Source organism: Wyeomyia smithii, chromosome 1 (genome assembly GCF_029784165.1).
Source record: "Wyeomyia smithii strain HCP4-BCI-WySm-NY-G18 chromosome 1, ASM2978416v1, whole genome shotgun sequence".
In the NCBI taxonomy this organism is placed as follows: Eukaryota; Metazoa; Arthropoda; class Insecta; order Diptera; family Culicidae; genus Wyeomyia; species Wyeomyia smithii.
Window position 1 is genome coordinate 119,602,095 of NC_073694.1, and position 72,089 is coordinate 119,674,183.

Here is a 72,089-nt window from a genome sequence, read left to right on the forward strand (position 1 = left end):
AAGGTTAACATATCCGCAAAAAGTTCGGCAAGTTTTCGCAGGAGAGAATGGCGGTTTCAGATGCGGAAGGCGGAGTTCAAAATATTAAGAAATTATTTAATGAAATTGATCGCTAGTCTTTCGAAATAACCTGTATAATGATATACACTATAACTAGCATCGAAAACAGTATGTTTCATTAGGGTGGTTCATTTATTTGACATAGAGTGGTTTATAATATTGTGTAAAAATGAGTATAAAAAGAAAAAAATCACTTTTCACTCAATACCAATAGAAAAATTCCTGAAAATATAATATTTGCTACATCATTGTCGTTAGGGTGGCAATGTTGAATTGGAAAAAAATACCATGTAAAATGGCAAGATATTTCAAAACAAATTTATAAAATGTTTCAAAAAACTACTCTGTGCAAAAAAGTATAACTCAGCCAAAATTAAGATTGTGTCTCGCGGAAAATGTTGAATGCTTCTATGTCATTTACAAAATCACACACGGGAGGTGCATGGAATTTGAATAATGTTTTCTATTCCAAGTGTCTTGAAAGTACATGAAACGGTGGATACTGATGGAATATGTTTTTTTGATTTTGATTGAAAAATATACTCTCTAGGACACTTGTACTTGTTTATGCGAATGCTGTACCAGACAATTTATTCGTTTTATTTAGGGGCCGTCCACATACCACGTGGACAGATTTTTAACGATTTTGACCCCCTCCTCCCCCCGTGGACAAATGCCCATATGAATTATAAAATTTTTGTAAGGACCGTGGACATCACACAACCCCCCCCCCCCCCCAAGCTGTCCACGTAGTATGTGGACAGCCCCTTACCACAATAATGTCCTTCGCCAGGGATAGGGATCTCAATCAATAAGCAACACAATTGACTCTTTGTTTCTGAGTTTGCGTCGTTTTGACAGTTCAACCATACATTTTCTGACAAGTTTACATCATCAGAACGTGAACGTGCCCATTGGCTGAAACTTTGCATAGTCGTTTTCATAGGCAAAAAATGCCCTTTTGTGCTATAGGTTCATTTTTTGAAACACAACTCATATTGAAAAGCTATTGAAAAATGCTATTATGATGGTATTGATGATCACAAATACTTTTAGAGCCAACACGGTTCGTTTGAGCGGTGTGACGTCTTCGGCAAAGTTGTAACTTATAGTTTTGTCTTCCAAAAATATATAGACTGTAAAAACATATTATTGATTTTTTAAAAACAAATTAAAAGAAAATTAAAAATTAATTATCCAAAACAGCCCATTTGAAAAAAATCGATTTTTTTTATAAAAACTTCGAAAGATTACCTGAACAACGAAACCGGTCATGGAGGAATCAGAAAAAAAGCTATTTTTTTCACGGGGTACATCTTTTTTGGAAGTACAAAGTTATTATTTACAACTTTGACAGGTACACTATGACAATCAAATAAACCTTTTTGACCGTAAAAATATTCTTAATTCCTCATACAGTGCTCTATTGGAAATTAAAAATATGTCTACAGTCGAAACGGCTTGTTTGATTGACATAGTGTCTTCGGCAAAGTTGTAGATAATATTTTGTCCTTTCAAAAGAAAAATATTCCTTTTGAAAAAACGATTCAAACAATTTGTTTTATCAAAAAAAAATTTTTTTTTTAAAAAAACGATAACTTTTTTTTCTTAACTTCTAAATGGTCGGACTGGTTTCATTGTTTTGGCAATCTTTTGTAGGTTTTATTAAAAAATCAGATTTTTAAAAAATGAGCTCATTTGAATATATAATTGTTTTTTAATTTTTCGTCTTATTTTATTTTTCAATAAATGATTTTTTTAAATGTATTTTTTTGGAAAGACAGAATTATTATCTACAACTTTGTCGAAGACGTCACACCAATCAAACGAACCGAAGTGCTTTTTTATTTTATACTCATTTTTCACAATATTATGAATTATGATGTATTCGATGCTACTTATAGTATATATCATTATACAGGCTATTTCGAGAGACTAGCAATCAATTTCATTAAATAAATTTAAATGTTTTAAACTCCGCCTTCCACAATTGAAAAAACGATTAAGTCCCAGAGAGTCGATTTTTGCAATTTTTTTTTTTCAGATGACACCAATTCTCGACGTTTCATGTGTTTCTAAGTCATTTGGCATAAAAAACCATCGAAAACCCATTTTTTTTTTGGCTATGAAAATACAGTAATCACCCGATTATATCAGTACCCGATTTTATCTGCCCCCGATTTTATCACCTTTTTCGCCCAATTTTATCATCATATAACATTGTATGTCCACCATCTCCGAATCTCGCAATTATTTACAAGTGCCAGTTCCACTGTCATTTAAGATACAAACTTTCGTCTTTTAATGTCTGTAGACAGTATCCTCGATTGATTTTTATTTTTAAAATCATTGGTGTTGTTTCAACTACTTCATCGATTTTTTTCCCTCTCAAATTTTGCTCAGGCCTATCGGTCCAAAAAGCCAGGGATTGTGACTGTTAGATACGTTACGTACGTCATCGATTTGTTTCTGCTTCTGGGTGAATGAAGAAAAAGTACAAAAAGTCTCAATTTTCATGTGTTTTGAAATGTATTGAAGAGATATTTTGTGAAAGGGCTATCAGTAAACCACATAAACACATATTGGGTCATTTCTGATCCCTCTTCCGTAACCTTAGAAAATAGCTGAAAATAATTTTTTGAGCTGCTTGAGATATGTATGACACTAAGAGAACAACTACACAGCTTTATGCAAACACTAGTACCTAACCTACGAACTAGTAGTGAAATTTATGTTTTACTTATATGAGAGCCCTCCCTCTTCCAGAGGAGGGAGGGGTGTCAAGTGACCATTGACATATTTCTTACTCCTAATAACCTCACCATGTCAAATTTGGTTCCATTTGCTTGGTTAGTTTTTAAGTTACGTAGAAGTTTGTTTTATATTTGTATGGAAGCCCTCCCTTTAAGAGGAGGAAGGGGTCTCGAGCTACTCTAATAACCTTTTCCGGCTTCAAAAACCCCTACATAAAAATTTTCACGCCGATTAGTACAGTAGTTCCCACGTCTATAAGGATCAGAGAAGCAGACAGACGGATAGAACTGCTTTTTCATATGATTTGATTTCTTGTAGTAATCAAAATCGCTGATTTTACGTGTTAAATTATTGGTTTACCATCTTTTATAACAAAATAATAATAAAAAAAAAATCCCGATTTTATCACTTTCCCTATTTTATCACTCCAAACATCATCAAGGGGGTGATATAATCGGGTGATCACTGTATTTGCAATGGTCGACTAAATTGATTGCCCGGTTTTGTGATGGAATTGCTCTGATATGAAACATGATGGTGCAACTTCGACGTGTTATATTACAAATTACGTAACGCTGAAAATCTAGATTTCAGACCCCCCCCCTCCTATGTAACGATAGGTAGCGTTCGACATGACTCCCCCCTCCTAAAATTACTTTCCACTAATCAGTCTGACTCCTCTCCGAAATTTTCAATTTCGAGCAAACATGATAGTTACGTAACTGTCTCTACTACCCCCCCCCCCTCCCTCCCTCCTACGTAACAATAAGTAACGCAGTGATTCTTTGTAAAAAGTCAATCCGAAAGGAAACGATAAAAAAATAAAATATTACACGTAGGTACCCTGAAACTTATTGTTGCTTGAAAAGAATTATTGTTATGTTTACTAAAAATCTTAGTTCAATACGACTAAAAAGAATTTAGTTTTAAGAGATAGGTTCAAGCATTTGAGTGTCTACTATCAATCACGCAAACTATGCCAAGCTTGCGTTTTTTAAATTTATTTATATCAGGTAGCCACCTTCTCTCTCTCTCCTCTTAGCACTACCACTGAAATTAATATGAGAAAAAGGTTCCATTCACCAAACCATAACCAAAACGAGAGGTAGATAAATTCTTCGGCATAACCGCAAGCTTAACGTAGGATAATTCGGTTAATTGAATAATAGCAAAGTTTGGTACCTATTAATTTCTGTATTACCTGCTTAAGCAGCCTTTTTTTTAAATGAATAAAACAAAAAAATATTATATAATATCATGTTTTACACTACTCCAGCAGTTTTTCATTAATTGGTGTAGCAAACCTGCTGAAAACAATCGTTGCCCAAGTAGTCCGATAGCCTAAAATAACTCTCCCTCCCGCCGTCACCGTACCACATCATTGCTACTGCGTCACTGTGATGCGAAGGGGACAAGTCAAGTTTATTATTCTCTTTTGCTATCGTTTTTCCTCGTGCGACGAGCCACGTACGGAGAAAAAAAACACAACGAGTTGCGCGGATCATTCTCTTCTAAGAGCTGTATATAGTCTAGTTATGTGTTTATTATTTCCGAGTGAGCAATGCATCAACATTTTGTTACGAACACATCGCAATCTGTACAGTTTGGGACAAAACGACAATCGGGTCATAATCGTTTCGTTTCCATCGCTGATGAGGAATCAGAATTTATATATATATATATATATATATATATATATATATATATATATATATATATATATATATATATATATATATATATATATATATATATATATATATATATATATATATATATATATATATATATATATATATATATATATATATATATATATATATATATATATATATATATATATATATATGTATATGTATATATAGAATGTGAGAATGAACGTATACAGGAATAAAAAAGAGAATGAAAGCACTTATCTTGTATATGTATATGTAATTCGCTTGCACCGGTCGCGTTGCCGCTGCACTGAACAGCTGCTGAACGGCAGCGCCGCCCGCCTTCACCCGTCAGGGCACCACTACCAGTTGAATCGACCTTCGCTGTCGCTGAACCAGCACGACACCTTTCAGCACTCGCGCCAAAACAAGCACGACTTCACCACCTTCACACACGACGCAGCAACCGCGCCGATTAGCACCACTGGCGCTGTTCGACAGTCGGGGCTCCCCCACCAATAACGACGCGTATTCGCACGCCACAACACCACTGCACCCGCGAACGCTAAAAAGAAGCGGGATATTAATTTCGGAAATCCACAGAGCACTCAAGAAAAACGACTTTCCTGCTCGGCTGCCGAAAAGACTATGAGCTGTATCTACTTTGATGTTGGACTTGTGAATTTTCAGATTATATTTTTCTGCAATTTCTGATGAATTCGTAACAGATATTTCTGCTCCCGAAGCTAATAAAGCATCTATTCCTGAGTCGATTATTGTGACTTTTATGTGAGGACATTTGTGTGGTTTGATGTTTAACTCAAACACTTTGAACAACTCGTAGTTCAAACCTTCTTGACTTAACTGCTCACTTGGGTTTAACTTAGTCGTGGGAAAAGAAGCACATCTTATTTCTTTTCCGGCCTCATGTTCTCGCCAGCGATGGCCGTATTTTCTGCAATTCCAGCATAGTGAGCTCGGCGCTTGTAAGGTAACGTCATCCACTTGTTCTCGTGGTTTTTGGTTCCATTGATCATATTTCCCTCTGGGCTGTACGTTTTTTCTTCGGTCAAACGCACATATTTCTGCCTCAAGTTTTTGAACTTGAATATATTTTCCCACTGTCTTTGTCTAATTGTTGGCACAGCATGTTGAGATGGGCTATGTTTTTAACTTTATAAAACGACAATTTCGTTTTATACCCCCTGCGCATGTTGTTACGCAGTATTTTTAGTCTTTTCTTTCCCGCATATTGTTTGGTCATACGTTCAAACATCCCTTTTATTTCGGCACAAAAGGCTAGGAACGGTTCACCTTTGCGTTGTTTTCGATCTTTAATGTCTTATTTGGATTTTTTTTTTTTTTAAAGGTGGCGGGGAAATCTGCAAACAGACACCTGAGAAGAGAACTCAGGGTGTGGGGATGAGACTAGGGGAGAGATGCTGGGGTAGTTACACTCGCCCAGACACCTACTGATCCCTGTCCCGACCCACTAAAACCCCTCCAGTCTCCAGCCCTGGTCTTCCCGGAACGACGGTTAAGTATTACGTCGGGGAGTGGCTTTTGTGCGTGATGCACCCTCTTTACTCTTATAACCTCCTAGCTAACTACCTGGAGACTGGTAATTAGCTACCACTGGCGTGTTGGTGGTTGACCCGCCACACACGTTGCAGCTCCAGAACAATCTGAGAGGCGGCCGCACAGACCGCGTTCCAGATGTCCGGGTCGTCGCACATCCTCCGGACTAGATTGTCCGGAGTAGTGCCAGGCCCGCTCACAGCCATCATGTTGCTCCTCGCTCTTGCGAAACGGGGGCATACGAAGAAGACATGCTCAGCAGTCTCCTCCTCCTCCACGCACTCGCGACACATGGGGGACACCGCGTGTCCGAACCTGTGCAGATATTGCCTGAAACAACCATGGCCTGACAGGATTTGTGTCAGGTGGAAGTTCACTTCACCATGTCGTCTCCCGACCCAGCCGGATATCTCCGGTATGAGTCGGTGCGTCCATCTGCCCTTTGTGGAGCTGGACCATTCCCGCTGCCAGCGGAGCATCGAGAATGACCTTCTGGTACCTCGTATGCCCCTTGTGTCACGTTGGTCGAAACACTCTCTGTCCTCCTTGATGGCGATGCTGATAGGCATCATGCCGGACAAGACACAGATTGCATCGTATGACACCGTACGATACGCACTGGCAACTCTCAGGCACATGAGCCTGTAGGTACTTTCCAGTTTACCACGGTAACTGTTAGTACCTAGCGCTCTGGACCACACTGGCCCACCATACCTAAGTATGGACGAAACCACGCTGGCAAGAAGTCTTCGCTTGCTGCCATAAACCGCTGAGCTATTGGACATCATACGAGATAGTGCTGCAATAGCCGATGAGGCCCTCTTACAGGCATAGTCGACGTGACTCCCGAACGTGAGCTTGTCGTCCACCATAACCCCCAAGAGCTTCAGGGATCGCTTCGAGGTGATGGTGCAGTCTCCGACTCTGACCACCGCCTGTTGCTCCGATTTACGGTTGTTCTCAACCGTGACCTCCGTCTTATGATGCGCGAGCTCCAGTTTCCTGGAGCGCATCCAGTCCTCGACCTTGCGTATACAGTGCGCGGCCGTCAACTCGACCTCCTCGATAGACTCGCCGTAAACCTCCAGCGTTATGTCGTCTGCAAAGCCGACGATCACAACCCCTACAGGGAACTTGAGTTTCAACACTCCGTCATACATGACATTCCACAACACCGGGCCCAGGATAGAACCTTGCGGAACTCCTGCGGTAATTGGGACGCACTTCTGACCCTCCTCCGTGTCGTAAACAAGTACTCGATTCTGGAAATAATTTTCCAGAATCTTGTACAGCGACACCGGTACATGGATGCTCCTGAGCGCGAGCGCTATGGAGTCCCAACTGGCACTATTGAACGCATTCTTCACGTCGAGCGTGACGATTGCGCAGTAGCGTATTCCCCTTCTCTTGCGCTGTATTGCTACCTCCGCCGTCTTGATGACGGAAGAGATTGCGTCCAGTGTGGACCTGCCCTTCCGGAAGCCGAACTGGTTACTTGCCAGACCGTGTACACCCTCCGTGTACCTCACCAGTCTGTTGAGGATGATCCTCTCAAGCACCTTGCCCGCGGTGTCCAGCAGGCAGATAGGCCTATATGCCGATGGGTCCCCTGGCGGTTTCCCAGCCTTTGGCAATAAGACCAGTCTCTGCCGCTTCCACCTGTCCGGAAAGAGACAGTCATCCAGGCACCTCTGCATGACTGCCCTGAACAGCCCGGGGGCCGTTTTTATCGCCAGCCTGATCGCCAGGTTAGGGATACCATCCGGTCCCGGTGCCTTGCTCACCTTTAGGGATTTGGCGATCACGATGAGTTCCTCATTCGTAACCCTTGCCTCCTCCCCTGCCTCGACACGGCTGTCGTCGCTCACGGATTGGATGCTCGGCAGGTTGGCCGACCATCTCTGGTCTATGTCTGAGATACTGGAACGTCGGACGTGAGACTCGACTGCCGGAGGCCAAGGACTTGGCTCGTGGCGTGGAAAGAGTCCCTCGATGATACGCTCCAGCATCGCTGGTGATCGCTCTGCAGGCGCCAGCGCGCCTTTAGTCTTGGCCATTACGATCCTGTAGGCGTCACCCCACGGATTTGTATTGGCACTCGCACATAGCCTATCGAAGCAGACCCTCTTGCTGGCCTTTATCGCACTCTTTAGCATCGATCTTGCCGAACTGAATGCTGCGCGGCGCTCTGTCCTCTCTTCTTCGTTTCGCGCACGCTGCATCCTCCGTCTTGCACGGAGGCACGCACTGCGAAGGTCGGCTATCGCGTCCGTCCACCAGTAAACCGGTGGCTTTCCATTCCTAGGTTGGCGAGTCCTAGGCATGGTGGCGTCGCACGCCCGCGATAGCATAGCAACTAGTTGGTCAGCAGTCGGGCGGATCCAACTGCCCCCCTCGCGCTCCCTTCTCATTGCCTCTTCGAATACCTCGGCATCGAAGTGCGATGTCTTCCACCCGCGAACGGTCGGAGTGTTGGCTCTACCCGTCGCTTGCCGCCTCTCGTTGTTGTCTACCCTATAACAGACCGCCTGGTGGTCGCTATTAGTGTAGCCATCGTCTACCCTCCAGTTCTTGATCAGTCCTGGGCTGGAGAACGTCATGTCTTATTTGGATCGCCAAAGCGAATTGTCAAATGTTTTGAAAATTTATCTCACGTTGTATATTTCTTTTTATAGGTAAAATACCATCGGCGAGCTTCTCCTGTAAAAAGGATATACGCCTGGTCTATGAAACGATCATTTGGAATGCGTTCAGCTATTACTAGCTCATTTACTTGGAAAACGAAATCTGAGACGTCCATGCCATGTGGATCGCCACTAAATTGTATTCCCTACCTGTCCAATCGATAATTTTGAAAGCGGTCTTCTCGACGGTGTCTATGTCTACTATCGGTGAACGATAATTCGTGAATACAATTTTGCTTTTTTCTGTTAGTTTTCGTTTACTCTCTGTTGTTCTTTTACTATTTACCATATTCCTCTCTGGATTTTCTCTGCTTCTGTTCATTCTCTCTTTCAACTCTTCTAACTTTTTTTCCTCTATTTCACACTGCTTTCGTATTTATTTATTTTTTCTTTACTTTAATTATTTGTAGTTCCTCAATATTCGGTAGCGTATTGTCAAACTTTCTACTTGATTGTTTTGACTCTCGGTTACGCAATTTTGACGATTTTCTAGCCTTTTCCTCCCCGTCTTTAGCAAAGTTACTTTGCCATTTCCAATTTTCCTTCTGTATCGTCCCATGATTTTTCCTAGATTTGCTATTTGATACCGTGGTTTTTATTTCCGATTCTGTTCCACTCGTATCAATCAAATTTGAAGCTGTATCTTTGTAACATTTCGTAAGTTCTTTAATTTTTTTAAAAATTTCTACTTTATGTTCCTTTTCTGCCAAGTCTTGTGCAACAGCTCTGGAGATTCTCTCACTCAACTTAGCACGCAACTTAGATATCCATTTTATGCTTATGTTCTGTTTCAACCCCTTCTCAATTTCCTCCAATTTTTTTTTGTGCTTCTTGAGCCTCTTCCTTTACGTATGTGGTAATCAATGTTCTCGGTGCAAAATTTCGTTCACCTTTTAAAATTCTATTTATTCTTTTTTGCTTTTCTTTTCCTGTTTCGTTGTATAGCTTGTCTCGTATCGTTAGTTCATAATTTAATTCATCATCGCTCAAATCGTAGGAAATTTTCAGCGGTGTACCGCTTCCGTAGTATGCCATGTTTCTAATTCGCTTCTTTTCTCTTTTCAGATAATTGGTAGTCAACGTTATTTTTGGAATCGCAAATTTATAATAACACAAGAAGATATTCCAAATAAATGTTTACCAATACCCATTAAACCTCCCTAAATTCATGAAAAACCTATCACCAAATATTCTTGAAATTTTGAAATAATGAAAAAAAGAAGTCTAACCTAAAGTGCTCGAATTACACCTATGCCTAAATATTCCTAAACTATCACTAATCAATAACTCTAAAAAAAACCGCGACCAAATCAGGGTGAAACTATTATCGATAACTTTTAAATTTCCTATTTCGTGAAAGGATTTGGTGCTTGAAAGTTGGGCGCCAATGTAAGAAGGATCCAGGTGAGACCTCTAAATACCCGACATAGGTGCCAGATGACCAGTCGTCTGTCAGGAATTTCAGATCGGTTTGCCCTGGCTAGCTTTATTCCCCAGTCTTACCGCAGGATCCACCCTCAGGTGTTTTCCTCCACTTCAATTTCCCAAGTCCTTCCCAAAACCAGATTTCTTTCAACTTCCTAACCGTATAAACACTCCTTATTCAATTCCTTCCCAAATTCTATCTTTTATTTCCCTTTTGATTTCGTGAAGTTAACTGGTAGCAACCAAGTTTAACCGTTAAAAACCACAAAAAAAAATATTTTTGTAACTTTTTCCAAAGTTTGGAAATTTATGTGATTTTGTTTTTTTTTCCTTAATCTCCTAACCCCCTTTTTCTCCTATCTTCCTGGTCCCTCTAAGGAGCAATCAGCTGATCTCCCGGAGCGTATTCGCAAGCCAACAGGAACGATCGGTCTGGTTGTTTCTTAGTGCCCTTTGTGACGTGTGAGTCGTTTATCTTAGCTACTCTGTTTCCCCCCTACTTGACAATCTCGTTCCTTAGTCCCTACTACGTTTTTGCAGATTCTCCGGTGTGTGTTTGTGGGTGGGGTATTGTACTTGTGAAAATACGATATCCTGCTAGAGCAGGCCTGTCCAACCTTTATGACACGCGGGCCAAATTTCACAATCCACAACAGCTGTCGGGCCAAAACTTTGAAAACTTTTAAATTTCAGCTAGTTTTTAGTGCAAATATATGGTAAAAAATCATGCTGGTTACCTTTATTTTAATATATAAGCAGTCCGTTTTAGATTGAAAAGCCAAGGGTGATACCAGTTGAAGCTCACCATAATAAAAGTAATCTTACAAGCCACAGCCATAACATATACGGAAAACAAACAATGATTTTTTGAAATTTGATTAGTAAGATTTTAAAATAACATGAGCTTGGAGAATTGATAAGGAACTTGGCTTTTTTTCCAGAACACGTGCCATATTGATATCAATATCTGATACCGAAATCCGCAAGGATGATTCTAAATTCTCGTCTGATTAAGATGAACGACAACCATTTTTTAACTGCCTTCATTCTTTTGAAGGCGTTTTTCATTTTTGAAATGTCGAAACGGATTGAAAGTTTGATTGGAAGAAAGAAACAGGGTGTCATTACTCGTTAACAAGTTTAAATTATACAAAGATGTTTTGTATCTCAACAAATTCCAATCCGCATACATCAACATGTGGGCCAAATATGAAACTCAACGCGGGCCGCGAGAAATGAAGCAGAGGGCCGGATGTGGCCCGCGGGCCGTACGTTGGACAACCCTGGACTATACTGTTAGGTTATTATGGTAACCACAATGCTGTTATGTATTAACGTTATGTATCACCTATATGTAGAACATACTTTCCGCCAGTATGCTCACAGTGATCCTTTGATATTTAAGCACCACACAGTACTCACGGGTTCTCTCTTCAGAGTGGTGTTCTAACCACCCCAGTGGTGATTTACGGCGGCCGTCGTGTGATGCTGATGCGGCCAGATAGGCACAAACTGGTAGTGCTGGCTGCCGAAAAAATGCGATGCTGCTACGCGGGCGATTGCTGACCCTGCTGACAGACCGACAACAGGCGGGGACAAACGGCTTCGTCCGTTCGAGGATCAAGACCTTCGGAAGGCTTCCTTCAGTTTAGCGTGAGTCGGAGGGATCTAACCGGCGTTGGGAATTCTTTCCCCAGATAGACACGCTCCCGGTGTGTTGCAACCACTATAATGGCGAGTGGTGCTCGCGATACCGAGATGTTGCACAATGACCAACGCTCATCAAATGCACCTATAGAGGTACGCAACCTCGAGAGGATAGGCACACTTAGGGGATCACCCAGGTCCACTGATCCGATAGCTCGCCTGAAGTAGTGCGGTCGAGCCAATTTGCAATGCCGGGATGTCTGCGGCGGAGATTATATGGGATGCAATCCAGAACTGGATTCCCAACAGCGAGGAGCCATCACGTGGCTTCTATAAAGCCGAAAATGCCCCATTAACACACCAATTATTTAAAAAAAAAAACTGCATTACCTGCTTTGTCAGGTATCTTTTTTCCTTATTTCACGACTCACTTCTTATCTATTTCTGTTCCCTAGCTATAAATGAATCAATTTAAATGTAAATTCTAGGCAACAAGACGGACAAACTCACTCGTTAAACTTTAAAGAATGTCACTCGACTTCAATAAATTAACTATTTTCACTTGATAGCAAACTCTGGAAAAATAAAATTTATAATTACAATCCAAAATTTTCTACTCCGACTCAAACATAACTTTTTATCACGATTTATAATTCCCGTTTGTTTGCTTTAAATGAATGCTTACAATGGAAGGAAGAGGGCTGCAGCGCATATTGTTCAACCTACGCCCGGTGGCGGAAGAAATCATTCCGAAACCCTTGAAGATCCCGCTGATGCCCTTGGAGCTTCCAGAGTACGACAATGCCGTCAAGAGACTGACCAAATTCTTTATAGGCAAGCGCAACGTACGAGTGGAGCTAGAGCTGTTCTGGTCGCTATGCCAAAATGGCGAAGAATCTTCTAATAACTTTATCCTCCGACTACGTGCTCAAGCTGCTGGATGTGAGTTCTTGGAACGCAAGGAGACCGAGCTCCTACAGCAAATCACGATGGGAGCACGTGATGAAAAAGTTCGTGATAAAGGGTTGGAGAACATCATGAATTTGGATGCAATAATCACTTTTGCAATCAACCGTGAAACTCTTTCGAAGCAGAGATAAACAAAAGCCTTTTTGTGCTGAAGAAAATGTCAATAGCGTAAGATCCAACAGTTTTAGAGATCGAAATACAAGCCCAAAGCGAACCACAGAAGGTAACCAGCGATTCACTAGGCAGTCGACTGGTCAACGGTCTAGATAAGGCAGCACTCATTTCCGGACTGAGTGCAATCGATGCGGTTCATCCTGTCCTTTCGAAGATTCTCGAGAATGTTTTGCGCGAGGAGCAAAATGCAACAATTGTGGACAGCGAGGTCACTACGCCAGAAAGTGCGGTGTACGTACTGGGCATTGTGGAACTAGTCAATCGAGGCATGGGGCGCATAACCGTGGTGGGTAAGAGGCAAACTCAGTTAACGAATCAGAGTCCTGGAAGGAAGAAATCCCTCGCCGACCGGCTGCTGACAACATAGCGAAGGTTTTGTTTCATTCAAGTTGCTCATTTTTAATTTGTTTGCCAGTTGAAATATTTGATAACGTGAATTTGAATAAACAGTAGAGTTACAAAGTACTTTTTTTTAAATTAGGTGGAATCACATGCCCTACATAATGACTCGGTAGAATGCCGTATCGATGCAGTGCCGATAGAGTTTGTTATTGTTTCCGGATCTGCTATAAATGCCGTCACGGAAGATGTGTGGAAACTACTAGTTGCAAAAGACGCAAAAATTTTTAGAAAGAGGTACCGATGTGATCGTAAATTTTACGCGTATGCCAACTAGGATCCATTGAACGTCATCGCAATTTTCGAATCTTGGATATCGGTAAATCCAACGAAGCCAAAAAGTTATGCCGAGTTTCGTAGTCGAGGCTGCACGAAGTCTCTCCTCAGCAAGCGAACGTCGGAAGAGTTACGGGTTTTGAAAATAGGACTCGATGTTCTTCAAATTGATTACAATTGCAAAAGAGCGCTCAATACTCCGAATAAAACGTTTCCAAAATTTCCCGGTATCCAAGTGAAGCTATCCATTGACCCTACAGTACCCCCAAGAAAGATTTCTTATTTGAGGATTCCTGCGGCTTTAGAGAAAAAGGTCGACGACAAAATAGAAGAAATGATCCGCAGTGACGTCATTGAAAAAGTCGAAGGCACAGCCGACTGGATATCTCCTATGGTTATTGTTCCAAAGGGTAAGGACGACGTCATTAGTATGAAACATCCCAATGAGGCTATCCAGAGAGAGCATTATCCTTTACCTGTCATAGAAACCTTGCTGAATAAACTCAGAGGATCCAAAGTTTACTCACGACTGGACATTACGTCTGCGTACCACCACGTGGAGCTTCATCCTGAATCACGATGCGTTACAACATTCATTACCGGAAGGGGCCTGATGCAAATCAAACGTCTAATGTTTGGAATAACATGTGCGCCTGAAATTTTTCAAAGGATTATGACGGAAATGCTAGCCGGTATCGAGGGAATGATCGTCTATATCGATGATATCGTGATTTCAGGCAGGACGAAAGAGGAGCATGATGCGCGACTGCAGCAAGTATTGATGGTGTTAGAAAGGAATAATGCTATGCTGAACAAAAGTAAGTGTATCTTCGGAGTCGAAAAACTGCAAATTCTTGGTTTCGAGGTAAGTGCAAACAGAGTGAGTCCGTCTGAGGAGAAGATTCTAGCCATTTAAAACTTCCGTCAGCCATCGTCCAAAGAAGAAGTTCGCAGCATTCTGAGACTCATTAATTTTGTTGGCAGTTTATTCCAAATCTTTCTTCGAGGACGGAATCTTTAAGGCAGTACTTTCGTGGTGAAGTAGATGCATTTAGTGAGGACCAATTGCATAGCTTCAATGATCTGAAAAATGAGCTCTGCAACAACGTTCGCAAATTAGGATTTATTGACGCAAACGATAGTACCGAGGTGTACGTCGACGCTTCTTCTGTTGAGCTGGGTGCCGTGCAAGCCCAAAGAGATAAGAATAATGTACCAAAGATCATATGCTTCGCCTCGAAAGGACTTACTAGGGCAGAGAGAGTCTATCCTCAAACAAAACCTTTACCTCTCTGGCCTCCGGTTCACCATATTCACTGATCATAAGGCCCTCGAGTATACATACGGAGGCAAGCATCGCGATGGGAGATGGGCATGTTCGAGAGCAGAAGGGTGGGCATTGCGATTGCAACCCTACGACTTTGAGATTAAGTACGTTCCTGGACCCACTAACATTTCTGATGTGCTATCTCGTTTGGTTGTTGACACTGGAAAGCCTTTCGAAGAGCATACAAATCATTTCCTATTTACAGTGCGAGAAGCACCCCTAGCGATCACGTTGAAAGAGATAAGACAGGCGACTATTGCAGATGAAACACCACTATCAGTCATGAAAGCGTTGAAAACCCAAGATTGGCCTCCAGAGCTTTATAGATACCAGACTTTCGAAAAGGAACTCGCAATGATTGAAGGTATTGTCGTTAGAGATGACAGGATTGTTGTTCGGATAGTTTGTTTCGGTACACAGATTTTTGCAGCGTACACTTTTTACTGTGTAGCTCAAAGCTAAAATTAAATTGTATTGATTTTAAGAAAATAAGCATTACATGGTATTCCACTTACATTTAGTCCTTTCCCGTTCTTATCTAAACTTTCCGAACTAGTAATTTCCAGTTGACGCAAATACATTCGAGCGTGCGCAAATCTAGCAAATTGATTATTTCACATTTGAGGTTTCAAAATGGCGAAATTTGTAATAAAATTATACCTTTTTTATTTTTAACAAGTGGAAGCGTTAAACGGCATCCAATGCACTTGCCAATCGAACAACAGCAAGTTCAAATAATTTCCAAGGAACTTAATTTAACTCAATAATCTAATTTTCACTGACTTCTCTCGAATTATTAACTTTCAATCTTTCGAACTTTAATTATGACTCTTCTATCTACTGCTACTTCATTCGCGCTAAAAATATACTTTTTTCTCCTATCTCTCCTGTTTATTTCTCGAATTGATTATGACGATGGCTTATAGTCCGCCGCAGAGGTGGACCTATCCGCCTGTGCCTGGCGGGATCAGTCAGTGTCGCCAGAACATCCTCCGCCCCGTGGATCCTGGTGGAGTGGTTCCGTAGTGTTACAGGATCCACTATCCACTTCCATTACTGCCAGTTTTACAACTGGTCGCTTAAGTTCTTTGCCCTCAGCTGTTCGAACTACCGCCTGACGAATTCTACCATCCGAGCCGGCCATCACTTCTACCACTCGTCCACGCGTCCAGGTTCTCCGTTCGCCTTCAGCTATGTAAACCAAGTCTCCGACTTTTATCGGCTTACTCTCCGCGAACCATCTGGACCGTCTATTCATAGTCGGGAAATACTCCTTCAACCAACGGTTCCAAACTATATCAGAGAGATACTGTGACATCTTGTAACTATCTTTCAGTGCCGTAGCCAAATCTACGGATGTTCACAAAGGCTGATGAGCTCCGGAAGAATTTCCCAGGAGGAAATGATTAGGCGTAAGTGCCTCATAATCAGCAGATGATTGGGGCATGTACGTTAGTGGGCGGGAATTTATAAGCCCTTCTGCTTCTGCCAGCACGGTCAGCAGCACCTCGTCGTTAAGTTTTCGCCCGTTGTCTAGTGCCTTCATCGCTTACTTCACACTTCTCACCATTCGCTCCCATATGCCACCCATATGGGGTGCCGACGGGGGGTTGAATGACCACTTAGTGCGTGCATCAGTAAAAGTCTCTGCGCAGTCGTTGTGAATGTTCAGAATTTGTTCAGCCAGCTCGTTGCTTGCGCCGACAAAATTGGTGCCGTTGTCTGAAAATATTTCCACCGGCGATCCTCGTCTGCGAACAAATCTGCTGATAGCCATTATGCAGGAATCGGAGGATAAATTGTGTGTAACCTCCAGATGAACAGCACGAACAACTAAACACGTGAAGACGGCCACGTATCGTTTTTCCTTGCGACGACCAACTGTTACCTCCACTGGGCCGAGATAATCGATGCCAACGTAACTGAATGGTTTGACGAATGGCATCAAACGTACTTCCGGTAGTGGTCCAATCCGGGGGTTCACTGGCTGGCATTTTGTTACCTTACAACGCTGACAGTTTCTCATAACTTTGTCGATTGACAATCGCAAATTGAATATATGGAAACGTTGACGTACTTCATTGACGACTGTCTCACGATTTGCGTGTCCGTACCGGCAATGATAGGCGTTTAGTAGTAATTTAGTGATCAGATGATCCTTCGGTAGTATTATGGGGAACCGGGCATCAAACGTGGCAAAGCTAGCGTTCGCTGTCCTTCCTTCCACTCTAATCACCCCGAACTCATCAGCGAATGGCGACATCCTGTACAAAGGGCTCGATTTTTCGATACTGATCCATTTGTTCGATTGCGACACGTTTTGGTTGCTTAGTAGAGTTTTAGTTTCATCGGGATAGCTTTCAGTTTGTGCCACTCGAAACAGATACCGTTCTGCTTGTTGATACTCTTGCTGGCGCAGGGGGACTGTTCTTGCTGGTAGGGAACGTAGTATAAGCTTTCGCTGTGCCTTGGTGGCTTTGATCGTTTCGATCGGGGGTCCTGCATTCTTACGGTGACAGTTAGATACAAAGCGACTCACGAAAGCTATGACTCGCAGTAGCACAGTCCACTTTGAGATGCGTCCGATGTCTATCAGAGGTCCGGGGACCGTAATGTGATGCAGTAGGATATGGGCTCTCAGTTCTTCAGAAGTGTCTATTATTTTCTTTTGCTTTGGCCAGCATTCTTCAGGATGATGAAAAAAATTTTGGTCCTCTGAGCCACCTTTCGTTGGAGCTAGGATCTGTATCTTTGCACCATTTTTTTAGACAGTCCGCTACATTGTCCTTTGAAGGCACATACCGCCAATCATCGGGCTCGGGCAGTGAAAGAATTTCGCCGACTCTGAATGCAACGAACTGCTTGTAGTTTCGGTGCTGCGACCGTATCCAGGACAGTACTACTTCCGCATCCGTGTGTATGAACTTCTCCGCAATCGATAGAGTATGAATTTCACAAACAGTGCGCATAATTCTTGCTCCCAGCATTGCAGCTTGCAGCTCCATCCATGGTATCGATTGGTACTTCAAGGGAGCTACTTTGCTTTTCGCCATCACCAACGCGCATTGTACTTCCCCGTTCATTACAATCCGAAAGTAGGCGGCGCAACCGTAACATAGCTCGCTAGCATCGGTGAATACGTGTAACTGCAATGACGGGTACGCCCCAGCGTGCGTGTTATCGAAGTAGCAACGAGGAATCTCCAAGCAAACGATGCCTGAAAGTAGATTGATCCACCGCCGCCACTTTTCAAACTCTTTATCACTTACTTCATCATCCCAATTATGTCAGGCACGCCAGAGATCTTGAATTAACATGCGGCCATGAATTAGATAGATATGGGGCGAGAAATCCCATTGGGTCAAAAAGACTCATGACAAGTGCTCGTTCTACAGCTTGTTCCGTGGTATCAGCGCTGTCAAAATAGTCATCCATATACGTTTTTCCCTTGATCGCTGCTGCTGCTTCCGGGAACTCCGCTGCATTTTCATTCGCATTTTTATTTAGTATATACTGTGCGGAGCATGGCGAACAGGTAGCTCCGAATGTGGCAACATCCATCACATACACATCCGGTTGCAGTTTCTCGTCGAAACGAAACAAGAATCGCTGTGCTTGCTTGTCCTCTGGTTTTATACGAATTTGATGGAACATCTTCTCTATATCCCCTCCAAAGGCGATCTTTCTCCGCGGAATTTACTGATTACACCTGGTAGTGAGTTTAGTAGATCAGGTCCTTTTAGCAACTGAGAATTAAGTGACACGCCACTTATTTGTGCGGCTGCATCCCACACAAGGCGCGTTTTGTTTGGTTTTCTAGGGTGTGTCACCACACTCATAGGTAGATACCAAACACGACGGGGATCTGCTAGCTTCAGTTCCGCTTCCGTCGCTATATGTGCGTAGTTGTTTTCCACGTAGTCGTTGATTTGCTGATGAACATTGCTACGCAAGTCAGGATCTTTTGCAAGTTTTGATTCGAGACTTTTCAGTCGTTTCTTCGCCATCGGTAGACTATCGGGAAAGCAAATTTGGTCATTTTTCCACAACAGCCCAGTAGTACTGTATTTTCGATGTTTTGTGCAACGTAAGAACCGACGATCACATTATGCGACGCGACGCGAGACCAGACAAACAACACTTATTGTTCTTACAACATAAAAAACGAATTAAAAATTACCTTTAGTCGACCGGTTTCGGGCTGCTACCGCCCATCTTCGGGACTATGTCCAGACTAGTTGTTTATTCTCTCCGTACGCTGTGGGCGTTCGAAGAGAGAGGAGATTTACTGCACTCTCAGTTTCGTCAGTCCGAATAAGCAGGATGTAACAGGGGGATCGTCTTCGTTCATTAATCGTTCCTGTGAATTGCTAATGAAGTACGACTCCCATGCATTCAATTGAGATGCTTTCCTAACGTTTTTAATTAATTTCGCTTCTTTCCAATTGATCACGTGGTCACAACTGATTGCATGGGCGGCTACACTTGATTCGCTTATTTTTACGTTATCGACGGCAGCTTTGTGTTCTTTCAAGCGCACTTTAACCTTACGGCGAGTTTGTCCAATGTAAACTGAAGGGCAATTTTGGCAAGGTATCCTATAAATGCCTGAATTCTCATCTGGAGGAACCTTGTCCTTCAAATTGCACAGTAAATCACGTAATGTGTTTTCACTTTTATGTACAACCTGAAGCCCTTGCCGTTTCAGTGTTGCTTTGATCGGGTTGGTAATCTTTGGGTAGAACGGCAGGCTGACTCTTTTGGTTTCTTCTCGTTCTGGTTGCAGCGTTGTTGACATTCGTCTATGTCGTTTGCGTCGGTGTGTTTGTAGGATTTTATTCACGAATCCTTCTTCGTAGCCATTTACTTCGGCCGCTTTGTGAATATGCTCTTTTTCTTCGGCAAACTCTGCGTTTTCCATCGGTATATTATACAGGCGATGGGCCATTGAATGGAAGGCCGCCTGCTTTTGACAGCCAAAGTGGTTCGAATCCGATGTTATATAGCGATCAGTTGATGTCGGTTTACGGTAGATACCGAATTTCAATGTTCTATCCTCTTTTCTGGTTATTAATAGGTCCAGAAACGGTAGCTTTCCATTCTCCTCTCGCTCTACTGTGAATTTTATAGAGCTGTGCCGAGAGTTGAGCATTTCCAAAGTTTGGTCCAGGTAGCGTTCTTTTACCGGAGCGAAAATGTCGTCTACATAGCGCTTCCATACACGTGGGAAATATTTTTCTTTCTGAGCGTCGTCTTCAAAATCGCTCATAAAGAGGTTTGCTAACAACGGCGACAGTTTACTTCCCATACTTAACCCAAAGGTCTGTTTCCAGTATTTTCCCCTGAAGCTGAAGAAATTCTGATTCATGCATATTTCTGCTACTAGAAGGTAAGCTTCAACGTGGTGTTGTGGCGCACGACTACGTTCCAAGTGTTGGCGTAAACTTTTTAACGCGTCTGGAACTGGTACGCTTGGAAAAAGTGCTGCTACATCAAACGATACCAGGATTTCCCCACGTCTCAACTCAAACCCTTCTAACTGCTCGACTAACTCCACAGAATTTTTCACACTTTTGCCATGCTTTATTGGGTATTTTCTCATTTCGTCCACCAGCCAAGCTGCCATCTTTTCGGTTGGTGTACGAATGTTGGATGAAATAGGCCGCATTCCCACTGGGTCTTTGTGGATTTTCGGCAAGCAGTAGAGCGAGGCCACCGTCGGGTTGGAAACATGAAATTTTCTCTCTAGTTTATCCTCTCCCATCAGACGTGCAACATTCTGTCGCGCGAAGGTAGCCTCTTCGATCATGGTGTTGAGAGGATCCCTCGGTTTTCCGTTTTTGAATTTATATTCCTCGTACGGGCCTGCCGCGATCGAAGAGGCTACCTTCGCGCGACAGAATGTTGCACGTCTGATGGGAGAGGATAAACTAGAGAGAAAATTTCATGTTTCCAACCCGACGGTGGCCTCGCTCTACTGCTTGCCGAAAATCCACAAAGACCCAGTGGGAATGCGGCCTATTTCATCCAACATTCGTACACCAACCGAAAAGATGGCAGCTTGGCTGGTGGACGAAATGAGAAAATACCCAATAAAGCATGGCAAAAGTGTGAAAAATTCTGTCGAGTTAGTCGAGCAGTTAGAAGGGTTTGAGTTGAGACGTGGGGAAATCCTGGTATCGTTTGATGTAGCAGCACTTTTTCCAAGCGTACCAGTTCCAGACGCGTTAAAAAGTTTACGCCAACACTTGGAACGTAGTCGTGCGCCACAACACCACGTTGAAGCTTACCTTCTAGTAGCAGAAAGTATGCATGAATCAGAATTTCTTCAGCTTCAGGGGAAAATACTGGAAACAGACCTTTGGGTTAAGTATGGGAAGTAAACTGTCGCCGTTGTTAGCAAACCTCTTTATGAGCGATTTTGAAGACGACGCTCAGAAAGAAAAATATTTCCCACGTGTATGGAAGCGCTATGTAGACGACATTTTCAGAACGAGAAGAAACCAAAAGAGTCAGCCTGCCGTTCTACCCAAAGATTACCAACCCGATCAAAGCAACACTGAAACGGCAAGGGCTTCAGGTTGTACATAAAAGTGAAAACACATTACGTGATTTACTGTGCAATTTGAAGGACAAGGTTCCTCCAGATGAGAATTCAGGCATTTATAGGATACCTTGCCAAAATTGCCCTTCAGTTTACATTGGACAAACTCGCCGTAAGGTTAAAGTGCGCTTGAAAGAACACAAAGCTGCCGTCGATAACGTAAAAATAAGCGAATCAAGTGTAGCCGCCCATGCAATCAGTTGTGACCACGTGATCAATTGGAAAGAAGCGAAATTAATTAAAAACGTTAGGAAAGCATCTCAATTGAATGCATGGGAGTCGTACTTCATTAGCAATTCACAGGAACGATTAATGAACGAAGACGATCCCCCTGTTACATCCTGCTTATTCGGACTGACGAAACTGAGAGTGCAGTAAATCTCCTCTCTCTTCGAACGCCCACAGCGTACGGAGAGAATAAACAACTAGTCTGGACATAGTCCCGAAGATGGGCGGTAGCAGCCCGAAACCGGTCGACTAAAGGTAATTTTTAATTCGTTTTTTATGTTGTAAGAACAATAAGTGTTGTTTGTCTGGTCTCGCGTCGCGTCGCATAATGTGATCGTCGGTTCTTACGTTGCACAAAACATCGAAAATACAGTGAAATGGAGGCTACAACCTCTCAGTGCTTTCGCCTTTATGGCCGACTAGTTGTAAAGAAGAGAATGTTACAGTTGCATATTCAGTTTCTAACCAGCTGTAGAAGAAAAGGGCTTATACCCAAGTTTATAAATATGAAGCCATCTACTAATAGTGTAGCAAGTGAAATAGCCACTAATCGCGCAAAAAAGGTTTGGCTGATTGAAGAAATAAGGTGCAAACACAAACAACTTTCCGAAGTGGAAGAGCAGTTATACCCGCTCCATAAGAAGCTACTCCAAAAAAGTGCGTACCATACCTCAGCTGAGTGTATTGTACATAGGTGTGTGGAAGAGCGAAAAGACTGTTGGCGGAGGGTTTTGGATGGTATTCACTACAACCTAGACAAGCGTGTGCGCACAACGAAACAGCGACATCGTCAGAAAATACGCTACCTCGAAAATACACAAGCTCCAGGAAAGAAATGCTCACTGTTAATCTCTCATCCGCGCAGTTCACACAAGCTGAGCTAGATCTCCTCAACAAAGGTTTGAATTTTGCCATTTCCCCCCAGTACGCCCCTCTCGCTGATATTGTTAATAATATCGAAAGTGCCATCCAATACGACCAACCAATATATAAATCGGCGATTCGGCACAGCGTCAGGAAATGCATAACACGGACGGCAAGTAAGCAGAATAGCACAGAACGCACCAACTTCGATGTGTGGTGTGCGATCCGCCAGCTGAAAGCACGTAATGTGGTTTACTCTCGTGCGGATAAAGGAAATGCAGTAGTTATCATGGACAAAAACGATTATGATTCGCGCGTCCGTGATATGATCGCGGCAGGCCCGTACGAGGAATATAAATTCAAAAACGGAAAACCGAGGGATCCTCTCAACACCATGATCGAAGAGGCTACCTTCGCGCGACAGAATGTTGCACGTCTGATGGGAGAGGATAAACTAGAGAGAAAATTTCATGTTTCCAACCCGACGGTGGCCTCGCTCTACTGCTTGCCGAAAATCCACAAAGACCCAGTGGGAATGCGGCCTATTTCATCCAACATTCGTACACCAACCGAAAAGATGGCAGCTTGGCTGGTGGACGAAATGAGAAAATACCCAATAAAGCATGGCAAAAGTGTGAAAAATTCTGTGGAGTTAGTCGAGCAGTTAGAAGGGTTTGAGTTGAGACGTGGGGAAATCCTGGTATCGTTTGATGTAGCAGCACTTTTTCCAAGCGTACCAGTTCCAGACGCGTTAAAAAGTTTACGCCAACACTTGGAACGTAGTCGTGCGCCACAACACCACGTTGAAGCTTACCTTCTAGTAGCAGAAATATGCATGAATCAGAATTTCTTCAGCTTCAGGGGAAAATACTGGAAACAGACCTTTGGGTTAAGTATGGGAAGTAAACTGTCGCCGTTGTTAGCAAACCTCTTTATGAGCGATTTTGAAGACGACGCTCAGAAAGAAAAATATTTCCCACGTGTATGGAAGCGCTATGTAGACGACATTTTCGCTCCGGTAAAAGAACGCTACCTGGACCAAACTTTGGAAATGCTCAACTCTCGGCACAGCTCTATAAAATTCACAGTAGAGCGAGAGGAGAATGGAAAGCTACCGTTTCTGGACCTATTAATAACCAGAAAAGAGGATAAAACATTGAAATTCGGTATCTACCGTAAACCGACATCAACTGATCGCTATATAACATCGGATTCGAACCACTTTGGCTGTCAAAAGCAGGCGGCCTTCCATTCAATGGCCCATCGCCTGTATAATATACCGATGGAAAACGCAGAGTTTGCCGAAGAAAAAGAGCATATTCACAAAGCGGCCGAAGTAAATGGCTACGAAGAAGGATTCGTGAATAAAATCCTACAAACACACCGACGCAAACGACATAGACGAATGTCAACAACGCTGCAACCAGAACGAGAAGAAACCAAAAGAGTCAGCCTGCCGTTCTACCCAAAGATTACCAACCCGATCAAAGCAACACTGAAACGGCAAGGGCTTCAGGTTGTACATAAAAGTGAAAACACATTACGTGATTTACTGTGCAATTTGAAGGACAAGGTTCCTCCAGATGAGAATTCAGGCATTTATAGGATACCTTGCCAAAATTGCCCTTCAGTTTACATTGGACAAACTCGCCGTAAGGTTAAAGTGCGCTTGAAAGAACACAAAGCTGCCGTCGATAACGTAAAAATAAGCGAATCAAGTGTAGCCGCCCATGCAATCAGTTGTGACCACGTGATCAATTGGAAAGAAGCGAAATTAATTAAAAACGTTAGGAAAGCATCTCAATTGAATGCATGGGAGTCGTACTTCATTAGCAATTCACAGGAACGATTAATGAACGAAGACGATCCCCCTGTTACATCCTGCTTATTCGGACTGACGAAACTGAGAGTGCAGTAAATCTCCTCTCTCTTCGAACGCCCACAGCGTACGGAGAGAATAAACAACTAGTCTGGACATAGTCCCGAAGATGGGCGGTAGCAGCCCGAAACCGGTCGACTAAAGGTAATTTTTAATTCGTTTTTTATGTTGTAAGAACAATAAGTGTTGTTTGTCTGGTCTCGCGTCGCGTCGCATAATGTGAGCCCAGTAGTAAATCTCCCGTTTTCGCGTTTTGTAGTGCGCTCCAAAATTTGTTTAGCCCTAACTACTTCCGCTGACTCGGGCACCAGAGTAGGCTCGATACCGTTATTGTCCATGACAAATTGCTGACGTATCAGTTCGTTCAGCTCACGCTCGACGATAGATTTGCAACCATGGAGACCCAACAACTGGTAGGAATCCCAATTTTTTCACGCAAGGGCCGTAAAGGGTCCAGCCTAGGGCACACTTTACTGCAATCGGCTCCCCTGCTTGACCTACACGACTGTCAAGTGGAGCGAATAGATCTAGGTGCTGTAAGCCAATAAGCAATTTCGGCTCTGCATCCCGGAATGACGAAATTGGAATATTTTCTAAATGTTTGTATTCTTTTGCCACCACTTCAAATCGCAAACTTTGCTTCGGCAAGTTCAGCACGCCGACAGTGTGCACCGCAGATAAATTAAATCGCTCTTGCGCTCCTCTACCTGAAATCATCAAGTTAACCCGTTGCGGTGCATTTTCTTTGCGTACTACATTTGACGTCCATGTGAGCTCCAATGGCTCCGGTACGCCATCAACTCCAAGACTGCGCGCCACATTCGATTCTATCAACGTAAGAGATGAACCTTCATCAAGAAAAGCGAAAGTGTCGAAACTATTACTACCGTTGTGTCTCCTACATTGCAAAAATATCTCGAGCGGCACGGCCAGGTACCATGATCGAAGAGACATACTTCACACAATTTTAGTTGTCTCACTGCTTCTAACCGCTCTTCAGTGCTCATTTGCCGAAACTTGTCACAGTTCCGTACTCGGTGGTCCAACTGTGAACAAACCGAGCAAGGTTTCTTAGGCAAGGGATTACTCTGCCAATCAATGTTATCACCATAAGCATGGACATGTGCCTTCTGGTTCTGTTTCCCCTTTTCCGGTCGATCAGTCGCCTTTTTTGGTGGTAAGAGTGTTGTAACTTCGCTGGCATCTTCAACCAACCTATCCATAAACTCGCCGAACTCTTTTAATGTTGGCTTGACGCATGTTCGCTTATGTCGCACCCACTCAAGCTTGATTGCCGCCGGTAGCTTGTCTACAAGCTCATCCAGCAACGTCGGATTTGTCATGTGGCTCCGCAGTTTTGCGGCTTCAAGATGATCGCATAATTGTTGCACCGCCATGCCAAAATTCATTAGCGTATCAAGCCGTTCTGGTTTGGGCGCTTCTAGACACCGAACCTTTGATAGTAAATTGTTTACTAGTAATTCCGGCCTCCCGTGTAACCGCCGAAGAGTTTATATTATCGATGGCGCCGCGTTCGGAAACATCAATTTAGTCACTACTGCATCGCGAGCTGGGCCGCGTAGACAATCTCTTAATCGAACAACTTTTTCGACTCATTCGTTGTTTTGCTTTCGTCTCGATTAGACGCAAATTGTTTATCTCCGTTTGAGTTCGCAAAATAACAATACACGAGTTATCGTAAGTGGTGTTTTTTTGTCGATTAGTTCTTGTGTTGCGCGATAACAATAGCCTGTTGTATATCGGCAGAAACATCTGCACACTGGTAGGGGCAGGCTACCTCGCCAGTGATTCGATACGCAGCTGATATATCAGCAAGAATAATTCTCCCGCACCGCTGTTACCCCGCTAGCAGCACGGACCACCATACGATCGAGCGAGTGGAAGTCAACTACAAGTGGCATCTACAAGGTCGCGTGTAAGATACGGCCACTGTGTCACAACACGAAGCTGGATCGTCATTGTTTGTTCTGCGGAGACACTCGATTAATCCAACTATCAGCCGTGAGGTCGTGACTTAGACGTTCGGTGAAGTATTACCTTTAGAATTTTTACTATAATTATCAATATTATTACTATGTTATAATATTATTATTAATATTATTATTGATATTATTATTATTGTTATTATTATTATTATTACTACAATTATTATTATTATTATTATTACTATTGTTATTAGTATTAGTATTACTGTCTTTTTTTTTATTTGATCCATTGTAGATTGAAAAATTGTTTTTAAAATTTAATATCAACTGCTTGAACCCCCCCCCCCCCATATTCGAATATTTATCGTTTGTGTGCGGTAGAGCGTAACGCTCCCCCAAAATGGACGACATGCAGGTGCAACTTTTCCTGGATGTGGAAACAAACGGGGAAGAAATTGAAATTTCTCCCATCAGCTCACCCCTACCTTCCCCTGTGCCCTCCTCTTTGCCAAGTCCTGTACCAAGAGTACCGGAAGTACGGGTAAATGCTTACCCAGATGCCGCTGGCGGTCCCTACGTTGTTTTTTTCCGGCCCATAAAGAAGCCATTGAATATTATTCAAATTGGCAAAGACCTGGCAAAACATTTTTCGGCCGTAACCGAGATTACGAAGGTGAGGCCGAACAAACTGCGAGTTGTCGTGAGTAGCTTGAAGCAAGCAAACGAAATTGCTGGCTACGAGCTCTTCACGAGAGAGTATCGCGTGTACATCCCTGCCAAGGATGTAGAAATCGACGGTGTGGTTACCGAGGGGAATCTCACTGTCGATGACATTTTGCGTCATGGAGTTGGCTGTTTTAAGAACCCCTTGATGCAAAGTGTAAAGATACTGGATTGCAAGCAATTGCATTCAGTATCCATCGAAGAAGGGAAGAAGAAATTCCTCCCTTCGGATTCCTTCCGAGTAACATTCGCCGGATCCGCGCTGCCGAACTACGTCCGCTTGGACAGGGTTCGTCTACCTGTACGCCTGTTCGTACCGCGGGTCATGCATTGCCAAAACTGTAAGCAGTTAGGTCACACAGCCACCTACTGCTGCAACAAGGCACGCTGTAGAAAGTGCGGAGGCAATCATGCTGAGAACGCTTGCAGTGGGGATACTGAAAAGTGTCTTTATTGCGAGGGAACTCGGCATGACCTTCCGGCATGTCCCGCGTACAAACAGCGCGAGGAAAAAAATAAGCGTTCCCTTAAGGAACGATCAAAGCGCTCTTTTGCAGAAATGCTTAAGAGGGCTGAGCCACCCTTGACAGGAAACATCTTTTCCTTCTTGCCAACTGATGAGGGTACATCTGACGATCGCGTCGAAGGGTGTTCCTATGCCTTGCCAGAGGGATCTAGGAAGAGGAGAATGCTCAACTCTCCTAATCTTTCTCGCAAAGGTCGTAAGATAACCCCTAGCGGAATGACCAATAAGACAACACAAAAAGGAAGCGGTGAAGAAAAACCGAAGCAAGTACCCCCCGGTTTTAATTTCAAATCAAACCAGGAGTACCCACCGCTTCCTGGGGCACCAAAAACCCCTCGTGCACCCATTTCTCGATCAGAAGATAAAAAAGAAACAGGGTTCATAAAATTTTCTGATATTGTGGACTGGATATTTAAAACATTCAACATACCAGATCCCCTACAAAATATTCTTCTTGCCCTTCGTCCTACAGTGAAAACCTTTTTGAAGCAACTAGCAGCAACTTGGCCCCTCATTTCAGCTATTATATCTTTCGATGACTAATACGGCGAAAGAGGTTAGGAATTTTATCACTGTATTACAGTGGAATTGCAGAAGTATCATCCCCAAATTCGATTTATTTTCTCATTTGATGAATACATACAATTGTGACGCATTCGCGCTCTGTGAAACCTTTTCGAACGATCAACTCAATTTCCACGATTTTAACATTATTCGTCGAGATCGAGATTCACACGGTGGAGGGGTACTTTTAGGGATCAAAAAGTGCTATTCTTTTTTCAGAATCGACCTCCCCTCGATCTCGAAAATTGAAGTTGTTGCCATTCAAACGAATTTGAATGGAAAAGACCTTTGCCTTGTTTCGTTATATATTCCCCCATCCGCGCGGATTGAACAGAAGCAACTCCTTGATATAGCAGAATTGCTTCCCGCACCTTTTATGATTTTGGGAGATTTTAACTCTCACTGTTCGCTATGGGGGTCGCTGTACGACGACAACCGATCTTCTTTAATTTGTAACTTGATCGACGACTTCAATATGACACTTTTGAATACTGGGGAAGCGACACGTGTACCTCCTCCAGCACGTGAAAGCGTGCTTGACCTATCCCTCTGCTCGACATCACTAGCGTTAGATTGCCAGTGGAAAGTAATCAACGATCCCCACGGTAGTGATCATCTTCCAATCGTTATATCAATTGCTAATGGTTCAACTCCCCCGAACCCAATCAATATTTCCTACGACCTTACACGTTATATTGATTGGAAGCGTTATGAGTCTATTATAGCGGAATCTATCGAGACTCACGAGGAACTTCCTCCGGAGGAAGAATACGCGTTCTTAGCTGGCTTGATAATCGACGCCGCGACTCAAGCTCAGACGAAACCGATACCCGGGGTAAGGATTAGACAGCGCCCTCCCAACAAATAGTGGGACAAAGAGTGCTCTGAGCTGTACGTGCGAAGGTCCGCGGCGTATAAGGACTACCGGGAGTACGGCACTGTCAACCTGCTTCGCAAGGCACTGGGCAGGCAGATGAAGAGCTCAGTAAAGGCGAAAAAACGCGGGTACTGGCGGCGGTTCGTAAACGCGTTGTCGAGGGAAACAGCGATGAGCACTCTTTGGGATACCGCCAGGCGCATGCGGAACCGTGACGTTTCGAATGAGAGTGAGGAGTATTCAGATCGCTGGATACTCGATTTTGCCAAAAAGGTCTGTCCGGACTCTGTACCGGAACAGAAAACCTTTCGCGACGCGTTTATAGTAACTACGAAAAAGCCTCCATTTTCGATGTTGGAATTTTCAATGGCTCTCCTGTCGTGCAACAATAAGGCTCCAGGGTTCGATAGAATAAAATTCAACCTGTTGAAGAATCTACCCGACTCTGCAAAAAGACGCTTGTTGAATTTGTTCAACAAGTTTCTTGAGCTAAATATTGTTCCGCATGACTGGAGGGAGGTAAAAGTCATTGCTATTGGGAAACCCGGGAAACCTGCCTCTGATCACAATTCATATAGGCCGATTGCGATGCTCTCTTGCCTCCGGAAATTAATGGAGAAAATGATCCTCTTACGGTTAGACAAATGGGTCGAAACAAACGGTTTACTTTCAAATACTCAATTTGGCTTTCGCCGGGGCAAAGGGACGAACGATTGCCTAGCGTTGCTTTCTACTGAAATTCAAGTCGCATTTGCTCGGAAAGAGCAAATGGCTTCTGCGTTCTTGGATATTAAGAAGGCTTTGACTCTGTCTCTGTAGAAGTTTTAAGCGCGAAACTTCATTCGCAGGGACTTTCACCAAATTTGAATAACTTTTTGCTCAACTTGTTGTCAGAAAAGCATATGTATTTCTCACATGGCGATTCGACAACTTCCCGAATTAGTTACATGGGCCTTTCCCAGGGCTCATGTTTAAGTCCTCTCTTATATAATTTTTACGTCAATGACATCGATGAATGTCTTGCAAATTCATGCACGCTACGGCAACTTGCAGACGATAGCGTTGTATCCATTACTGGTAGCGAAGCTAGCGATCTGCAAGGACCATTGCAAGATACCTTAGACAATTTGTCTGAATGGGCTCTTAAGCTGGGTATCGAATTCTCTCCGGAGAAAACTGAGTTGGTCGTTTTTTCTAGGAAGCATAACCCAGCTCAGCTGCAGCTCCTACTAACGGGTAAAACGGTCTCTCAGGTTTTAGTCGCTAAATATCTCGGGGTCTAGTTCGACTCCAAATGCACCTGGGCTTGTCATATTAGGTATCTGACACGAAAATGCCAACAGAGGATTAATTTTCTTCGTACGATTACCGGAACCTGGTGGGGAGCCCACCCAGGAGACCTTCTGAGGTTATACCAAACAACAATACTGTCAGTTCTTGAGTACGGTTGTTTCTGCTTTCGCTCCGCTGCGAACACGCATATTTTGAAACTAGAAAGAATACAATATCGTTGTTTGCGTATTGCCTTGGGTTGCATGCAGTCGACCCATACGATGAGTCTTGAAGTGTTAGCGGGTATTCTTTCGTTGAAACATCGTTTTTGGAATCTCTCTTACCGGTTGCTAATTCGATGCACAGTTATGAACCCATTAGTAAATGAAAATTTCGAGAGGTTGGTCGACCTTCAATCTCAATCCAGATTTATGACTTTATATTTTGACTATATGGCTCAAGATATTAATCCTTCTTCATACGATTCCTCCAATGTCGCACTTTTTGATACTTCTAATAATGCTATATTCTTCGACACCACCATGAAACAAGACATTTCTGGTATCCCGGATCAATTGCGACCCCAAGAGATCCCTGAGATTTTTTCCAATAAGTTTAAACATGTTAGTTATGATAAAAGGTTTTACACTGACGGATCTAATCTAGATGAGTCCACTGGCTTCGGTGTTTTCCACGAAAATTTTACCGCCTCCTACAAACTCGATGCTCCTGCTTCCGTGTACGTCGCAGAACTTGCTGCTATTCAGTACTCTCTTGGAATCATCGAAACCCTACCCATAGACCACTACTTCATCTTCACAGATAGTTTCAGTGCCATTGAGGCTCTGCGATCGATGAAGCCTGTGAAGCACACCCCGTATTTCCTGGGGAAAATACGGCGGTTTTTAAGTGCTTTAACAGATAAAAATTACCGGGTTACCTTAGCGTGGGTCCCTTCTCATTGCTCGATTCCGGGTAATGAAAAGGCTGACTCTTTAGCTAAGGTGGGTGCTATTGATGGCGATATTTATGAAAGACCAATTGCTTATGATAAATTTTATAGCATTTTGCGTCAGAGAACACTCAACAGTTGGCAATTATCATGGAACTCAGATGAACTGGGACGGTGGCTACATTCCATTTTTCCTAAGGTATCGACGAAAGCATGGTTCAAGGGGTTGGATGTAGGTCGGGACTTCATTCGCGTGATGTCCAGACTTATGTCCAATCACTACACGTTAAACACGCATCTCTTTCGTATAGGGCTTGTAGACAGTAATCACTGCGTTTGTGGCGATGGCTACCATGACATCGAGCATGTTGTTTGGTCGTGTGCCGAATTCTGTGATGTTAGGTCCGAGCTTATAGATTCCCTCCGGGCCCGAGGAAAACAACCGAACGTACCCGTTAGAGACATTCTGGGAAGCGGTGATCTCCAGTACATGACACAACTGTACTGTTATTTGAAAAAGACTGACATTAAAATTTAATATTCTTTTGTCTATTTGTCAGAATACCCGTATACGACGCTGGAGACACGAACACGAAGAGCCTAAATCTATGTTTAAAAAACAAAAAAGAACACCAGTCGAAACACAAATAGATCGTATATCTTAATTAGTTTTAAGCAAGAATTGTATTTCCCTCCTCTCACCTTAAATCCCCACTAGCTCGTAGTCGGCCGCGAGAATAAATAAAAGGCCTCCCTCTTTTCCCTGCTAACGTAGAATTAATACAAATTGTCCTTGGCTCAGTAAAACAGAAAATGTATCGTGCCGTGTCAAATAAACTAATTTTAAACCTAAAACTTTTGCGACTGGTGAAAACCCGCATGCCACGTTTGAATCAACGTAGCTGCTGTAAAAAATTGGCCACTCCTCTGGATCGCCCGAAAATGTTGGCAGTTTTTTCGGCCACAGTTGTCTCGCGGCTATTTGATTCGCGCTTGGTGGAACTGCCGATGCTTCTTCGGTACCAGCGGTTCGTTTTTCCCGCCTACCTTCGCCAGTGTAGTTACCATCGAAGACACTTGGCTTAATTTTAGGCTGCTTTTCAGGGTCTATTTGGACTGAATTACAACCCCATTTTTCGATCCCGTCTTGCAAACTTCCATCGTGTGCAACTGATTCGTTAGACCCATACTCCCCCCCTGCATTTATACCATTAGGAGGTTTGTTTTGCTTTCGTTGCGTTAGTAGCCATTCCCGCGTCATGGATATTTTGCTTGAAAAAGTACAACGGGAAGAAACATCGTCATCAGCAAGTTGCTCTCCCAGACTCTGTTTCTCTTCTAAAAACGTCTCCAGCGTCTCTAACTTTTTTCTAGCAATGGCATTCTCCTGCTCTTCCAACTCCTTCTCCTTCCGCATGCGCTCCTTTTCCTTCTCCAATTCTTTTAATTGATTCAACAGTTTTTGCTCTTCTAACTTTTGTTTCGCTTCTTATCGCTGCAGTGCTAACTGCGCTAGAGCTCGTGAGCTATAAGTGCTCACTGAATGTTTTTTCGATGCGCCACCACCAGTCGATGGCACACCACTCTTATAATCGCTGGCCTTCGGATCCCTTTTAGGCGAGGAGATCTGGCCGCCGTCCCCAGTAATAGGATTATCATCATCTCTCTTTGCACTCTTTCGCAATAAGGTGCAATTCGCACAAAACCATTTTCGGCTCGATATTCCCGGCGATACTGCGGCGCAATCCATATGGTACCAGACTGTGCAACCATCGCACTGCACCATGTCGTGAACCGAATTCGGTCTATCGAACGTCCCGCAGTCAAACCTATCGGATTCATCAGATCCCCGTGACATTCCGAGAATTAAATCTTTGAGAATGTTCGGATAGTTTGTTTCGGTACACAGATTTTTGCAGCGAACACTTTTTACTGTGTAGCTCAAAGCTAAAATTAAATTGTATTGATTTTAAGAAAATAAGCATTACATGGTATTCCACTTACATTTAGTCCTTTCCCGTTCTTATCTAAACTTTCCGAACTAGTAATTTCCAGTTGACGCAAATACATTCGAGCGTGCGCAAATCTAGCAAATTGATTATTTCACATTTGAGGTTTCAAAATGGCGAAATTTGTAATAAAATTATACCTTTTCTATTTTTAACAAGTGGAAGCGTTAAACGGCATCCAATGCACTTGCCAATCGAACAACAGCAAGTTCAAATAATTTCCAAGGAACTTAATTTAACTCAATAATCTAATTTTCACTGACTTCTCTCGAACTATTAACTTTCAATCTTTCGAACTTTAATTATGACTCTTCTATCTACTGCTACTTCTTTCGCGCTAAAAATATACTTTTTCCTTCTATCTCTCCTGTTTACTTCTCGAATTGATTATGACGATGGCTTATAGTCCGCCGCAGGGGTGGACCTATACGCCTGTGCCTGGCGGGATCAGTCAGTGTCGCCAGAACAATTGTGCTTCCAACAAAATTACGTCAGAGGGCGTTGCATATTGCACACCGAGGACACCTTAGAGTTGTTGCGATGCGAAGAAACATAAGAGAGAAGATTTGGTGGCCATGCATTGATCGGGATGTGGCTAACGTGGTTCAAGAGTGTGCTGGGTGTGCCGTTGTTAGCAAGGAATACCCCCCTGAGCCATTTATACGCAAGGAGATACCAGAAAGATCATGGCAAGAAATCGGGATTGATTTTTTCTCGGCCAAGGACTGTGCTACGTTTTAGTGCTGGGACTTTTAACCGGATATATTCGTGATCCGGTTATCCGAAGCTCGGATCACGGATATGTAAACGAATACTATTCGGATGTCCGGAAATCCGGATACGGATAATCAAATAGTCGGATATCCGGATATACGTATTTTTTCTTCTGTCTTTCAGGCCCGTTCGAATGAAATTTAACGCAAAAAATGGCTTTTTCCACAATCCCCCATCCCCTCGTAAGTAATTATTTATATAATTCTCATTAAACTATGTTCGGATACAATATCTGGATATCCGACTATCCGAAAATCCGGATATCCTGTCGGATAATATCCGGATATCCGGTTGATCCGGATTTTAGATATTTGTCGGATATCCGAGGTCGGATATCCGGTTATTTCAATCCGGTTAGTTCCAGCACTATTACGTTTTTAGTTGTCGTTGACTACTATTGCCGGTTTCTGAGAGTTCTAGAAATGAAGTCAACAACTGCAGCAAAGACAATTGAGGCTTTGGAAGAAGTTTTCCGAGAACAAACTTACCCTGAAACTGTGCGCTGCGATAATGGTCCTCCGTTTGCCAGCGAAACGTTCGTTGAATATTGTAAAAGAAAAAACATCAGGCTAATACCACAGACTAACAGACGTAACACTGGAACCAAGCTCCATCACCACAAAAAAAAAAAACGATAATTTCAAATTTTCATTCAAATAACAGTCGTCGCGCGACACCGCCGCCGGAGGCGCTGTCATGCTATCTCATACATTGTTCGTAGTTCCCAATTTGATACATGCACGTACGTTGGCGCAGTTGTCGGAATACAGGACGCAGCGCGAACACGGCAGCTAATATAATTCGATGTTATGGATAATTTGTTCGAAGTGTTATGTCTGTTAGTCTGTGCTAATACGTACCATTTCTTACTGGCCCCAAATGAACGGCCTAGTCGAGACCAGGGGATCCTCCGGACGTTGCGTATTGCTAAGGCCACAAATTACGATTGGCGAAAGGCGATTCAGGATTACGTGTACATGTACAACACTACACCACACTCAGTAACCGGAAAAGCTCCACTGGAATTGATGACCGGACGACCAGTCAAGGACCTTTTGCCTTCGTTGAGAACGGACCCACACTAGTGTAGAGATGCAGAGGTACGAGAACGCGACGCGATGAAGACAATGCTGGGAAAACATTACGCGGACATGCGCAGGTATGCTAAGTCTTCCGACATTGGAGTGGGTGATTCTGTGATGCGAAACTACGAAACAGGAAAGCTTGAACCGAAGTTTCGACTCGAGAAATTCACCGTCCTTAAGAGAAATGGCAGTGATACTGTCGTTTCTAATGAAGAAGGAGTCATTTATCGCCGTCCAGTAACACATTAGCGGAAATTTCCATCGTCCGGTAAAAATGATGAATCGGAGGATTAAGCTTCTGATGTGCAAAACGAATTTCCAGAAGTCAATGACTCAGGCAAGGCGTCTCCGATACCCCGATCAACGAAGCATAAATAGACGGACAAACACGATGCACAAGTACCCATAGTAAAGCGTCCAGTAAGGGAGAAGAAAATTCCAGCCAAATTTCTGTAATACATGGATTTTTTTTATAGTTACCATTATTAGCAAAGCCTTGGTGCTACATTCCGATTCGGAACTCGACCTTCTGCTTCTTATACACAGACTTCGCAGCCAACTGTTTAGTGTACAAGACAATTGCGGGGCTACCGCTATGATCCTGCTGACACCAACAGTACCTCCCGAGCCGAGACTCGAACCCACGACAACTGGCTTGTTCGACCAGCATCGTACCCTAAGACCAACTGGGAATTATTATTGTTATCATATTCATTCAACACATCACTAAGAGAAATAAACATTTGTTGGAAAATTTGTAGGATATCCACTACTTTTTTGTCAAGTTTTTTTTTCTGAGGAGAGAAATGTAGAGATCCAACTGTTTAATATTAATATGAAGATTCGTGTCAGTGTTGATTTGTGGAATCCACCCAATTAGCTCTGGTCCGAATTGCAGTTTATTAGTCGAACTGTGTATGTGACAGCGTTAGCAGTCAACCTACGTGATGGTTAAAGAGCGCGCAATAACGACTCGTTCACTTGGATTCAGGCATTCCAGATGTGCAGATTTGTCTGCAAAACGCAGATTTTTTGAGTCCGTGTGCAGATTTTTATTAATTCGCAGATATTTGCAAATTTAGCCTTTGCAGATTTTTGTCAGAGTCTTCTTATATTTGCGCAGACTTTCTCAAAATGTGTGCAGATTTTTGCAGATTTTTGCCTGCGCGAGCGAAATTTTTTCGTATCACGAATAGATTTCTTTCAGATTTCGAGCTGATTTTTCCGGTTTTTCGAGTACCGTGCTGGATCGAAACCCGTACAGTATCGAAATCCGTACACCTTGATGTTTTTCGTCAGTTTTAAGCATTATAAAAATGAAAATTCATATGATAGTTACATGTTTGTACATGTAACTATCATATGAATTTTCATTTTTATAATGCTTAAAACTGACGAAAAACATCAAGGTGTACGGATTTCGATACTGTATTGGTTTCGATCCAGCACGGTAGTCGCAGATATTTTTCAAAAACATCTGGCATCTCTGCTTGGATCCTAACCAGAGTAGCGAACGGCAGCTAATAGTTGTCTCCCCCAGTCGAACCGACTCAACACTTGACAGGATTCACCGCTTCCAAACTTCCATCTTCCTTTTTTCTCCCCTAGTCGAACCGACTCAACACTTGATAGGATTCACCGCTTCCAAACTTCCATCTTCCTTTTTTTAGGTTTGATGGCTTCCCAAAGATCTTCAACTTCGAGATAGGTTTGTACGGCAAATTTGAAGTGTTCCAATTTTCTCTACCAACCGGTCTCTCGATTCCGGTATTCGAACTCGCCATTTTCAACGTCGTTCTGGGCCCATAAACTGTTGTTAATTGTTATATATAAGTGAATAGGTCTTGGTTGAACGAATAAACAAATACGAATGAGCTCATCATCTCCCAGCCAGTCGTCGTATGTTCGAGTCCCGGCTCGGGAGAGACTGTTAGTGTCAGTAGGATCGTAGCGCTACCCGATCAGAAGAGCATAACAAAAAAAAATACAAAATTCTATCAACACGAGATACAAATAACATAATTCGATACGTTTTTGTATTTTCCCATATGCTTTTGATATCAAAATATAATCTGAATGAGTTTTTAAAACAAATCCTGAAACAAAGTTGTTTTGAGACAAATCTCACATTTTTTTCGTCTCTATCAAAACCTGTAGTTTATAACAATGGTTGTTATTATACTGTTCCATATGCTATCTTATTTTGTTAGAAAGCTGATACGTTAGTAACAAAACTTGATATGGGTTTGATATTAGTAGAATATTTACAGGGTTGTTACAGAAACCTTAATTTTGAATCCGCAAAATCCGCGCCACAGGTTTTTGATCCGCGCCGTGAAAACTAAATCCGCGCCGAAAAAAAAACTAATAAAAACTTATGATTCAACATGGTAAACTTAATACCATCTTTAAAATGTCATGCTGATATGTATGACTTGTTTGTATTTAGCTTAAAACGCAGGACAGTTGACTTACTGCGGCCATGTTCAGGAATGATGCTGACCAAAAATGTTCTTTGGAAATTCTTATATACAAATGTAAAATACCCGTAGCACCGATTTTTTCTTGTTGAAAAGAGTATGATTATGACGAGTAAAATTCCTGTGAGACATAAGTTAGACATAAAAAGTGAAAATTGAATGACGAGATTTTAGAGATGTGGGTTGAGAGGTTCGATAAATACTCAAGATATGAGAAGTGATGGATAACCATTTAATCCCGTATATTGTCGGAACATTCAACAAGTAAATAATAATCTTCGTGAGTTGCAAACCATAGGAAGTTTTACTTAAATTTGCAGAAAATCTTGTTGAAAATAATTCGAAAGGACGAGATAGGTTTTAGCTAGAAAAAAAGGTTATTAATACGATTAAGTATGTCAATTATCAATTATATTTTACATTTATCATATATCAATTTTACATGTTTATTTTTATCCTTGCGAGAATAGTGTTATAAAAACTACGAAAAATGTTTCTCCTTCAAAAATTTTTCTTCCTTTAACTATTTATCGACTTTAGCAAATACCTTCATGGAGACCTCCTGCACAATTTGCGCCCTTTTCATCTAAAAATCGTTGACAATCTTCCTTCTGCTTTTTCTCTCTGTCAACCTGCTCTTGAATGCCAATGGAATTTATGGAAAAAATTGAACATCGATCATTTTACATTAGAGCTTAGAAGCAAAATTTGTTCTCAAGCGAACTGCGGAAAGAAGAGCCTCAAAGTGACCAATGGAAAAATTCACATGGAACTGTTAAAATTATTTTTTTATTGGTAATATGATGGAAATTCATAAAACGTTGAGATCTGTCATCACGAAACATTTTTTTTTTTGCCTTTCTCCTAGAAAGCTATAGCAATCACTGGAAAATCCAAATGGCCGAATGTCATATACTACTTGACTCAGTTAGACGAATCGAGCATTTTCTGCATATAAGCATGTATAGGTGTATATGTTTGTGTGTGGGTGTGTACGTGTGTATGTGCACCTTTTTTCGCACTCACTATTCACAGAGATGGTCTGACCGAACAGATTTCAATGAAATTAATTGCAAATGAAAGGTCTAGTTGCCCTATAAGACCCTATTGAATTTTATTGTAATCTGATTTCTAGTTTAGAGGTTATGTATCAAAGTGTAAATATCACGAAACATCAATATCTCAGAAACCACACATCTGATTTGATTAAAATTAGTTTAAAATGAACGGGCTACCATAAAAACCCTTAACTTTTGAATTTTATGAAGATTGAACATGTGGTTCAGGAGTTATGGAAAGAAACGTGTTCTGGAGACTATTTAATCTCACTCATGTTTCTCAGAGATGGCTGGCCCGATTTTTATAAAATTAGTGTCATATGAAAGGTCTTGTTGCCCCATAAGACCCTAATGATTTTTGCCTTTCTCCTAGAAAGGTATAGCAATCACTGGAAAAACCGAAGGTATAAAAGTGGTCCCAATGGCCGAATGTCATATACCACTCGACTTCTTTCGACGAACTGAGCATTTTCTGTATGTATGTATGTATGTGTGTATGTGTGTGTGTATGTGCAACTTTTTTTTCTCACTCACTTTTCTCAGAGATGGCTGGACCGATTTTCATAAAATTATTTGCAAATGAAGGGCCTACACGCAAAAGTTCAAGTCTTGTACAAGCATTGTGTCTTCCCGATTCGCACAAATTTTGCACTAAAATCGCACAATAAATGTGTGAAAAGGATAACGCAACAGTTGTACTGCGAATACATTGACACAGATTGAAATCAGAATATGTATCATATATCGACACTATATTTCTCACGTCGAGTGTATTAGTGACTGCTACTCATGGAGCAGTGCAAGCAGCGAACAACAACTTGTGAACTCACTAGATTTATATAGCTATAATGCTCGATCCATTCATCTCGATGGATTTGGTCATTTGAAAGTACCATTGAATGATTTGCAAAAAATAACGAAACAAAATTCTGTTCACAACATTTTGTAGTCAACGGTAGCTTTACCGAAAACCCTCCATTCCACAAAGCCACAAAAGCGTTGCTGATTTTTCATGGCAACACTTGTAAATTGTGAATGATTATTATTTCTCATCCTGTGCAGCTTTTTTCTCAAGCGACGAGAGAAATTTCTCTCTCGCTCGTAGAATTCCCATGTACGTACGGGTGCGACAAGACTAGACACGTCATATACAATTTGCTGGTTGCTCTTTCGCTTTTCTTTCGGTTCGTATTGCGACGCGCAAGGTCTCGTGTCTCGTCGCTTTACGAAATGAGCAAGATACCCGTGCTGTACATACTTGATACTAGTGTTGTTAGTGTCATTCATACTGGGGGTGCGTGCTTGCTGCGGGGAATGCATGAAGAAGAAAGAGTATCTCGAAAGCGTGTTTGCAAAAGACTTGAGAAGCGTAGCATATGTCTCGTTCTCAAGCAGAAAGGAGGAGAAAGGTTTTGCTTCTCGCTCGCTTTGCAATGCTGCTTGATATCAGTTGAAACTGTTTAAGTGTAGTAGTTAGGAGCTGCAAAATACATTGAAAAAACGCTAGAGCAGTAATTGCGTTATGCCCAACACGCAATCATTGTACTGGTTCCAAATTACATCAACTTTTGCGCTGAAAACGCACAATTTTGTACTGGTTTCGCACCATTCAACTTTTGCGTGTAGTTGTGCCATAGGTTGCTATTGAATTTCATTGTAATCGGATTTTCGGTTTAGAGGTTATGTATCAAATTGTAAAAATCACGAAACATCAATATCTCAGAAACCACACAACCGATTTCAATAAAACTGGTTTCAAATGATTGGACTGTCCTCAGAACCCTTAACTCATGAATTTCATTATGATTGAACATATGGTTCAAAAGTTATGTAAAGAAAAGTTATCCTGAGGTTGTTAAAACTCACTCATTTTTCTCAGTGATGGCTGAACCGATTTTCACAAAATTAGTGTCAAATGAAAGGCCTAGTTGCCCCATAGGTTGCTATTGAATTTCATTGCAATCGGATTGTAACTGTGTCCATTGTTCATAAAAATGTGAAATCACATTATGAAAGTAAACATATTGACTTTCTCCTAACGATCACTGGCTAAGTAAAAGGTAGAAAAATGATTGAAATGGCCGAATGTCATATACTACTCAACTCAGTTCGACGAATCGAGCATTTTCTGCATATATGCATGTACAGGTGTATACGTTTGTGTGTGGGTGTGTACGTGCGCCTTTCTTTCGCACTCACTTTTCTCAGAGATGGTCTGACCGATTCTTTCTATCTTGGTGTCGAATGAAGGCTCTATTTGCCGCTTAGGTTGCTATTGAATTTCATTGTAATCAAACTTTTAGTTTTGGCGCTGCGTGAGAATGTGAAAAACTCTCTTATATCTCAGAAGCTATGAACATAGATGAATTCAAATAAATGGGCTTTCAAACCCTTAAACAATGAATTTCATAATGCTTAAACATGTGGTTTGAAAGTTATAGAAAGAAAAGAAACCCGCAGACTGTTTAAAACTATAGCTACGATCAAAATATGTGGCCTCAACAGCATTTAAATTTAATATTGTACTATTTCAATGTTTGCGGCCTTGCTCGGGATTGAAGTTGAAATTAAAAGTCATTTCTATCATTTCACTTTTTGCCTTTCTCCTAGAAAGGTATAGCAATCACTGCAAAAACTAAAGGTATAAAAGTGCTCACAAGGGCCGAATGTCGTATACCACTCGACTCAGTTCGACGAGCTGAGCATTTTCCGCATGTGTGTGTGTAACGCTCTCCCAATGTTACTCGATTTTCTCAGAGATGGCTGAATCGATTTCAATGAAATTGCAAATGAAAGGTCTAATTGCCCTATAAGACCCTATTGAATTTTATTGTAATCTGATTTCTAGTTTAGAGGTTATGTATCAAAATGTGAAAAATCACGAAACATCAATATCTCAGAAACTACACAACCGATTTGAACTAAATTGGTTTCAAATGAACGGGCTACCTAAAAACCCTCAACTTTTGAATTTTATGAAAATTGAACATATGGTTCAGAAGTTACCGAAAGAAACGTGTTCTGGAGACTGTTTAATCTCTCTCATGTTTCTCAAAGATGGCTGGACTGATTTTCATAAAATCAGTGTCAAGACCCTAATATTTTTTTTTGCGAACGGATTATTACTTTTCCTGTTATGTTTAAAAATGTGAAATCCAGCTATGAAAAGAAACATTCTTGGGCTCACTCACTTTTCTCAGAGATGGTTGACCCGATTTCCACAGAATTAGTATTAAATGAAAGGTCTAGCTGCCTCATAACACCCAATTGAATTTTGCTGTAATCGGAATGTAACTTCGTCTGTAATGTATCGAAATGTAAAAATCACGAAACTTCATTATCTTAGAAACTACACAACATATTTGAGCAATATTGATATCAAATGAACAGGATAGTTAAGGGTTAACTGATGAATTATGATTGAACACGTGGTTTCAAAGTTTGGCTCCCCCATACGTTCCCTTTTCATTTGATTATAATCAAACTTAAGCAACCGTTATGTTTTAATTTGTAAAACACCGAAAGTCTATTATCTCAAGTATTACACGACTTTTTTGAACATAACTAGTGTCTTACAAACGAGTCATCTCTCAAACTTACAAATAACAAACTTCATAAAAATTTGATATACTGTTCAAAAGTTTTGTAAAGAAAAGAAATTCAAAGACTATTCAACACTATAGCTGCTTTGATCAATATATATGGCCTTAACAGGATTTAAATGTGGTATCGTACTATTTGAACGCTCCCGGTACCGCTCGTGATTAAATTGTTCGAAATTAAGAGTCATTTCTTATATTTCGCTATTTCTGAAGCACTAACATTACGTCAAATTTCATATTTTATACTTTAATTACAACATCAATATTTTAGAACCCAAAGAGTGAATATACCTTTATTGGATTTGAGCATTCATGTAAAACTATTTTTACAAATAATAAGTTTGAATGAGAAAGGCTGAGTCTGACCGCTAGGTGGATTAATTTAGGTTTTTTTTGAAAAGTTTCGATTCGGACCAATGAAATGTTTGAGAAATTCTCTAAAATCCGTCAAATAAATTCAACCGACACTCTGAATAAGCAATTTGAAAAGAATATTATTCGAAACAATCGGTGTAAAACGCGACTTTTCCTGAAAATCCGCATGATAAACCACGGAAATTCCGAAATTCGCATTGAAAAATGACGTGAAAAAAAAACAAACCAAAAACTGCGTAAAAAGCAATTTTAATACATTTTTAAACGAAAGCATGACAGTTTTTCAGGAATTCGATAAATTTGAGCTCGTTTTTTAAAACAGTATACAACACATCCTAACGAAATCGTCTTGAAAATTCTAAGATATATCAAAAAGTTGTATTGTCAAAATAGTTTTTTAATGACGTCAATTTTAGATCGTTATAAATTGGAAAAAAAGAATAATTATAAAAAAAAAGATTAATATTCTCTTTTAATCCGCAATGTATATATTTTCCAGATCTAGGAATTAATTTGCTACAACTTTTTCATTGGTAACATTATTAGAAGACATGCAGGAGGATGATTTTCCTGATGTGAAGCCTAATTTCCGGCTTTTTCCGTCTTTTTTTCCGGTGATTTGAAATTCCCGTCTTTTTCCCGCCTTTCCCGGTAGAATGGCCATAATTTATTAATGTACGTAAACATTTTTGTAAACAAAGCTTCAAACGACGATTTGATGCAACTGTTAAGAAGGCGTCTCAAGGTACGATGCTGGCCTAACAAGCCAGTTGTCGTAGGCTCGAATCTCGGCACGGGAAAGATTGTTAGTGTCAGTAGGATCGTAACGCTAGCCCCGCAATTGTCCTGTACACTTAACAGTCGGCTGCGAAGTCTGTGTATAATAAACAGAAGGTCATGTTCCGAACCGGATTGTAGCACCAAGGCTTTGCTTTGCTTTGGTAGCTTTGTTTACTTTTGTACCTAAACAAACAGTTTGAAATTAACAAAAAATAAAACATCAACAATATTGGATATTTGCATTTTGAACAAATTTGAGATTTTCAAATAGAGAAGTTTTTGTTAGAAATTTTTTTTCTTAAGGCCGTTACAAATTTTATTTTCATTTTATGTCACCCCCCTCTTCAAAAATCTTGAATATTGAAAGGGGAAGAAAAAAAAAGCTCAAACCGTTTTGTTCATTTTATTGGTTTTCTGACAGCATAAATGCTTAATTTAGCAACAAACAAGTCCAGTGGCAACGAGAGTGTCGTTAATAGGCAAGCGAAAAAAATAACAATAATAACAATAAAGGGTTATTTTTCAACATTTATTTGAGTGCAAGTTACAAACGTCATAACTTGCATACAAACTTTGATCGAAGATTTTTCTTTTTTTCGTCTCGGTGTTATTTATTTTTTGCCACCCCCTTTGCTAACTTTGATAACCTTAGACATAAAAAGAATTCGAAATTTGTATCAGCCTGAGAGTGACCATGTTGAAATGTTCAGAAGAGTTTCAATGAATGATCAATGAATTTCAGACAGTTTTCTATACGCCAGCACTTTTTTCTTTTCTCTAATTCTTGTCATTACTGACGTCGATGAGACGCATGTGATTTGAGAACTCGTTAAATTAAAAAGTAATATATACGGTTATGGGTATTTCCGAAATCAGTATGACCTCAAATCGACCCTAGACGTCGTTTTGGAATCCAAGGTGGCAACTTCCAGTTCATGAAAATCAGCCAAAAATGGCCAAATACTACCCAATTTGAGTATTTTCGGAGCCGGGATGACATTCATAGTTTATTCACTTCTGTTCGAGCGTCTTGATAGAAAAACTTCACTACACTTCCACTTTTTTTTATTCACTTTCACTGTTTAATTCTATCACTTTTAACTTAGCTATAAATCTTTTGGAAGATTGGCTATAAATCTTTTGGAAGTGACAACAATGTGACAACCCTTGGAAAACTAAAGTACGCAGTTACTTGAAGTTAACTCGACTTTGAATGGAAGACAATTATTTTTCATTTCGTGGGAAATTTTACAAACAAACAAAAGGAGCACCGATGGGGAATCCTCTTTCACCTTTCTTATGTGAGCTTTTTATGGCACATTTGGAAAATAAACTAAATGAAAAAGACTTCTTACCAGATCGTTGGTGGAGGTATGTTGATGATACGTTTTGTATTTTACAACAGGGGGACTTGGAAAGTTTTTTGGGAATTTTGAATGGTATTCATAAAAATATCCAGTTTACTTTGAAAATTGAACAAAACAACAGGCTTCCATTTTTAGATGTACCGTCATCCGGGGTGAGATTGTGCCAAAAAATGATGCTTTTTTGATCTCAAGCTTCTAACGCACACAATCAAGCAAAGAATTCGATCTAAAATACACCAATGCATTCTAGAATGTTTTGTTATCAACTACAACAAATATGGTTGAGTTACAATAAACTATAATTTTGCTAAAAATACATGAACTTTGGCTCAATCTCACCCCTTCTGTGGGGTGAGATTGTGCCAAAAACAAAAAGTTGAATTTAATACCTGTTAAATGAACAGTAGTGTGTCTACGAATAATCCACATGACTAACATGATAAAACAGTAAGTATAGGGACGACCATAAACAACGTGGACTATTAAGGGGCTGTAGGGGGTTGATCAGAAACTATGCATCATATGAATTATATAAAAATGTATGGCTAGATCAAACTGATGCATAGAGTAATTAGTTATGAGAACGTGGCTTATAGACAGTCTCTATACACATAGTGGCGTCTCCAGGTAGCCTGAAAAGGGGAAACGTTAGGGCATGAAGTTTGAGAAGACTTTTCGTTTTAATTATTATGTGTCATTGACAACTGTATATTCCATTGGAGATCTCAAAACCTCTAGAAACGTACCCACAATTCTCCTTCTTCTCTTTAAAAGTCATCAGTTTATATAGAATTGGTGTACAAAATTTTGTTACATTCCATAAGTAATATCAATAATTGAAAATTTTCATATAACAATTGAGAACAGTAAGCTTCTCAAGCTTTTAGTCATTATTTCAAAGAATACCATAGCTAGACAACATACCTTATGCTGTGGGGACAAAAAACATACCCTATGTAAATAATGCAAGTGTTTTGATGTATACTGATGTAATTTTGTCGTGAATGTGAATTCCGTACACTGTGCCGTTCAATATAGCTTGGCACAATCTCACCCCAAAAGGGCTCGAAAAGTGTACAGTTTGGAAAAACATTATTTTCTGAGCCGGCACAGGTTCAATGCATAATATTTCCTCAACACATTGGAGACGACATCCTAACGTACCAACTGAGCAGTAAGTTCTTGTGATTTCTTGATCGGGCTGGTTTTCCTGGGACATTTTTGGATAACGTTATTTGCGCATGTTTTTCAACCTGTACTTTGAAACATTCTTTAAGCGAAACAGTTCACTGATATTATCTATATTCCATTTTAAGTTGGGAATAAATATGTCATGTTTCATAAAGTATTGAATTTGAGGTATTAGGTTTTGTAAATCTATAATCTCACCCCCGTGGCTTAATCTCACCCCGGCAGACGGTAGTCGTTGTTAAAAACTCCAACCACTTTGAATTCGAAATCTTTAGGAAACCCACACATACTAAGCGGGTAATACCTAACACTTCTAACCACTCCTCCCAGCATAAAATGGCTTCTTTCCACCACATGATCCACCGTATGGAATCTTTGCCTCTCAGTAATGAAGGTAAGAAAAACGAAATGGAATATATTTTTGATATTGGTGAGCAGAATGGATATAATAGAAGAACCATACAAGCCATTTATGATAAAAATAAACGAATCCAACATAGGAAATCTCACACAACACTCACTCCGCTAACAGAAGATCGGAAAAGAGCAGTGGTTGAATATGACGTCAATTTTACACGTCAACTTCGTAAAAAATTTAGAATATTTGGTATCGATATTATCTACAGTAGTAGAAATAATCAAATTAAAACAAAGTTGGGGTCTACTAAAGACACTATTGACAAATTACATAGGGCGGGTGTTTATAAAGTTGCATGTCCACAATGTGATAAGGTTTACATTGGCCAAACAAGAAGAAATTTAAACATCCGGTTTAAGGAACATACTTCAGAACTTGTAAAGGCTAAAAAAGACTCAGAAAAAGGAATAACTCACCATTTCAGATCCAAAATAGCCGAACATATATTTCATGAAGATCACGCTATGACTACCGACAACATTAGTCTAGTTCGATCAGTAACATCCCCTTGGAAATTAGATGTCGCAGAAAGTTTAGAAATTTTTAAACAAAACCCAGCTACACTCCTCAACAGAGATCAGGGTAATCATTTCTCTTGGCTTTTTAAATTTCTACCGAAAACTCCCGGACAAGGCATGGATCACCAGGCCGCACATTTCTTTACCTAGCTCAAGTTGTTTACGTTCTCTGAGTTAAAATTTGCCCCTTTCGTTTACCTACTTAGGTATAAAATTCTTGGGGTTTCGCTATTTTCTCCACAGTCCAAATAAGCACTGACGACGACACTATGTAAGTGTTGAAATACGTATGTGCAAGTGAAAAGTTAAAAGTGATTGAATTAAATAGTGAAAGTGAATAAAAAAAGTGTTATGAGTTTACTTTATGCTAACCTCATCATAAAAAGGCTTTTCCCAAAACTGAAGAAAATTGGCCACAAATCTACTTAAACAACAACTTCTGTGTATTTTCCTTCCTTCTTCATCCCTTCCCGCTCTAATCTCCTATGCTTTTCAATCCCTGTCAACTTTTGTCGCCGAGCATTTCGCGCTCCGTGCGACCCCACGTTGCTTAATCTAGCTCACTTGACTGCCATCCGGTCTTCGCGGCGTCCGTCCAGCAACACCAGCCCGCCACCGCTCCCAGCTATCAATCCTCAAAGCCGCTCCAGTCCTTCCCGTGCCGACTTGCACGTTTCCGAACAGTCCGTTCGAATCCGACGCCGCCGAAACTTGGAACACCGCACCACAGCACAAAAACAGGAAAAGAAACAGGAAAAAAGAGCCCTGTGCACAAATCACCATGTGAGTACCGGTGTTACTCATCCATTTATGATTTTTTGTTACCTCTCTGGAGGGCCTTTCTTGGTTTTCTCTCCTTAATGCCTCAGCGGGATTTTGTCCGTAGTTGGCTTGATCGTTCGCCGGCTCTTCTGCAACGAGGACGATGGCTTCAATATGGTGTGGCTATGTAAGGTTACAATTTTTCTTACCAAGAAGTAACTCCGTCCGCGGTTGACTCGCGATGTGCACCCGACGACTTCTCACACAAAAAAGAAATTCTCGATCGAGTTGACTGTCTCTCGTTTGACAGTTCGTTTTATTCCTCATAAGCCGTGCTGCCTGTTTCCTGTCATTTTTTTTAGCAGCGTCGCTTTGGTTAGAGACTGGCGGACTGTCGGTGGCTATCAAACTTCAACTGCTTCAAAGTAGTGTGGTTTCTGGTGGCATATTGCGTGTGCCCTCGACTACTGCGACTTCATTGCTCTGCTTCATGTGTACGGTACTTATATTTATTCTAACTGTAACAAAAGTTAAAGTGTAGTGACATTCATAGGCCGTAAATCGACCACAGTTGCCATTTTGAATCTATTCAGGACCACCACATAACTTTTTTTTTGTAAGATTTGGACCATTATTTTGATCTTTTGTGGTATACCTCTTCTTTAGTCTAGGTACTCGTGGCAGACGTTTCACTATTGATGGAAGTGATCGTCGTTGTCATATCGCACCCTTTCTCCCAATTAGGCACTGAATTTCGTATGAAATGTTCCACATAACATCCAAAGAGTTATGTTATTAGTGAAGCCCCAGTAGAATCTTTTCGGGAAGGACCATTTTGGGGCACGTAAGGGTGTTTTATTGTCGAGCACATAACGGTTATGATAAAATTTTGTCAATATTTTTAAATGGAAATTCAGACAACTTTCTCAAAGTCATTCCTTGATGACTTTTTTTCTCTTCTCATTATCCAGATATATCGATTTTCAAAAAAACTTCAGTTCTTTTTGAATGTAAGTCTAAATAATTTTTAAAAAACAGTATATGCAAAGTTGCTCAGTTTAGTAAAGTCTACATACTAGGATGCCAACCAAAATGGTAATTTTAAGAAACCATATACAAAATTTTCACCTGCCCAAAAAAAAACACCTAGTGAAAAATCGAAAAAGCGATTGAAGTTTGGTCTTTAAAAATCCAATAATTCACCCGAAGCGGGGGTTGGCCGCATGAATTTTCGGTTTTCGGAAAAAATTTTGGTGTCAGGTACCTTAAAAATGCATGAAACGTCGAGATCTGGTATCATCTGAAAAAAAATCGTGATTTTTGTGATTTTTTCGGATTTCTCAAGGTCTAACTTCATTTTGCGCCACCCCATTTTGAATCCAACTGACCTGAAATTTTGCACAGGGTGTAAACATTTTGTATAGGGTTTTTTTCCTAAATTTTTTGATTACTTTTTTCTCATACAAGTGATTGGCACCCTACTACACACCCACCATGTTTCATTGAACTCTGAAAGGGTGCTGCCAGCCCCTCAGTCGATATCCTGATTTTTAGGTAATTGAAAGCAGGGTTGCAAAGTGTTCCGCAAAAAACGCGACATCCGCGCCGAATGTAACAACCCTGTATTTATTGTTATAATTTCTGTTATTTTAACACCTAACGGGATCTAATTTGAAACACAACCTGAAAGGTTTTTTGTATAACAAACTAACAGCTTCTGTTACATTTTTGTTTTGTCTTTCTGATCGAGTAGCCCCGCAATTGTCCTGTACACTTAACAGTCGGCTGCGAAGTCTGTGTATAGTGAACCAGAAGGTCGACTTACGATACGGAATGTAGCACCCAAGGCTTGAATGAGCTCTATTTCTTTCTAAACAACTGACATTAATAATACTTAGCATACTATGACCATTTCCGTTTTCTACTGTAACAATTTTTTCCCGTCTTTCGCGTTCCATCGATAAATTTTGAATGTGTGCTTCAATAGGCTGACGCTGCAGTAAAAATGATGACGATGATTTGTTGCAAAGACAGGATAACAAGATACAGAAGTGTCTGATCTTCTCATATACCTTGCGAACTTCAAGTAATGTAGCGCCCCCGAACGACTCCCAGAAATATTAATGGTCAATGTGTGTGTGTAATGTGCATGAACTATCTAATACGAGCTTGACAATAACAACTACAGAAATGTTTTGTCAAACATGTCTAACCGATAACACGCATACAGACACAGTTGATGTTTCTTGGATGCGTTGAGGGCGTTTCGACCTGTTTGCAGTCAGATACAGGGAGCTGTGCGTCTTGTTATTGTTTTTCTTAGTTTGTAGGCAGCATTTTACCTATCTAGATTCTTTTTGCAGTGAGTTATCACGAGTTTACGTAACGGGTAACTAAATATTTAGATTTTGACGTTGGACTAACGTCTATATCGAAGTTAGGCGCCTGAATTTGAAAATCTAGTAATTCAACTAGGAAAAACCAGTGCCGTTTCTGTTTCTGCTCAGACAGCTACGACTCGCACTTAACAATAAACCACACGAAATACTTTGCTTTTTTCGGTTCGTTTTGTGCTGTGGTGATAATAGCCTGCAGATTAGCAGCAGTTCAACTTCCCCGCAGCGGCGGGTGCTGGATACCCCGCTACCAGCACCGAGAAGCAGTTGCTGACACCGATAGCAGCAGAAGCAAATCCCCTTCCCTCCCCGCCGGGATCTGGATACCCCGCTAGCAGTGCGGATCAGCTACTGTATAGTGATCATCCTCTGACATCCACAAGGTTACGTGTGGGACACGGCAGCTGTAAAATAAAACCGACCTGGATATTCGGTGAAGTTTTCTGGTTTTGTTATTTTTATTCATTTATTTTCTGCCCATTTATACGAGTGACTTTTCAAATTTGATTTCATCTTACTTGGACAAAATATTTTTTCATTTAATCACTTTTAACTTGGTACCCCATTTATACACGGTTGTTTACCGTTAGTGTGCGGTAGAGCATATTGCTTCCGCAAACATGAACGATATAGACAACATTCAGGTGGAATTGTTCGTAGACGTTGAAACGAATGGAGATGTGATTGAAATATCACCCCGCGGCTACCCGCTTCCATCCCCACTGCTATCCCCTGCAGCTAGTCCACCAAATCCAAACGTGTTAGCTAACGTTCGTGTAAAAGCTTACCCGGATGAATTTAAGAGCCCGTACGCTATTTCCGGCCCATAAAGAAACCATTGAATGTTTTACGCATTGGCAAGGACCTGACAGAACGGTTTTCGGACGTTACCGAAAACACCAAGGTGAGGCCGAACAAACTGCGAGTTGTCGTGAATAGCTTGAAGCAAGCAAACGCAATTGCTTCCTGCGAGCTTTTCACGAGAGAATATCGCGTGTACATCCCTGCCAAGGATGTAGGGATCGACGGTGTGGTGACCGAAGGGAATCTCACATATAATTGTGACGCTTTTGCGCTCTGTGAAACTTTCATTAATTCAAATGATCAACCCAATTTCCACGATTTTAACATAATCCGGCGAGACCGAGACTCACACGGTGGAGGGGTACTTTTAGGGATCAAAAAGTGCTATTTATTCTTCAGAATCAACCTCCCCTCGTTCTCGAACATCAAAGTCGTTGCCATTCAAACGAAAATGAATGGAGAAGAACTACGCCTTGCTTCGATGGAGGGATATAATCTGTGCGGATTGAACAGAGGCAACTTTCTCTCATACCAGAATTGCTTCCCGCACCTTCTTTGATAATGGGAGATTTTAACTCTCACTGTTCGCAATGGGGGTCGCTGGCGCACTTTTAAATACTGGGGAAGCGACATGCGTACCTAATTCTCCAGCACGTGAAAGCGTGCTTGACCTATCCCTTTGCTCGACATCACTAGCATTAACTCAGCTCAGACGAAACCGATACCCGGGGTAACGATTAGACGGCGTCCTCCACGAAGTGGTGGGACAAAGAATGTTCTGACCTGTACGCGCAAAGGTCTTCAGTCTACTTGGCCTTGGCCTTGGGTGTACTTGGAGTACGGCAACGTCAATCTGCTCCGAAAGTACGAGATAATGGACAGGCAGATGAAGTGCTTAATGAAAGCGAAAAAACGCGGATACTGGCGGCGGTTTGTAAACGCGTTGTCGAGGGAAACAGCGATGAGCACTCTTTGGGATACCGCCAGACGAATGCGGAACCGTAACGTTTCAAATGAGAGTGAGGAGTATTCAGACCGCTGGATACTCGATTTTGCCAAAAAGGTTTGTCCGGACTCTGTACGGAACAGAAGACCTTTCGCGACGCGTCCCTAGAAACTACGGAAGAGCCTTCATTTTCGATGTTGGAATTCTCAATGGCTCTCCTCTCGTGCAACAATAGAGCTCCAGGGTTGGATAGGATCAAATTCAACCTGTTGAAGTATCTACCCGATTCTGCAAAAAGACGCTTGTTGAGCTTGTTCAACAAGTTTCTTGAGCTAGACATTGTTTCACACGACTGGAGAAGGTTAAAGTTATTGCTATCCGCAGAGCCGGATTTAAGGGGGGCCCAGGGGGCCCGCCCCTCCCCATTTTTGGGGCCCCCACAAAACGAGAAAAAGTTCTTTTCGATATCAAAAATGAGATTCAATCAAAAGTTCAATTTACAGCAAGAAAATTTAAACAGACCATTCCAATCTGAAACTTTGCTTCAATGTTATTTTTTTGGAAGCGCCAATATCACAACTAGGGCAGGGAACAGCTTAAGCAGTAGCGCCTATTTTAATCAGTCGAAGAAAACAGGCATCAAACTCCTGCATTTTGATCAATATCGACAATTTCAATGATGGAAACGAAAACTTTGATTGTCTAGCTGTCTTACGAATATAAGAAATACCGTTAATCACAAAGAAATCTGTGAACAATTGCAATTGAAATAAATCGACCTATATTGCAGCCATTCAGGAGCCACTTCGTGTGCTGAAAAAAAACGTCTGCAAAACAGATGGAAACTGCTTTAAATAGGTTCGGGGTGATTGGAATAGTGTCCCTCGATTGGTAACTTTGATTGATGATTGTTAAAGTTTGCTAACTTAGTTTTACAATATGAAAACAAGTTCTGACAGAGAAAACGATAGAGAACAGATTGATATACTACTGTTCGAGTTTCACCCAATACATTTAAAGTATTTCGTCTGAATACACAGGCGGTTCCTAAAGCTGCTTAGAACATGTTCCCTACTCTACATCCATAAAAGTTCACCTTCGATTCTCTTGGAATGACACACAATAACACATCATTTGAATCGAACCAGCGCGCATGGGAGGTTAAGCGGAGAAAGAACATAATCTAGAAGTTTTTTTTAAGCATTGCTGTTGATTCCAAATAAAAATAAGTTTACTTGTCCGTGCGCAGATTTTATTGACCTGCAGATGTGTGTAGTTTTTTCCTAGTTTCTGTAGATTATTGCCAGGGTCGCCTTATATTTGCGCAGTCATTTTCAAATTGTGTGCAAATTTTTGCCTGTGGATCACAATTTTTCAAATTGCGGTAGAATTTTTTTTATATATCAAGAAAAAATTTCCAGATTTCAGATCTGGCTGTAAACAGTAAGCAAGCACCGAATTTATTATTACATTTGTTCAAAATGTGCGATCGCCACAAAACCCCGCGTGTATATCAAAGTGGAGCTCAAAAAAAAAAAAGACTACACGAAGAAAAAAATCATAAACTCGTTAGTGCTTTCAAAAATCATCTTTTTTTCATTTGAGGATTTATTTGAGCCTAATACCCCGTTCACACTACACTGCATATTACCTGATATCGGGCCATTCGTGCTGTCGAGGCCATAGCACCATGTCATATCCATATCACCTGATATTCCATACAATCGAGCTGTCATTGGATATCACCTCGGCTACTGGTATCGCGGATACCATGTTCGAAAACCAATAAAAACTATATTTGCAGCAGTTGGCAACACGGCCAAAAAACATTTGACGCAACCCTACAAATTTCGAAATTCGCGTTGCATGCGAAATAGAAAGAAGGAAATATTTTTACTCTTGTCATCCCGCACATTTTGACAATTGCTTATGAGAGTTCGTGTTGATGCGAGCCAACTAGCTGAAATCTCTATCCTAATTACATTGCTCTTGTTGTCTTGTTTTTGCCTTGACCTGTTTTTGTTTTATTCTCTTTTCAATTAGTAAAGTAAATGTCAAACCATATCATCTGACTGTAGAGTGAACACCCGAAGTGATATCCGATATCATCTGGCGATATCAGGTGATATGCGGCGTAGTCTAAACAAGGCATAATAATCTCGAACGTAACTGGAGAAAGGTCTTTTTTGAAGATGAAGATGATTGAAAATAGGTTGCGTACGACTATGAACTTAGCATTGTTGAGTTGAGAGTTCGTTATACTGAAAGAGTTGAATGTTGATTATTTAATTAATAAATTCTCTGAAAAAAAATCTAACAAATTTTTGGTAACTTTTGAATACGATTTAATCGTACGATAAAAAAACGGTTTTGTTTTTTTTTTTCGGGGCCCCCACTGTAAACTGGGCCCCGGGCCTCCACAATCGTAAATCCGGCTCTGGCAAAGTTGTTTTGAGACAAATCTCACATTTTTTTCGTCTCTATCAAAACCTGTAGTTTATAACAATGGTTGTTATTATACTGTTCCATATGCTATCTTATTTTGTTAGAAAGCTGATACGTTAGTAACAAAACTTGATATGGGTTTGATATTAGTAGAATATTTACAGGGTTGTTACAGAAACCTTAATTTTGAATCCGCAAAATCCGCGCCACAGGTTTTTGATCCGCGCCGTGAAAACTAAATCCGCGCCGAAAAAAAAACTAATAAAAACTTATGATTCAACATGGTAAACTTAATACCATCTTTAAAATGTCATGCTGATATGTATGACTTGTTTGTATTTAGCTTAAAACGCAGGACAGTTGACTTACTGCGGCCATGTTCAGGAATGATGCTGACCAAAAATGTTCTTTGGAAATTCTTATATACAAATGTAAAATACCCGTAGCACCGATTTTTTCTTGTTGAAAAGAGTATGATTATGACGAGTAAAATTCCTGTGAGACATAAGTTAGACATAAAAAGTGAAAATTGAATGACGAGATTTTAGAGATGTGGGTTGAGAGGTTCGATAAATACTCAAGATATGAGAAGTGATGGATAACCATTTAATCCCGTATATTGTCGGAACATTCAACAAGTAAATAATAATCTTCGTGAGTTGCAAACCATAGGAAGTTTTACTTAAATTTGCAGAAAATCTTGTTGAAAATAATTCGAAAGGACGAGATAGGTTTTAGCTAGAAAAAAAGGTTATTAATACGATTAAGTATGTCAATTATCAATTATATTTTACATTTATCATATATCAATTTTACATGTTTATTTTTATCCTTGCGAGAATAGTGTTATAAAAACTACGAAAAATGTTTCTCCTTCAAAAATTTTTCTTCCTTTAACTATTTATCGACTTTAGCAAATACCTTCATGGAGACCTCCTGCACAATTTGCGCCCTTTTCATCTAAAAATCGTTGACAATCTTCCTTCTGCTTTTTCTCTCTGTCAACCTGCTCTTGAATGCCAATGGAATTTATGGAAAAAATTGAACATCGATCATTTTACATTAGAGCTTAGAAGCAAAATTTGTTCTCAAGCGAACTGCGGAAAGAAGAGCCTCAAAGTGACCAATGGAAAAATTCACATGGAACTGTTAAAATTATTTTTTTATTGGTAATATGATGGAAATTCATAAAACGTTGAGATCTGTCATCACGAAACATTTTTTTTTTTGCCTTTCTCCTAGAAAGCTATAGCAATCACTGGAAAATCCAAATGGCCGAATGTCATATACTACTTGACTCAGTTAGACGAATCGAGCATTTTCTGCATATAAGCATGTATAGGTGTATATGTTTGTGTGTGGGTGTGTACGTGTGTATGTGCACCTTTTTTCGCACTCACTATTCACAGAGATGGTCTGACCGAACAGATTTCAATGAAATTAATTGCAAATGAAAGGTCTAGTTGCCCTATAAGACCCTATTGAATTTTATTGTAATCTGATTTCTAGTTTAGAGGTTATGTATCAAAGTGTAAATATCACGAAACATCAATATCTCAGAAACCACACATCTGATTTGATTAAAATTAGTTTAAAATGAACGGGCTACCATAAAAACCCTTAACTTACGAATTTTATGAAGATTGAACATGTGGTTCAGGAGTTATGGAAAGAAACGTGTTCTGGAGACTATTTAATCTCACTCATGTTTCTCAGAGATGGCTGGCCCGATTTTTATAAAATTAGTGTCATATGAAAGGTCTTGTTGCCCCATAAGACCCTAATGATTTTTGCCTTTCTCCTAGAAAGGTATAGCAATCACTGGAAAAACCGAAGGTATAAAAGTGGTCCCAATGGCCGAATGTCATATACCACTCGACTTCTTTCGACGAACTGAGCATTTTCTGTATGTATGTATGTATGTGTGTATGTGTGTGTGTATGTGCAACTTTTTTTTCTCACTCACTTTTCTCAGAGATGGCTGGACCGATTTTCATAAAATTATTTGCAAATGAAGGGCCTACACGCAAAAGTTCAAGTCTTGTACAAGCATTGTGTCTTCCCGATTCGCACAAATTTTGCACTAAAATCGCACAATAAATGTGTGAAAAGGATAACGCAACAGTTGTACTGCGAATACATTGACACAGATTGAAATCAGAATATGTATCATATATCGACACTATATTTCTCACGTCGAGTGTATTAGTGACTGCTACTCATGGAGCAGTGCAAGCAGCGAACAACAACTTGTGAACTCACTAGATTTATATAGCTATAATGCTCGATCCATTCATCTCGATGGATTTGGTCATTTGAAAGTACCATTGAATGATTTGCAAAAAATAACGAAACAAAATTCTGTTCACAACATTTTGTAGTCAACGGTAGCTTTACCGAAAACCCTCCATTCCACAAAGCCACAAAAGCGTTGCTGATTTTTCATGGCAACACTTGTAAATTGTGAATGATTATTATTTCTCATCCTGTGCAGCTTTTTTCTCAAGCGACGAGAGAAATTTCTCTCTCGCTCGTAGAATTCCCATGTACGTACGGGTGCGACAAGACTAGACACGTCATATACAATTTGCTGGTTGCTCTTTCGCTTTTCTTTCGGTTCGTATTGCGACGCGCAAGGTCTCGTGTCTCGTCGCTTTACGAAATGAGCAAGATACCCGTGCTGTACATACTTGATACTAGTGTTGTTAGTGTCATTCATACTGGGGGTGCGTGCTTGCTGCGGGGAATGCATGAAGAAGAAAGAGTATCTCGAAAGCGTGTTTGCAAAAGACTTGAGAAGCGTAGCATATGTCTCGTTCTCAAGCAGAAAGGAGGAGAAAGGTTTTGCTTCTCGCTCGCTTTGCAATGCTGCTTGATATCAGTTGAAACTGTTTAAGTGTAGTAGTTAGGAGCTGCAAAATACATTGAAAAAACGCTAGAGCAGTAATTGCGTTATGCCCAACACGCAATCATTGTACTGGTTCCAAATTACATCAACTTTTGCGCTGAAAACGCACAATTTTGTACTGGTTTCGCACCATTCAACTTTTGCGTGTAGTTGTGCCATAGGTTGCTATTGAATTTCATTGTAATCGGATTTTCGGTTTAGAGGTTATGTATCAAATTGTAAAAATCACGAAACATCAATATCTCAGAAACCACACAACCGATTTCAATAAAACTGGTTTCAAATGATTGGACTGTCCTCAGAACCCTTAACTCATGAATTTCATTATGATTGAACATATGGTTCAAAAGTTATGTAAAGAAAAGTTATCCTGAGGTTGTTAAAACTCACTCATTTTTCTCAGTGATGGCTGAACCGATTTTCACAAAATTAGTGTCAAATGAAAGGCCTAGTTGCCCCATAGGTTGCTATTGAATTTCATTGCAATCGGATTGTAACTGTGTCCATTGTTCATAAAAATGTGAAATCACATTATGAAAGTAAACATATTGACTTTCTCCTAACGATCACTGGCTAAGTAAAAGGTAGAAAAATGATTGAAATGGCCGAATGTCATATACTACTCAACTCAGTTCGACGAATCGAGCATTTTCTGCATATATGCATGTACAGGTGTATACGTTTGTGTGTGGGTGTGTACGTGCGCCTTTCTTTCGCACTCACTTTTCTCAGAGATGGTCTGACCGATTCTTTCTATCTTGGTGTCGAATGAAGGCTCTATTTGCCGCTTAGGTTGCTATTGAATTTCATTGTAATCAAACTTTTAGTTTTGGCGCTGCGTGAGAATGTGAAAAACTCTCTTATATCTCAGAAGCTATGAACATAGATGAATTCAAATAAATGGGCTTTCAAACCCTTAAACAATGAATTTCATAATGCTTAAACATGTGGTTTGAAAGTTATAGAAAGAAAAGAAACCCGCAGACTGTTTAAAACTATAGCTACGATCAAAATATGTGGCCTCAACAGCATTTAAATTTAATATTGTACTATTTCAATGTTTGCGGCCTTGCTCGGGATTGAAGTTGAAATTAAAAGTCATTTCTATCATTTCACTTTTTGCCTTTCTCCTAGAAAGGTATAGCAATCACTGCAAAAACTAAAGGTATAAAAGTGCTCACAAGGGCCGAATGTCGTATACCACTCGACTCAGTTCGACGAGCTGAGCATTTTCCGCATGTGTGTGTGTAACGCTCTCCCAATGTTACTCGATTTTCTCAGAGATGGCTGAATCGATTTCAATGAAATTGCAAATGAAAGGTCTAATTGCCCTATAAGACCCTATTGAATTTTATTGTAATCTGATTTCTAGTTTAGAGGTTATGTATCAAAATGTGAAAAATCACGAAACATCAATATCTCAGAAACTACACAACCGATTTGAACTAAATTGGTTTCAAATGAACGGGCTACCTAAAAACCCTCAACTTTTGAATTTTATGAAAATTGAACATATGGTTCAGAAGTTACCGAAAGAAACGTGTTCTGGAGACTGTTTAATCTCTCTCATGTTTCTCAAAGATGGCTGGACTGATTTTCATAAAATCAGTGTCAAGACCCTAATATTTTTTTTTGCGAACGGATTATTACTTTTCCTGTTATGTTTAAAAATGTGAAATCCAGCTATGAAAAGAAACATTCTTGGGCTCACTCACTTTTCTCAGAGATGGTTGACCCGATTTCCACAGAATTAGTATTAAATGAAAGGTCTAGCTGCCTCATAACACCCAATTGAATTTTGCTGTAATCGGAATGTAACTTCGTCTGTAATGTATCGAAATGTAAAAATCACGAAACTTCATTATCTTAGAAACTACACAACATATTTGAGCAATATTGATATCAAATGAACAGGATAGTTAAGGGTTAACTGATGAATTATGATTGAACACGTGGTTTCAAAGTTTGGCTCCCCCATACGTTCCCTTTTCATTTGATTATAATCAAACTTAAGCAACCGTTATGTTTTAATTTGTAAAACACCGAAAGTCTATTATCTCAAGTATTACACGACTTTTTTGAACATAACTAGTGTCTTACAAACGAGTCATCTCTCAAACTTACAAATAACAAACTTCATAAAAATTTGATATACTGTTCAAAAGTTTTGTAAAGAAAAGAAATTCAAAGACTATTCAACACTATAGCTGCTTTGATCAATATATATGGCCTTAACAGGATTTAAATGTGGTATCGTACTATTTGAACGCTCCCGGTACCGCTCGTGATTAAATTGTTCGAAATTAAGAGTCATTTCTTATATTTCGCTATTTCTGAAGCACTAACATTACGTCAAATTTCATATTTTATACTTTAATTACAACATCAATATTTTAGAACCCAAAGAGTGAATATACCTTTATTGGATTTGAGCATTCATGTAAAACTATTTTTACAAATAATAAGTTTGAATGAGAAAGGCTGAGTCTGACCGCTAGGTGGATTAATTTAGGTTTTTTTTGAAAAGTTTCGATTCGGACCAATGAAATGTTTGAGAAATTCTCTAAAATCCGTCAAATAAATTCAACCGACACTCTGAATAAGCAATTTGAAAAGAATATTATTCGAAACAATCGGTGTAAAACGCGACTTTTCCTGAAAATCCGCATGATAAACCACGGAAATTCCGAAATTCGCATTGAAAAATGACGTGAAAAAAAAACAAACCAAAAACTGCGTAAAAAGCAATTTTAATACATTTTTAAACGAAAGCATGACAGTTTTTCAGGAATTCGATAAATTTGAGCTCGTTTTTTAAAACAGTATACAACACATCCTAACGAAATCGTCTTGAAAATTCTAAGATATATCAAAAAGTTGTATTGTCAAAATAGTTTTTTAATGACGTCAATTTTAGATCGTTATAAATTGGAAAAAAAGAATAATTATAAAAAAAAAGATTAATATTCTCTTTTAATCCGCAATGTATATATTTTCCAGATCTAGGAATTAATTTGCTACAACTTTTTCATTGGTAACATTATTAGAAGACATGCAGGAGGATGATTTTCCTGATGTGAAGCCTAATTTCCGGCTTTTTCCGTCTTTTTTTCCGGTGATTTGAAATTCCCGTCTTTTTCCCGCCTTTCCCGGTAGAATGGCCATAATTTATTAATGTACGTAAACATTTTTGTAAACAAAGCTTCAAACGACGATTTGATGCAACTGTTAAGAAGGCGTCTCAAGGTACGATGCTGGCCTAACAAGCCAGTTGTCGTAGGCTCGAATCTCGGCACGGGAAAGATTGTTAGTGTCAGTAGGATCGTAACGCTAGCCCCGCAATTGTCCTGTACACTTAACAGTCGGCTGCGAAGTCTGTGTATAATAAACAGAAGGTCATGTTCCGAACCGGATTGTAGCACCAAGGCTTTGCTTTGCTTTGGTAGCTTTGTTTACTTTTGTACCTAAACAAACAGTTTGAAATTAACAAAAAATAAAACATCAACAATATTGGATATTTGCATTTTGAACAAATTTGAGATTTTCAAATAGAGAAGTTTTTGTTAGAAATTTTTTTTCTTAAGGCCGTTACAAATTTTATTTTCATTTTATGTCACCCCCCTCTTCAAAAATCTTGAATATTGAAAGGGGAAGAAAAAAAAAGCTCAAACCGTTTTGTTCATTTTATTGGTTTTCTGACAGCATAAATGCTTAATTTAGCAACAAACAAGTCCAGTGGCAACGAGAGTGTCGTTAATAGGCAAGCGAAAAAAATAACAATAATAACAATAAAGGGTTATTTTTCAACATTTATTTGAGTGCAAGTTACAAACGTCATAACTTGCATACAAACTTTGATCGAAGATTTTTCTTTTGAAGTAGAATACTTCTCTCAGGAAGTTCGGCTACATAGGGATGTGAAATGAAAATCTAAAACCGAAAAAAGTGAAAAATATGTCCAATTTCAAATGCTAATAAACCGATTAGTATTCGATGGATTTCCTTCGTTCTTGCAGCAATAGATTGGAAAATCTTCTAAGATTCTTCCCAAAATAAGATAATTGTAATTTTATTATTCACACTATTGTACTATTGAAAATAGTCAAGCCTTGTCAAAACGAAAATTTCGACCCCTGATTGGTCGTTATATGCTTGCTTCCCAAGCACGGTCGACAGAATCATATACCTTGCAATTGAAAACATGCTATTTGGCCTATATAAGAGCCTGTTTCAGCCGGAGCCGCTCATAATAGTTCTGAACAGCGACGACAGCAGTCCTCCCTTAGCAGCAGTGGGTACCATCGATAGCGGAAGCGGCCACAACTGTGGCTTGGCTGTGGATAGGCCAGCGTATAGCTGCCACAACTGTGGCATAGCGTAGCATCAGACAGCGACAACAGCAGTCGTCCTTCCTCAGCAGCAGCACTAGCCCTGTGGTTGGTCACCACGTCTCAGGAGCAGCGCGGTTTTTCTCAGCGTGTGTCGCCAGACAGCCATTATTCCCCCCGTGTTGGGGCAGCATAATGATTGCCATCAGGAAATCCAGTTTCGGAAATCAAAATGCCTTTTTGAAGGCAAATAAACAAGTCATTGAAAGTTAATAATTTTTGTCAACGCAAGCAAGCATTCTGTGTTGCATCCCAGCAATTTAAATTTGTCGCACCCGTTTAATTTACTGAATGTGAAATAGCTTCCACAGTGCATGTTGTCCGTGTATCTTATTTCCCCCAATGTTAGGGCAGCTCAAAGGTTGTAATTAGCAACCGATTTTGAACCACACCATGCTTTTTTCAAGGCAAATAAAAAATAATTGAAGGTTAATAATTTTCTGGCATCAACACAAGCAGACATTCTGTGCGGGATGCAATCAAATTCTGTTGTAGTTGTCTAATTTTTACTTTCACTTTATTTAGTAAACCCCCCACTGTAGGGGCAGCGCAAAGGCTGCGATCAGCATAACCGACATTGAATAATAAATTTCCCTGTTAGTACGCCTTCACAAAAGCAGTTAGTCCGACTATGCAGAGCTAATATGAGGTCGATTCAATCAATCAGCATAAACAGAATTTCGTCATCTCCCAGCTGCCAAGTTGCAACATGATGCAACACGCAACAGCGAGCAAACGAAATCGCTTGATGTTACAAACCGCAATAAGATACGGGTTAAAACCGTTGCGTGTGTGAGAGCACCATCGGTGTTTATTCGCTGGATACACTATCTCTATACTGTCTACTGAACGCAATAATCTGCTTACATGCGACACGGGGACGGGAACATTTTCTTCAACCAAGCTGCACAACACGACACAAAACATGTTATTTTGTTGCTTCAATGAGAGTGCTATCGGTCCGGCTCGACAAGAAATCATTTTTGTGCATCCGTGCTACGAAACTGAGGAAAAACTTTAGAAACTGAAAAAAGAGGTGGAGCTTATCAAATGATCGCTATATCATTCCACCACGTACGTGAAATAATTCATTCCTATTTTCATCCCTATATAAGAGCCTGTTTTAGTCCAAGCCGCTCATAACAGTTCTGAACAGCGACGACAGCAGTCCTCCCTTAGCAGCAGTGGGTACCATCGATAGCGGAAGCGGCCACAACTGTGGCTTGGCTGTGGATAGGCCAGCGTATAGCGGCCACAACTGTGGCATAGCGTAGCATCAGACAGCGACAACAGCAGTCGTCCTTCCTCAGCAGCAGCACTAGCCCTGTGGTTGGTCACCACGTCTCAGGAGCAGCGCGGTTTTTCTCAGCGTGTGTCGCCAGACAGCCATTATTCCCCCCGTGTTGGGGCAGCATAATGATTGCCATCAGGAAATCCAGTTTCGGAAATCAAAATGCCTTTTTGAAGGCAAATAAACAAGTCATTGAAAGTTAATAATTTTTGTCAACGCAAGCAAGCATTCTGTGTTGCATCCTAGCAATTTAAATTTGTCGCACCCGTTTAATTTACTGAATGTGAAATAGCTTCCACAGTGCATGTTGTCCGTGTATCTTAATTCCCCCAATGTTAGGGCAGCTCAAAGGTTGTAATTAGCAACCGATTTTGAACCACACCATACTTTTTGAAGTAGAATACTTCTCTCAGGAAGTTCGGCTACATAGGGATGTGAAATGAAAATCTAAAACTGAAAAAAGTGAGAAATATGTCCAATTTCAAATGCTAATAAATCGGTTAGTTTTCGATGGATTTCCTTCGTTTTTGCAGCAATCGATTAGAAAATCTTCTAAGATTCCTACCAAATGCATGAAATTGCAATTTTATCATTCGAACTATTGTACTATTGAAAATTCTTAAGCCTTGTCAAAACACAAAATTCGACCTCTGATTGGTCGTTATACCGCGCTTTCCCAAGCACGGTCGGCAGAGTTACGGTCCTAGTAAATTGGGAATGCATCATTTGGCCTATATAAGAGCTTCATCAGATAATAAACAGACATTTCATCGGATATTAAATCGAACAACTGAAATTTGAAGAACACAAATGAATATTTGAAGAGTTAATATTTTCTCGTTTTGCGCTATAATCCAAAGTTAATTATCTTCATCTACATACTTACTCTGACTATTATTACGTGTTTGCGTCGCTTAGTGTTTGGCTACGGTCATGCAGAACGCAAACAACGGCGCGATGCGATTCGGCAAGACGAAATGTGTTGAAATGTATAGCTCTACTTCGCCTTAGAAAGAGCTGTACATTTCACCACGGTAAGGCGAATCGCATCGCGCCGGCATTCGCGTTCTGCACAACCGTAGCCTTTTTTCCGTTCCTGTTTAATGATGTCGTATTAAATGTGCATATTACAATTCGGCAGCACTTCAACTTCTCATTTGCACAAAATTTAAAAATATTCAATGAACTTCATTCAAAATATCAAACAAAAAGAAATTACAATACTGCCAATGAACGGTCAACGTTTATTTACTAGAAAAAATGACTGACACGCAAGCAGCCGGGTTATCTTTCTTGTAAAAGTATTCTACTTCAACCTTGCGGTCGTGGCTTTGCATACAACCTTCCTGTGATTTTTTTTCGTCTCGGTGTTATTTATTTTTTGCCACCCCCTTTGCTAACTTTGATAACCTTAGACATAAAAAGAATTCGAAATTTGTATCAGCCTGAGAGTGACCATGTTGAAATGTTCAGAAGAGTTTCAATGAATGATCAATGAATTTCAGACAGTTTTCTATACGCCAGCACTTTTTTCTTTTCTCTAATTCTTGTCATTACTGACGTCGATGAGACGCATGTGATTTGAGAACTCGTTAAATTAAAAAGTAATATATACGGTTATGGGTATTTCCGAAATCAGTATGACCTCAAATCGACCCTAGACGTCGTTTTGGAATCCAAGGTGGCAACTTCCAGTTCATGAAAATCAGCCAAAAATGGCCAAATACTACCCAATTTGAGTATTTTCGGAGCCGGGATGACATTCATAGTTTATTCACTTCTGTTCGAGCGTCTTGATAGAAAAACTTCACTACACTTCCACTTTTTTTTATTCACTTTCACTGTTTAATTCTATCACTTTTAACTTAGCTATAAATCTTTTGGAAGATTGGCTATAAATCTTTTGGAAGTGACAACAATGTGACAACCCTTGGAAAACTAAAGTACGCAGTTACTTGAAGTTAACTCGACTTTGAATGGAAGACAATTATTTTTCATTTCGTGGGAAATTTTACAAACAAACAAAAGGAGCACCGATGGGGAATCCTCTTTCACCTTTCTTATGTGAGCTTTTTATGGCACATTTGGAAAATAAACTAAATGAAAAAGACTTCTTACCAGATCGTTGGTGGAGGTATGTTGATGATACGTTTTGTATTTTACAACAGGGGGACTTGGAAAGTTTTTTGGGAATTTTGAATGGTATTCATAAAAATATCCAGTTTACTTTGAAAATTGAACAAAACAACAGGCTTCCATTTTTAGATGTACCGTCATCCGGGGTGAGATTGTGCCAAAAAATGATGCTTTTTTGATCTCAAGCTTCTAACGCACACAATCAAGCAAAGAATTCGATCTAAAATACACCAATGCATTCTAGAATGTTTTGTTATCAACTACAACAAATATGGTTGAGTTACAATAAACTATAATTTTGCTAAAAATACATGAACTTTGGCTCAATCTCACCCCTTCTGTGGGGTGAGATTGTGCCAAAAACAAAAAGTTGAATTTAATACCTGTTAAATGAACAGTAGTGTGTCTACGAATAATCCACATGACTAACATGATAAAACAGTAAGTATAGGGACGACCATAAACAACGTGGACTATTAAGGGGCTGTAGGGGGTTGATCAGAAACTATGCATCATATGAATTATATAAAAATGTATGGCTAGATCAAACTGATGCATAGAGTAATTAGTTATGAGAACGTGGCTTATAGACAGTCTCTATACACATAGTGGCGTCTCCAGGTAGCCTGAAAAGGGGAAACGTTAGGGCATGAAGTTTGAGAAGACTTTTCGTTTTAATTATTATGTGTCATTGACAACTGTATATTCCATTGGAGATCTCAAAACCTCTAGAAACGTACCCACAATTCTCCTTCTTCTCTTTAAAAGTCATCAGTTTATATAGAATTGGTGTACAAAATTTTGTTACATTCCATAAGTAATATCAATAATTGAAAATTTTCATATAACAATTGAGAACAGTAAGCTTCTCAAGCTTTTAGTCATTATTTCAAAGAATACCATAGCTAGACAACATACCTTATGCTGTGGGGACAAAAAACATACCCTATGTAAATAATGCAAGTGTTTTGATGTATACTGATGTAATTTTGTCGTGAATGTGAATTCCGTACACTGTGCCGTTCAATATAGCTTGGCACAATCTCACCCCAAAAGGGCTCGAAAAGTGTACAGTTTGGAAAAACATTATTTTCTGAGCCGGCACAGGTTCAATGCATAATATTTCCTCAACACATTGGAGACGACATCCTAACGTACCAACTGAGCAGTAAGTTCTTGTGATTTCTTGATCGGGCTGGTTTTCCTGGGACATTTTTGGATAACGTTATTTGCGCATGTTTTTCAACCTGTACTTTGAAACATTCTTTAAGCGAAACAGTTCACTGATATTATCTATATTCCATTTTAAGTTGGGAATAAATATGTCATGTTTCATAAAGTATTGAATTTGAGGTATTAGGTTTTGTAAATCTATAATCTCACCCCCGTGGCTTAATCTCACCCCGGCAGACGGTAGTCGTTGTTAAAAACTCCAACCACTTTGAATTCGAAATCTTTAGGAAACCCACACATACTAAGCGGGTAATACCTAACACTTCTAACCACTCCTCCCAGCATAAAATGGCTTCTTTCCACCACATGATCCACCGTATGGAATCTTTGCCTCTCAGTAATGAAGGTAAGAAAAACGAAATGGAATATATTTTTGATATTGGTGAGCAGAATGGATATAATAGAAGAACCATACAAGCCATTTATGATAAAAATAAACGAATCCAACATAGGAAATCTCACACAACACTCACTCCGCTAACAGAAGATCGGAAAAGAGCAGTGGTTGAATATGACGTCAATTTTACACGTCAACTTCGTAAAAAATTTAGAATATTTGGTATCGATATTATCTACAGTAGTAGAAATAATCAAATTAAAACAAAGTTGGGGTCTACTAAAGACACTATTGACAAATTACATAGGGCGGGTGTTTATAAAGTTGCATGTCCACAATGTGATAAGGTTTACATTGGCCAAACAAGAAGAAATTTAAACATCCGGTTTAAGGAACATACTTCAGAACTTGTAAAGGCTAAAAAAGACTCAGAAAAAGGAATAACTCACCATTTCAGATCCAAAATAGCCGAACATATATTTCATGAAGATCACGCTATGACTACCGACAACATTAGTCTAGTTCGATCAGTAACATCCCCTTGGAAATTAGATGTCGCAGAAAGTTTAGAAATTTTTAAACAAAACCCAGCTACACTCCTCAACAGAGATCAGGGTAATCATTTCTCTTGGCTTTTTAAATTTCTACCGAAAACTCCCGGACAAGGCATGGATCACCAGGCCGCACATTTCTTTACCTAGCTCAAGTTGTTTACGTTCTCTGAGTTAAAATTTGCCCCTTTCGTTTACCTACTTAGGTATAAAATTCTTGGGGTTTCGCTATTTTCTCCACAGTCCAAATAAGCACTGACGACGACACTATGTAAGTGTTGAAATACGTATGTGCAAGTGAAAAGTTAAAAGTGATTGAATTAAATAGTGAAAGTGAATAAAAAAAGTGTTATGAGTTTACTTTATGCTAACCTCATCATAAAAAGGCTTTTCCCAAAACTGAAGAAAATTGGCCACAAATCTACTTAAACAACAACTTCTGTGTATTTTCCTTCCTTCTTCATCCCTTCCCGCTCTAATCTCCTATGCTTTTCAATCCCTGTCAACTTTTGTCGCCGAGCATTTCGCGCTCCGTGCGACCCCACGTTGCTTAATCTAGCTCACTTGACTGCCATCCGGTCTTCGCGGCGTCCGTCCAGCAACACCAGCCCGCCACCGCTCCCAGCTATCAATCCTCAAAGCCGCTCCAGTCCTTCCCGTGCCGACTTGCACGTTTCCGAACAGTCCGTTCGAATCCGACGCCGCCGAAACTTGGAACACCGCACCACAGCACAAAAACAGGAAAAGAAACAGGAAAAAAGAGCCCTGTGCACAAATCACCATGTGAGTACCGGTGTTACTCATCCATTTATGATTTTTTGTTACCTCTCTGGAGGGCCTTTCTTGGTTTTCTCTCCTTAATGCCTCAGCGGGATTTTGTCCGTAGTTGGCTTGATCGTTCGCCGGCTCTTCTGCAACGAGGACGATGGCTTCAATATGGTGTGGCTATGTAAGGTTACAATTTTTCTTACCAAGAAGTAACTCCGTCCGCGGTTGACTCGCGATGTGCACCCGACGACTTCTCACACAAAAAAGAAATTCTCGATCGAGTTGACTGTCTCTCGTTTGACAGTTCGTTTTATTCCTCATAAGCCGTGCTGCCTGTTTCCTGTCATTTTTTTTAGCAGCGTCGCTTTGGTTAGAGACTGGCGGACTGTCGGTGGCTATCAAACTTCAACTGCTTCAAAGTAGTGTGGTTTCTGGTGGCATATTGCGTGTGCCCTCGACTACTGCGACTTCATTGCTCTGCTTCATGTGTACGGTACTTATATTTATTCTAACTGTAACAAAAGTTAAAGTGTAGTGACATTCATAGGCCGTAAATCGACCACAGTTGCCATTTTGAATCTATTCAGGACCACCACATAACTTTTTTTTTGTAAGATTTGGACCATTATTTTGATCTTTTGTGGTATACCTCTTCTTTAGTCTAGGTACTCGTGGCAGACGTTTCACTATTGATGGAAGTGATCGTCGTTGTCATATCGCACCCTTTCTCCCAATTAGGCACTGAATTTCGTATGAAATGTTCCACATAACATCCAAAGAGTTATGTTATTAGTGAAGCCCCAGTAGAATCTTTTCGGGAAGGACCATTTTGGGGCACGTAAGGGTGTTTTATTGTCGAGCACATAACGGTTATGATAAAATTTTGTCAATATTTTTAAATGGAAATTCAGACAACTTTCTCAAAGTCATTCCTTGATGACTTTTTTTCTCTTCTCATTATCCAGATATATCGATTTTCAAAAAAACTTCAGTTCTTTTTGAATGTAAGTCTAAATAATTTTTAAAAAACAGTATATGCAAAGTTGCTCAGTTTAGTAAAGTCTACATACTAGGATGCCAACCAAAATGGTAATTTTAAGAAACCATATACAAAATTTTCACCTGCCCAAAAAAAAACACCTAGTGAAAAATCGAAAAAGCGATTGAAGTTTGGTCTTTAAAAATCCAATAATTCACCCGAAGCGGGGGTTGGCCGCATGAATTTTCGGTTTTCGGAAAAAATTTTGGTGTCAGGTACCTTAAAAATGCATGAAACGTCGAGATCTGGTATCATCTGAAAAAAAATCGTGATTTTTGTGATTTTTTCGGATTTCTCAAGGTCTAACTTCATTTTGCGCCACCCCATTTTGAATCCAACTGACCTGAAATTTTGCACAGGGTGTAAACATTTTGTATAGGGTTTTTTTCCTAAATTTTTTGATTACTTTTTTCTCATACAAGTGATTGGCACCCTACTACACACCCACCATGTTTCATTGAACTCTGAAAGGGTGCTGCCAGCCCCTCAGTCGATATCCTGATTTTTAGGTAATTGAAAGCAGGGTTGCAAAGTGTTCCGCAAAAAACGCGACATCCGCGCCGAATGTAACAACCCTGTATTTATTGTTATAATTTCTGTTATTTTAACACCTAACGGGATCTAATTTGAAACACAACCTGAAAGGTTTTTTGTATAACAAACTAACAGCTTCTGTTACATTTTTGTTTTGTCTTTCTGATCGAGTAGCCCCGCAATTGTCCTGTACACTTAACAGTCGGCTGCGAAGTCTGTGTATAGTGAACCAGAAGGTCGACTTACGATACGGAATGTAGCACCCAAGGCTTGAATGAGCTCTATTTCTTTCTAAACAACTGACATTAATAATACTTAGCATACTATGACCATTTCCGTTTTCTACTGTAACAATTTTTTCCCGTCTTTCGCGTTCCATCGATAAATTTTGAATGTGTGCTTCAATAGGCTGACGCTGCAGTAAAAATGATGACGATGATTTGTTGCAAAGACAGGATAACAAGATACAGAAGTGTCTGATCTTCTCATATACCTTGCGAACTTCAAGTAATGTAGCGCCCCCGAACGACTCCCAGAAATATTAATGGTCAATGTGTGTGTGTAATGTGCATGAACTATCTAATACGAGCTTGACAATAACAACTACAGAAATGTTTTGTCAAACATGTCTAACCGATAACACGCATACAGACACAGTTGATGTTTCTTGGATGCGTTGAGGGCGTTTCGACCTGTTTGCAGTCAGATACAGGGAGCTGTGCGTCTTGTTATTGTTTTTCTTAGTTTGTAGGCAGCATTTTACCTATCTAGATTCTTTTTGCAGTGAGTTATCACGAGTTTACGTAACGGGTAACTAAATATTTAGATTTTGACGTTGGACTAACGTCTATATCGAAGTTAGGCGCCTGAATTTGAAAATCTAGTAATTCAACTAGGAAAAACCAGTGCCGTTTCTGTTTCTGCTCAGACAGCTACGACTCGCACTTAACAATAAACCACACGAAATACTTTGCTTTTTTCGGTTCGTTTTGTGCTGTGGTGATAATAGCCTGCAGATTAGCAGCAGTTCAACTTCCCCGCAGCGGCGGGTGCTGGATACCCCGCTACCAGCACCGAGAAGCAGTTGCTGACACCGATAGCAGCAGAAGCAAATCCCCTTCCCTCCCCGCCGGGATCTGGATACCCCGCTAGCAGTGCGGATCAGCTACTGTATAGTGATCATCCTCTGACATCCACAAGGTTACGTGTGGGACACGGCAGCTGTAAAATAAAACCGACCTGGATATTCGGTGAAGTTTTCTGGTTTTGTTATTTTTATTCATTTATTTTCTGCCCATTTATACGAGTGACTTTTCAAATTTGATTTCATCTTACTTGGACAAAATATTTTTTCATTTAATCACTTTTAACTTGGTACCCCATTTATACACGGTTGTTTACCGTTAGTGTGCGGTAGAGCATATTGCTTCCGCAAACATGAACGATATAGACAACATTCAGGTGGAATTGTTCGTAGACGTTGAAACGAATGGAGATGTGATTGAAATATCACCCCGCGGCTACCCGCTTCCATCCCCACTGCTATCCCCTGCAGCTAGTCCACCAAATCCAAACGTGTTAGCTAACGTTCGTGTAAAAGCTTACCCGGATGAATTTAAGAGCCCGTACGCTATTTCCGGCCCATAAAGAAACCATTGAATGTTTTACGCATTGGCAAGGACCTGACAGAACGGTTTTCGGACGTTACCGAAAACACCAAGGTGAGGCCGAACAAACTGCGAGTTGTCGTGAATAGCTTGAAGCAAGCAAACGCAATTGCTTCCTGCGAGCTTTTCACGAGAGAATATCGCGTGTACATCCCTGCCAAGGATGTAGGGATCGACGGTGTGGTGACCGAAGGGAATCTCACATATAATTGTGACGCTTTTGCGCTCTGTGAAACTTTCATTAATTCAAATGATCAACCCAATTTCCACGATTTTAACATAATCCGGCGAGACCGAGACTCACACGGTGGAGGGGTACTTTTAGGGATCAAAAAGTGCTATTTATTCTTCAGAATCAACCTCCCCTCGTTCTCGAACATCAAAGTCGTTGCCATTCAAACGAAAATGAATGGAGAAGAACTACGCCTTGCTTCGATGGAGGGATATAATCTGTGCGGATTGAACAGAGGCAACTTTCTCTCATACCAGAATTGCTTCCCGCACCTTCTTTGATAATGGGAGATTTTAACTCTCACTGTTCGCAATGGGGGTCGCTGGCGCACTTTTAAATACTGGGGAAGCGACATGCGTACCTAATTCTCCAGCACGTGAAAGCGTGCTTGACCTATCCCTTTGCTCGACATCACTAGCATTAACTCAGCTCAGACGAAACCGATACCCGGGGTAACGATTAGACGGCGTCCTCCACGAAGTGGTGGGACAAAGAATGTTCTGACCTGTACGCGCAAAGGTCTTCAGTCTACTTGGCCTTGGCCTTGGGTGTACTTGGAGTACGGCAACGTCAATCTGCTCCGAAAGTACGAGATAATGGACAGGCAGATGA

The 72,089-nt window shown here is 40.5% G+C and overlaps 5 protein-coding genes across 5 annotated transcripts; 1 reads left to right on the forward strand and 4 right to left on the reverse strand.

The window, feature by feature from the left end:
* Positions 1-16,497: 16,497 nt before the first annotated feature.
* LOC129717142 (uncharacterized) lies at positions 16,498-18,955 on the reverse strand. Its single transcript, XM_055666987.1, has 4 exons — positions 18,649-18,955; positions 18,342-18,574; positions 17,729-18,094; positions 16,498-17,454 (listed from the first exon to the last, which is right to left on the reverse strand). Exons 1-4 carry the CDS (start codon positions 18,953-18,955, stop codon positions 16,498-16,500), a joined length of 1,863 nt encoding a protein of 620 aa, XP_055522962.1.
* A 278-nt stretch (positions 18,956-19,233) lies between these two features.
* On the reverse strand, positions 19,234-20,757 carry LOC129717143 (uncharacterized). Its single transcript, XM_055666988.1, has one exon. The coding sequence runs from the start codon at positions 20,755-20,757 to the stop codon at positions 19,234-19,236; it is 1,524 nt and encodes a 507-aa protein (XP_055522963.1).
* A 1,858-nt stretch (positions 20,758-22,615) lies between these two features.
* LOC129717144 (uncharacterized) lies at positions 22,616-24,562 on the forward strand. The gene has a single exon (XM_055666989.1). The coding sequence runs from the start codon at positions 22,616-22,618 to the stop codon at positions 24,560-24,562; it is 1,947 nt and encodes a 648-aa protein (XP_055522964.1).
* Positions 24,563-47,460: 22,898 nt separating this feature from the next.
* On the reverse strand, positions 47,461-48,463 carry LOC129717614 (uncharacterized). Its single transcript, XM_055667646.1, has 3 exons — positions 48,012-48,463; positions 47,866-47,951; positions 47,461-47,805 (listed from the first exon to the last, which is right to left on the reverse strand). The coding sequence occupies exons 1-3, from the start codon at positions 48,127-48,129 to the stop codon at positions 47,596-47,598; spliced, it is 414 nt and encodes a 137-aa protein (XP_055523621.1). The 5' UTR covers positions 48,130-48,463; the 3' UTR covers positions 47,461-47,595.
* A 19,194-nt stretch (positions 48,464-67,657) lies between these two features.
* Positions 67,658-68,660, reverse strand: LOC129717615 (uncharacterized). Its single transcript, XM_055667647.1, has 3 exons — positions 68,209-68,660; positions 68,063-68,148; positions 67,658-68,002 (listed from the first exon to the last, which is right to left on the reverse strand). Exons 1-3 carry the CDS (start codon positions 68,324-68,326, stop codon positions 67,793-67,795), a joined length of 414 nt encoding a protein of 137 aa, XP_055523622.1. The 5' UTR covers positions 68,327-68,660; the 3' UTR covers positions 67,658-67,792.
* Positions 68,661-72,089: the final 3,429 nt, after the last annotated feature.

What these genes read in the sequence shown, in the direction of transcription:
- LOC129717142 (XM_055666987.1), bottom strand. Translation starts at nt 18,955, where the DNA reads ATGGCGAAGAAACGACTGAAAAGTCTCGAATCAAAACTTGCAAAAGAT. An exon ending in CTCACTACCAGGTGTAATCA is followed by an intron (nt 18,575 to 18,648) that starts GTAAATTCCGCG and finishes GTATAAAACCAG; the next exon opens with AGGACAAGCAAGCACAGCGA. An exon ending in CTGATACCACGGAACAAGCT is followed by an intron (nt 18,095 to 18,341) that starts GTAGAACGAGCA and finishes CCGTCATTGCAG; the next exon opens with TTACACGTATTCACCGATGC.
- LOC129717143 (XM_055666988.1), bottom strand. Translation starts at nt 20,757, where the DNA reads ATGATCGAAGAGGCTACCTTCGCGCGACAGAATGTTGCACGTCTGATG.
- LOC129717144 (XM_055666989.1), top strand. Translation starts at nt 22,616, where the DNA reads ATGCTCACTGTTAATCTCTCATCCGCGCAGTTCACACAAGCTGAGCTA.
- LOC129717614 (XM_055667646.1), bottom strand. Translation starts at nt 48,129, where the DNA reads ATGAGGAATAAAACGAACTGTCAAACGAGAGACAGTCAACTCGATCGA. An exon ending in GCGGACGGAGTTACTTCTTG is followed by an intron (nt 47,952 to 48,011) that starts GTAAGAAAAATT and finishes TCCTCGTTGCAG; the next exon opens with AAGAGCCGGCGAACGATCAA. An exon ending in AAGAAAGGCCCTCCAGAGAG is followed by an intron (nt 47,806 to 47,865) that starts GTAACAAAAAAT and finishes ATTTGTGCACAG; the next exon opens with GGCTCTTTTTTCCTGTTTCT.
- LOC129717615 (XM_055667647.1), bottom strand. Translation starts at nt 68,326, where the DNA reads ATGAGGAATAAAACGAACTGTCAAACGAGAGACAGTCAACTCGATCGA. An exon ending in GCGGACGGAGTTACTTCTTG is followed by an intron (nt 68,149 to 68,208) that starts GTAAGAAAAATT and finishes TCCTCGTTGCAG; the next exon opens with AAGAGCCGGCGAACGATCAA. An exon ending in AAGAAAGGCCCTCCAGAGAG is followed by an intron (nt 68,003 to 68,062) that starts GTAACAAAAAAT and finishes ATTTGTGCACAG; the next exon opens with GGCTCTTTTTTCCTGTTTCT.